The sequence below is a fragment of the Apteryx rowi genome, unplaced genomic scaffold, assembly GCF_003343035.1.
Source record: "Apteryx rowi isolate R43461 unplaced genomic scaffold, aptRow1 scaffold_1063, whole genome shotgun sequence".
Lineage (NCBI taxonomy): Eukaryota > Metazoa > Chordata > Aves > Apterygiformes > Apterygidae > Apteryx > Apteryx rowi.
Window position 1 is genome coordinate 1 of NW_020447268.1, and position 72089 is coordinate 72089.

Below are 72089 nucleotides of genomic sequence, written 5' to 3' on the forward strand. Positions count from 1 at the left end.
CCAGACTCTCTTCAGTGGTGCCAAGCGACAGGACGCGAGGCAACAGGCACAAACTGAAACACAGGAAGTTCCATCTGAACATGAGGAAAAACTTTTTCACTGTGAGGGTGACAGAGCACTGGAACAGGTTGCCCAGAGAGGTGGTGGAGTCTCCTTCTCTGGAGATATTCAAAATGCACCTGGATGCAATCCTGTGCAATGTGCTCTAGGTGACCCTGCTTGAGCAGGGGGGTTGGACTAAATGATCTCCAGAGGTCCTTTCCAACCTCAGCGATTCTGTGTGATCCTGTGTGATGCATGTATCCTAACATCCAATTTGTGTTCAGCGAGACTAGCAGCAGAGATCTAGAAACTGGGATTCCTGGATAGTAAAAATGGGTTTTGTCTTGTCCTGGTCTTGCTGACCCTGGTGCTAAAGTGAAAGGATGCTCAGATATTCAGCACAAGACAGGTACAAGCCATTAGGCCATACAACAGTGATTTCACACAGCAAGTTTTGCCCAGTTAGACTTCTCACAACAGTGTCAGTCCTTCTCTCCACATGCTGGGTCAGTCCCCTTTGCAGTTGGTTCCTATGTAACAACTTGCTGTTGAAGAAAAATGAATTGCCTTCTGCAGCAAACCAGGCTGGAGACAGCAGCAAGGCAAGCTTAATTTGGCAGTATGAGCCACGATCTATAAACTCTTTAAAGGTTACAGCAAAAAGAGGCCTCTTAATTCATGTCGGTTTTATTCTACGTGACCTACATAAACATTGCAGCCGGGGCTGAATAGTAGAAAGAAATTAGCAGAATATTTGAACATTTTCCTTTGAAGCCTTTTCTTTAGATTGAATGCTTCAAGTCTATTGCCACTGCCAAGACATAACTAAAGCTTTAACAGAAGCCAAGAAGCATAAAAATATCCCTTAAAAAGAAATAAAGTGGTAAAAAGGCACAGAAGTAAATTACATTTCTCATTAGAAAGTGTTGGAAAAGAAAGAAAAGAAATGAAAATTGAAGAAGAAATAAAAAAGGAGGATTAGAAGAGCGAAGGCATTGATAGCATAGAATTCAATACACCTCTGCAATGCCACTGCCAGAATCTGGGTAATTATATATTGCATTAGTCAATGCAAACTTTTACATTAAATAAAATGAAAGGCAGCTGCCTTTTCTGGTACTGATCTGTGAAGAGGAGCACAGATATCAAGGAATCCAGGTCACTAGTTTTGCAGTTTCAAGAAACAGTGGCTTTTAATTCTGTTATATAGAAGATAATTAATCTAAAAATTGCCCCAGTGTACATTAGAAATACTCTTAAAAATAATCTGTAGCAGCAGATCTTTGTATTTGCTGAGGATAGTATTAAAAATGCTTGATGATATTTTATCCTAACAGATGTGTGTATAATAGTCAAGACAGTTTTCAGTTAATTTTCTACGTTAATGGCAGATAAACACAACACTATAAAGTTTTACTCGCAGTGCTCACTATTTAATGACCAAAAATTGAATTAATTGTATCTTTCCAAGATTCCAAAATATCAGGCTTCATTTATAATCCAATGATTTCTAGAGACATATTATGCTCTCCATTTCTACCCTAGCAGTTTTGGATGCAATTTCCTGCTGAAGTGCTGATATGCTGCAGCTGGTTCTCAGACCAATTTTTACTATATTAACATAGTATAGGGTAAGAGCGCTGTCTTTCTTAGTGATTCCTTTGACAGAGGCTATTCCATATCTTTAATATAGAAGCCTTTTCTGCACTTCTTTGAAGCAGTTCTTCCATATCCCCTCTGAATTGAGGGTGTGGGGAGGCAGGCAACAATCCATGCATGAGTTTGACATGCACTGCACTGGGGGCAGGTGAACCTACCATTATCTTATGATTATGCTAAAATATTACATGCATTTTGAACAAATACTATGTAAGCAAATTAAAACACTGAATCATAGAAGGAAGGAGTGAGGTAAAATATATTTGCTTATCTAACCAATCCCTTATATTGTGTTTCTATCACTATAATTACTAGTACTTTGTTCAGGCTAGTTTTACAATTTCACAATACGCCTAAATGCATCTGCAGTAACTCCACCTGACATAAGCCAACCAAGGCTCTTTCCATTCTTGAAATGTTCAAAACTGTTGAAAAGTTTATAAAAGGAGAAGCTCCAAAGTAAATTTTTAATGAAAACTTCCACTGTTAAGAACATCAGATCATCTGATCCTCCTTCCTGGTCCCATCTTCCCTGATATGTTGGACATCTACCTCCACAACACACTGGAAGTGCAGTTCCTATTTTTTGCTCCCCAATTGTTCATGCCTTTCATTACTAATTATTAGTCCTTGGTTACAGCTCTCTGTCTTTATGGTTCCAMTTCCAGCTAATAATCTCTTCATTTATTAATCTGATGTCATCCCCTCTTCTGACTGACCATACTCATTGTATACTTCTGGCCTCCTCTTTGCAACCCCTACGCAAATTCATCTCATTTAGTATCCTGCTGCCATACAGCATAGATGACTTCAACATTTCGCAACTCTACTTTTGCTCCTATCCCTTTCTTCTCACTGCTTCCTGTGCCTGAAAAAGTCTTATCTATCCATCTTACTGTGTTCCCAGACTCTCCTGCTTTAAAACTTTGTCCTACATCTCACAGCCAGGAAAAAACAATACAAAACAAATATTTTTTAAAAAATGCTTTCAGCTACATCTTTTGGCTCTTCTAATATGGCATCTTCTCTTTTTGGCCATCTTAATTTTATTCTTAGACAGCAAAAGGAATCCTGAAGACAAAGATCAGAACTTCTCCTTAGCTAACTAAGCTGCTCAGTTATAACAATGGCTACTAAGTCTAAAATACATCTCCCAATTAACAAAAACGACCACATCATTATTTCTGCAAATAGCATAGCACTAAGAAGTTGAGAGAAGGAAAACATCTTTCAAGGTATTTGCCTGTTTACAAATAAAGTGCTTGCAGTACAGCTGATAACAGCTTGAGCACTAAGCAGCCATTCCAAATATTCCCCGGGGCAAGGAGCTCTTGAGCCAAGGGCAGCCCAAATGACAGGATATGGAGAGAGCAGTAACAACAGGTAATTTTTTGCATGTCAGCATGATTCATTGTGAACAACATGGTGCAAATGGATTTTTGATATGAGCACAAATGTGAATAGGGACTTTTTCAGGAAGTCAAGAGGCAATGCAAGATGCAAAGGTGGAGAAGTGAAAGGTGATGAGGAATTCCCATACCATGTCATGCTAGATGACAGGGCAGGAAGCAGATGAAGAATCCTGACTCACAGGCGAGAGACAACAGGCCAGAAAGATAACATTAACAGCTTCATTTTTTATAGCTTAAAAAGGGGAAAAAGTACATGTCTGAGAAGCCAGAAAGGGCAATTAACAGTAATCACACCTCATAAGTTAAATGCAGTGAATAATTATATTAAACAATATTTCTCAGAAAACACTTGTTTGCCTGAACAAAAAAATCTTCATACCTGAGCTTCATATTTGACAGCGGCTGAAAGAAGAGCAATCGCATTCTCTTCACAAATGCCTTGTTTGATTGTTTGCTGGCAAAGCTTTTTCAGTCTGTTTTCTCTATACAGTGTTGCCAAATCTAGCAGCCCTGTGAAAATTCAAACATATTTAGCTATCCTTGTGCAGAACATACACATTTCTATTCATAATGATTCTATTATTTTAGGCAGAATTCATTGAAAGTTTGAACTATTTTTTTCCCCACATGAAGTGCTTATTCTTTAAAAGTCCTCAAAAAAGGTTTGTAACAAAAAGAGACACTTTTATTAATATGTAAGTGTTTTGCCTTCTTGTTCACTATAATACATCTTATTCGAGATTTCAGCTAGTGACCTAAGCCTCCTAATTCATATAGGGAACAGTTCCCTTTTCCTTCATGATCAAATTGCTGCAGCTACTCAGACAGAAAAGTCTTAGAATGCCATTGGTGACTTTTTAAGGCAAAACAAGTTGGGGTCCTTCCTGAATGTTAACTTTTGATCTTATTTCATCCCCCACCACTCATGTTTCCTACTACTGCATCCCTTCTTCCTGACACCTGGAATACAGCAGTAACTCAGACTTAAGTGCTAATAAAAATAAAAGTAAATATGATCAACCCTTGCTTTCCTCATCCTGTTATGACACACAACTGTAACTTCAGAAACAGTAACCTAGAGTTATATGCATTTATGTCAATTACCTATTGCATCTTCAGGAGGGAGTCTAATGTTGTCTGTGTACAGGTATTCCAGGAAGGCTCGGTAAACAGGATAAGAAAATTCATTCATTTCTATAATTTCATCATCGCTATTCAGTATGGAACGAAAATGTTCACATCTACAAAACAAGAACAAGAGCTGCACACTGTAAAGAGTTAAATTTGATAAATGAGCTGCAGCAAGACATTGATTAAAAAAAAAAAAAAAAAATCAGCCATAACAGACAAAATACATAACCAAAAAATCAAGCCAGATGAGTTCCTGGTTTCAAACACGTCAAATTTTTTAGATCTTTCTATACAAGCTTCACACTTCAGAATTTTCTTTTATTTCTATTACTACTAGTTTACAACAGGTTCCTTATTCTGCTTGTAAAATCTTTAAGGATGGTCCATGCATTTTTTAGTGTCATTTTCTTATATGAGTTATATATTAACTATTAAATCTATTTTGTTACATGTCTCATAACAGATAAAGTTTACAATTAAGTTATACAATTCTCACACTTCAACCTTTTTCTCCAACATGATCTAGTGAGGAGGGAAACAATCACTAATATTTCAGATAATATTTATTCTAGTGTCACAGTCCATGTATGTGGACTTAATGATATGCAACATATAATGCGATGCACATCTTAGCATTAAATTTAATCGTTATTCTCAGGTATGAAAATACTTATAATTAAAAGACACTCTCACCCATACCATTCATCATCTTTTTCTTACAAGTCTGAATATTTTCATGACAGACAGGCTACAAACAATCAAAAAGCACTGCCTTTGATAGTTTTACTCTATAACTTCAAGCTTACAGTAACTGTAAGTTATTCCTCCCTCAAAAAATATTCTGTAACTTTGAATTTATTGGATACTTTCGAAAGTTTTTGCTGATGAGAGTGAACATCACCACCTCACATAATGACTTCCTAGAACAGCCACAATTTAATTTGATACTTTCATACTCTATTACTTTCTCTAAAACTGTCCCACACCTGAATTTGCTTTTCTTTTACTAAAAATATTTTATAATAGGTTGGTGGTTATCCTTTTAATGTCTCTGAGACAAGTCTACATCATAAAGACAGCATAACTTAGATAAAAAGGAAAAGTAATCTACTTATTTTACCACTTATTTTATCTTTTCTACATTCAATTTTGTTATTTACAGAATTCTTTTCTTGGTATTTTATTTTTTCTAGTAAAGTAGATAAACATCGAGTCAAATTCATAAAGAAGTAAAAAGTCATAATGCAGCTTCTGCCACTTTCCTGTATTGCATTCTGGAATTGGAAGATGCAGACAAACCCCCACCGCTTTGTGTCCCTGAGGCCTGTATTGGTGGTGGCGACCACAACTACCACACAGCTGTGGAACAGAACTTGGATATGGCCAGTTGCCCCCCTCAGCACCACAGGAAAGTAAAAAATACAGAGAGAGGGTGGTACACRTTGCTCTCTTTCATAAGGAATATCGTCCTTCAGTCTTCAAAGCACCTTGGAGTGATTCATCCTTTCAAGTGCCTTTCCTTCAATAAAGGGAGACCAAATACCTAATTTTGACTGGCTTAAAGGCAGAGCAGACACATCCCACCCACACACCCATATGCATCTCTCACTGCAGGCAGTATGCTGCTGTCCAGACTCTTACTGAGCTGGAGGCTGCCCTACCATTTCAGCACCATCACAGACTAATAACCACAGACAATATTATCTAGTTCAGCAATATCTATAGCACAAGATGGCAAAAAAAAAAGTCTTCTCAAGTGGTAAAAAAATGATTGGACAATAAAAAGGAACTTTTACCAGCATGGGACTCATGAAAATGCTCTGGGAAGGGATGAATCCTGCAAAATACCATGTTAAATACATTATCCTCTCAACCAGTTGCATCATGAGACTATTAGGCTTAAAGGCGGCATTAACTCTACAGACTATGCCACATGCTCTATTATTCCTGAAAATTTGTTTGATAATGCCACGTATTTATAGAATTGGACACATTTTCTTCCCAGAATGCCATATAATCTAAGAAAAGTGAAGCAATAAGAAAGATTTAAGGCAAAGTTGCATGTCACCTAATTATCAAGAAAAATCACCTCAGAAACACTTCAGGGAGACATGATTTGAAGTGGTACTTGATGAAGGGCATTTGGCAGGCAGGAAATAAGGCAGTCCAAGCAAAAAAGATGGAGTATAAGCAGTAAGTGTGATGTACAAGAGATGAAAACAGGAAAGGGAAGAAAATATAGGCAATTGAAGCAGTAACAGGAGAGCAGAAAAGAAAAAAAAGCAAGAATTAATACGTAGCTTTAATGTTATGTAGTAATATACAAGAAGTCACTAAAGGGATTCAGGATTAGAAGCAGGACAAGAAAAACGGTGAGAAGTAGGACCTCTTTAGAATAAGAGGTAGCCAAGCATTTTGACAAAGAAAATGGTGAAAAAGAGAAAATTATTGTAATAATAAAGAGGATGGAGCAGAGGCAATTCACAAGACAGAAGAGATCTGAAACAGTGTTTCTAGTATATCCTATCAGAAACTGTGCCCGCAATAACAAACTGATCACTGCATGTTAATAACAAAGTGATTACTCAGTAGATCCGCACATGTTAAATCTCACTATGATGTGGTGTTAACTTGCAAAAAGCTGTAAAAACAAAAGGAGAAGCCAGCTTAAATTCAAATTAACTGATAAAAAGGCTTAAAACAAAAAGGATAGATCTGACAGAAAAGAAGAAATAATAATTTGAAGAGCATCTACAGAAATTGCTGAAACAACTGAAGGGCCCTGTGGAAGTAAAGAAAGAAAGGCAAGAATAAACACAAAAACAATAAAACTGAGGATATCAGTAGAGGAAGTCAAGAAAAGAAAGGAGGAGAAGCTGATTAACTACAGGGAAGGCAGCAGAAAGAGGAGAAGGAAGTGAGCCTTTTCCTCAGCAGGAAAAGTTCATTAGTAATTGGGACAGTTTAGGTAGCATGAAGGAGGGTAGACATCGGATGGAGGAAAGTGTGGGAGAGGCTGGTAGTAAGCAGCATGCTTGGTAATTCTGAGCAGTGAGAAAATGAGGAAAATAATTAAGTTAACAGTTAAGAAAAGCAAGTAAATCTCATGACTTGTGGAAAAGGGAGTTTGTAAGCCTAACTCAAGATTTTTAAGCAGTAATTACTCAGCATAGTAGACTAAACTATATAGATTGTGCCTTACCTAATTTTGAGAAGAACTTTATGAACATGAATATATTTTCCATCCACCAGAAACTTCAGGTCTGCAGTTTCAGGGTTGTCAAATTCCTTCTTCAGTGACTGGGCTACTGTTAGATGGTCATCAGGCTCTAGTATAAAAAGGGGGAATTAATAGTGACTAGTAAGTAAGTATAGGTATCTCTTATAACAACATCCTGGGTTTATATCAGCAAATAACACTCTTAAAATACAACTTCCCTTTCAGGTTAGTAACAAAAAAAGTGTGTTCAGTATGAACCTCTAGAAAAGCAAATAAAGCACAGCTTTCTTCAGTCCTTGATAGTTCCCTACTCCAAATTTCCCTATTAAAAATAAGTCCCACTCTTCTAAATCTTTTGTATGAGGCCAGAAAAATAATCAACAGTCTCAGAAGTTTAATGCTGCATCTGATAGCAAATACTATCAATTGTTACTGGCAAAATTATTATTATTATTTTAAAAAAAAAAGTCATTTGTTATAAAACACCTAAAAGCTCAATAAAAATCACAGTAAGATTTGCTAAAAGACTCCCATGAGGAAACATTATCTTATTGTCAAAATAAAGTGATTACATAATTAATACATGTAAAACTGTTCAGTACAATACCCTCAAAGGTAAATACTAACAGTAACAAGCCTATTTGGAAGTGTTCTCCCCAGAGTTATGGTGTTAACAGCATTCTTTGGGTGAATATCTTTCCTGTTTGTATCACATATACGTACGTGCCACCTGCATGATAAAGTTACCACACAGCCTTGACAAGTCACCCATTGTCTGCATACAAATTTGTATCTCCTGAACTGTTTCCAATTCCTCATCATATCGGGTAGCCTCAAAGAACTATTTTCTTTAATATTAAGAAAAAAAAGGTAAAACCCTCCAAACCTCATTTGTAACCCAGATAACATTTTTTCCCCTTATCATGTGAATACCTGTTACTGGTTTAATCAGCTTTTGTGGGTCAGGAATAAGCTGTTCTCTACAGAAAATTACATAAATGTTAGGTCCTGAAATTTTGTAGCCTACCAATCTGGAAGAAAGAATACTATCCTGTTGGAAATGGACATACCGCCATCACAAGCTATAGAAAAACTTTAAACACATAATTTGATACTGTCATGCTTTGTTTAGCACAGTTATTTTCAAACACATTTAGAGAATGTCATTTATGTCCAGTTATACCCAATTAGGGAAATAATTATGGAAATGTTTTGGATTTCAGGTGAAAGGATGAGGAAAACAAATCCCAATGAAAATATATTAATGAAAGAATCCTTCTGAAACAGGGGTATGGCAAAATACTTTGTTAGTTCTTATTCTGTATGACATAGCAGAGATCTGAATAAATAAACTAAGTACAGTAATTTTAACAATCAATGGAAAACCTATGCTCTACTGCAATACTGCAGTAGGTCAAAGGATTCTGCACTGTTCTGTTGTGAAACCAATCTTCAATGTTAACTGACAATTCAGATATACATCATTAAGGCATTACCAGATGATTTCTACTATCAGAGGTCTGCTGAATAAAGTGGGGTTAAGTTATGAAATTCTTAGAGGGAAAACAGGTGCTTTTATTTGTTTTAGCTGTGAAGGGGGTGCCAGTGGAAGGAAATGAAGAGGCAGTTAACATGGGCAAGGCAAAAAGCCGAGAAAACTCTTCAGCATTCAGTGTTGAGAATTGTTATAGAAACGTTAAAACCGCCATGAATGGGGAATGTACAGGAATGTCTGGGTGTGGAAGCACCAGAAAGTAAAAGAAGAAGGGCTGTAAGCATGGCAGGTGTCCATGGCACTTAGATCAGCAGGTATCAAAACCCTAGGCATGAAGCTGCCTCGTGATTCTCAGCACACTTATAACAGGAGACAAACGACAGTGAGTAAATCCTGATGACTCACCAAGGTGGGATAGGATGGAGAGACTAATCACTCTCAGCTCCTAAAGGGTACAAAAAAAGCACATCCAAAACCAGCACATATTCACCTAACTAAGAGGAATCCAGGAGACATGATGGGGACTTGAGAGCCAGCATCCTTTATCCTCTGTGTCATCGCAAGGACTCCAGCTCAGACCATTTGCTGCATATGAGCACATGAGTTTGAGAGTGTGCGTGAAATGGTTTTGTTTGAAAATAAAATGACCTTTTCTTCCTGTAAGGTTTCACCTTGAGCTTTGCCACATTGTTGTTACAGTGTTGCAACATTATTTCCAAAGGGACAAGCAGTTAATGGCAGAAAACAAAAATAAAAGGAGCTGCAACAGTCAAAAATGACTCCCACGGTGTGAAGCAGGACAAGAAAGGCAAGTGTATTGTCCATGGTGACAATGAAGGGGGAGAAAACAGATGTGCTGGCAAACAGTTATGAACTCAGTCTTGACAAGGCTGTGTTAAAGAGAGAGCATGGATACCTGCACCTAGCAATACACTCATTAACAACCTGGCTACTTGCAAGTCTTCAGCATAAAGATAATAATTAAATTTGTGATCATAGATAATCTCACTCAGGATGCTTTTATCTGACCTACTGCCCTCATCTCCCTGCATGGTCAGTGGGAAGAAATGAATGCTTTTAAGGTATGATCCAATCTCACCTAAAGCAGAAGTCTAAAACAAGTCAGGTGAATCACAACAAAGAACCGCCTATTTCTCTCCACTGACTACAAAGGAAACACAAAGTGATTAATTCAGAGCAACACATTGAAAGCATCAACCCCTGAGGCTGTATCAGCTGAATCCAACCCTATAAAAGCAGAGGAAGAGAAGTAGACAGAGAAGTAAATATAAAAGTAGACAGAGAAGTAAATATAAAACCTAAAGACTCATAGACAGCAAGATGAGCTATTCTCCTACTCTGTCAGACAAGACACCCACGGTGCAAAAAGGTGGAGAAATTCAGAAACAGAAGTTTCAGTGTGGCAGTAGAGTGGGAGCATTTGCTACATTTATAGAATTCTTATGATCTGTGCAGGGAGTAAGGATCGTCCCCTTGGCCAACAGACCTAGGCTGCTCACATTCATCCTGGTACTGCAGCACCCCTTTCAGAGAGGTGAGCCACATCCTCACCGCGCAGTACCCGGAGCAGTCCCTACTCCTGCACCCACTCTGTTGCCATTGCAGTCTCCCATGCAGAGGACTGCTGACAGCTACATGCAACATCTGCTCCATGTATACCACACAATCACAGTAGTTCTCAGCATGGACCTTAGTGTAGGACACTTTTAGGTGCTTTTTAAATTTCAAGTAGCACAATAATATCTACAATAATTAAGCATATAAATTATGTTTCTGAAGACGACTCTAGAAAACACTACTGACTTCCCAACTCAGTTCTATAATCTTTCCTAGACAACATTTTGAGCAAATGGGGGACTTTGGACTATGCCCTAAAACATGAATTTAGACAAAAAAAATTCCTGAGGGCAGGATTCTCCATTTAATCCTCTAGTCTCTCAAAGCTGAAATATGAGTACTATTAACAAAAGTGCCTTACCTCACCATTTGGAAGGCATTAGGGAGCAAGGAGTGCTCTACAAAGTTGTCAGACCAAAGCATATAGCAACAAAAAAGCAATCACAAAGACAGTACAGAAGCGGAACAGAAGTGGAATGCACTCAATACAGTTCAGATTACAAATAAACAAGCGGCTGCATTCAAACTTCTGGCTTAAGCTTCCAGGTGACATCTACAGACAAACCCAGGAGTCTCATCTTTGATTAGGCCAGAGAAGCCAATAACATTATTAGCCACAAAAATGGAATAGAATTTGTAGCTGAAGAATGAAATCTCTGTTAGGCAATGCTATAAATGCCTCGTTCTAGTGATGATGCTTAACTCATTCTAGTCAAAGCCAGCAAGACAGATTTTAGCATTAATCAGATATTTGAGATCCAGTAGCTAGTCTCCTCAGAAGCCCAGGTCACGATCATTGATGATGAGACTTTGACTTCTAAGCGTTCATGGTCAGTCCTGAACACAGGAATTTGGCTCCCTCATTCTTACTAGTCTACTTAAGGATATCACAGAAAGGATATCAAATGGTTCCTGATGTTTCCCTCATGTCTCCAAATTCAAACTCAGCTTCTTCACCCATCATGGCCATTGTACAATAACACTTAGTGGCTACAGAGAAAGGATTGTGTGAACTAGATATTCAGACCATCACTGCCACACAAAACAAGGCACTTCCCCATAGAAATAAATCACTTCAATAAAGCAGACAGTCATTCAGCACTGCCATCAGGCCTTAGCAAATTTTACAATTCTGTATTAACTGCTATTTACGCATATTTAAAATTATGCTTCCCAGTATAAATTTTTGCAACAAACTAAGTTTAGGCTTCAAATACATGCACGGCTAAAAATGTTACAATAAAAAATATTTAAGCTCACCTATTAATAGAAGACGCCACATAACGGCAGGGGTAGCAAAGCAAGCGAATACATCATCAGTGCAGACAAAGTGCGTGAGGTGGGGAAGGATCACAGACTGGCCCCGGCACTGGCCCCACATGTACACCTGGCCACTCTGCGTCTTGGCAGCTGAAGTGTGAGCAGAGTGGCAGGCTGCAATCTCTATGACTCTGAATTCACAGCAAACAAAGAACAAAAGCAAATTACTGTCATAAGAACAAAATACAATGAAGAATCTCACTACCTCCTCTCTTTCTCTGGTATAAAATATGTTTGCAAGCAGGCACGCACTTCAGATTGCAGGAATATTTTCCTACTGTAAGTGGGAAAATTAAAAAGGTTATCAATGTTTCCTGATACAGCGTGCACTTAGAAAGCATCCTGGTGAAAAAGCATCAGGGGAGTGAGGAGACACTGTTGCAGCAGAGCATTACGCCTGCTGCAGCACATCAAGTAGAAAGGGCTGGGTAAGTAATTTTGCATTTCGGTTTACAATAGAAAATTAATGAAAAGCTTTTTTTCCCTATTTGTTTATTGGTAATGGTTATAAACCAGCAATTTAAACATATTTCTTTACATTAAAATACTGAAGTGTCATTACTCATACCATTATTATTACTTATGCTTAATGGACTTGACCTTTTCAGAACATTTTCGAAATGAAAAATTAGAACCAAAAAGAGCACTAAATGTTATTTCTAAATACATTTTAGCTATGGTAAGCCATCTCACTAATCCTAAAGTTGATTTAGGATTTCAAAACTCCCATTATGTACAACATTACACAATCCACTGTTTTGCAGTCTGAAATACTGCTTGTTTACTTGTTTTCCCAGCTGCCTGGGGAAAATAGCAGAAAACAACTTGTTTAAAGCTGCATATACCAATCTTGCAGGCTTTAGCGAGGTAATATTCTCACGGACATCAGAAATGCATATTCTGGCCAACAAAAGGGAAAGGCAATATAGAACATTAAAATTTGTATTAAAATGTGCTAATGTTTCAACTGCAGCCAAAGTGTCTGAAAAAAATTCAGTTAAATTTTAAGCAAAAGCACAAACACACACAAAGAAATCACAACCTTCAAAAACAGGTCATGCCTCATCACCAGAGAGGAGTTGCCTTTTCCTTACAATAATGGATACAGACACAAGGGTAACAGGACATCACGCTTTTCTAGTTATTCACAATAGGAGGTCAAAATCAAGACCTTAGTAATAAGAAACATATTTAAATTTCTGGCCACATAAATACACAGCTTTGCATTAGCAACAGAAATAACTGTGCCACTACCTATCAAGGACTACAAGAGAATATTTAACTTGTAAAAAAGCTAAGCTTCTTTTTCAGACAACAATACCAAGACAGAACACCTCATCTTCTCTCTCTCACTTTGAGCAGGATTAATAGCAGAACTAACATTAACTGCCAGAGACCACTCTTTGCTTTTTCTGTGTATACTCCTTGTCAAAACTAGTATATTTAAATATAGTTTATATTCAAAGACAGTACAGCTTTTATTGTTGGCTTCAAACAATGAAACTATACAACCAAAGAGAAACTGCAATTAAGACCTGTAACATACAGTGTGAGCTGAAGCAGGAAATAGCATGTTTAAGCTCAGAACATTCAGTTTCTCTTTCACAAGGGTGGTTATGGGGCAGATTCACGCACTTCCAGGGAAAATCAAACCTTAATTCACTAATTTTATGTCAGACAAATTTTTAAGTTGCCTATATTTGATTTTGTAAAAGAACCATTGCAAAAAATTATAGGCTATTTCTTCCAAAAATAGATTGACAGAGCCATAATTTTCTGCAGCTCTTTTGAGAGTATGCCGACTAATGTCTGACTGCTAGAATATAGGTATTACCTGTCCTTATCCACAATTACTGTTGTAGGGTAAGACTGGTTACTTTTATTCCCAGTACCTAACTGGCCATATGAATTGGCTCCCCAGGCATAAATCTGACCTTCATCTGTTAGCACTAACGTATGTGCATAGCCACAGGCAACCTATAATGAAAAATAAAAGGAAAAATCTTATTTTCATGTAACAGCAAGTTAATATATACAGATATATATGAAGTTGTACATTAATGTTATTGGTTCTATATCAGTGCAAAAACATCTGATAAAAATTACAAAAATAACAAATACGGATAACTAAAAAGGGAAGCAAAAAAGATGAGTGACTTTAAGGAAAAAAAATGCATCACTGAGGAAACCTGCCAGATAATTTCAAGAGAATGGCAAAAGAATAGCTAGAAATTGAGAAAGAAGGAAATCTGTACAGCAAATATTAGCATTATGCTGAAAAATGAGGAAAAGGCAGATTAAGTCTTATGTTGACCCTGCTCTATGGGCAACTGCTCCAATATATACAGCATACTGCTGTAAAGACAGGCGAGATCTTCCTGACTGCTCCTCTCCTCCCCTACTGCCAGCTACACCAAAGTGCCCTTCCCTTGTGCCTGAGCTCGCCAGCCCCTTGCTGAGACAGTTTGTCACTGGAAGGAACCTCTCCATAGCTGGGCCTGAGAACCACCAGCACCGGCACAACATTATCAGCAACAGGAACAGCCAGCCAGGAAAGAAAGAGCTCCATCTTGATGGCAACTCATCCCCTCTCGTGGAATCACACTGTGCCATGCTGAGCTACACCTCTTCAGGCACCCTGGGCAAGGTGGCCCAGATCGCCACTTTACAATCTATATATGCTGCAGAGCGCCCCACATGGGGTACACAAAGCAGCAAAATTACCTGCAGCAGTCTTGCTCAGCTTGAGTTAATGTAACCTACTACAGCTAGATGGCTATCAATAGCCAATTTAGCTTGTTCAAAACTAGCTCATGTATCTTTATATAGTCTGCAAAGCAGATATATCATAAGTATATGTATAGCTCCACTGACTTCCATGAAGCACATGATGGGCTTTAAATGAAATATATGCCTAAGTGATTTGCTGATTGGAAGTCTACAGCTTGATATTAATGGATATCAAGCAAATGAAGTGGATGGAAATAGGATCTAAGTCATGCTACTGGAGCACTTATACTCTCTAAACAGGAGAATAAATACAGGCAAAAATAATATTCACTTTATGATGTTATTCTCCAACAGCAATTGTTCCCAGCAAAGCCACTGCCCACATCCTAGAAGCAGAACATAAATCTATCTAATTATATGACTTATTTTCAAAGATTAAAAAAAATCCTTTGCTACCTGAGTAAATGTATTAATTAGGATCCAAAGTTCAAAACACTCCTGTCAGTCTTCACTGATTACAAAAACAATGATTTCTATCAGAATGTGTCATTTTCCTAACTGTATCCTCTATTTTGGATAAATGAGATTAAGACTTTTAGTATCAATTTTATAGTCACTTTAAATATTTCTACTCAATCAAAAGAAGTTACTAGTTTGCTAGTTATACTGAAGGCAGCCCAATTATTTTGTAGAGTACAAATACCACCCAAGATCAAGACCAACCATGGATTCACACCAACTGTTGACCAAAAGCAGTTGGAGACAATTCATTCAGACTCCAAACACCAGTTAGTCACTGTGGCTGGAGTATGCAATTCTAGAAATGATACTCAGTTCTGCCAGGACAAAATGCTAAACTGCAGCATTTTCCCAGAAAAAGATAGGGGTTTATTGAAGAATAGGACAGTCAAAGATGACTTACTTTTTATTACACTAATAGAAATAAATTTCAGAGAAAAAAAAAGACTAAGCCTTTCTAATTCCTTAGTCTTCTTAGGTAAAATCCTGACCTCATTGGAGCCAGTGGCAAAACTCCCACTGAATTCCACCAGGTTATAACTTCTCCCCTGCTAACAGCGGTTCATTTTAAGATATACATTTTTATTCCATCAAATGGTGCTTTAAAAAAATCAGATAAAGCACTACCTCCTTTAAATGTAAAATATGCCTTAGCTATACCCTGTATTTTCAGTTGTTCATAAAGGGTTTGACATGTAGACATCACACATACCCGCTGTACACGAATGCCTTGCAAAGCTGCTATTCTGCACGGTGTTGGCTGATTGCCACTGCTGCCCAGTCCAAGCTGGCCATTACCATTGTAACCCCAGACATAAACCTTAAAAACAAAGACAAGGATTTAACTATTTGCTATTATCGGTTTCTTTAAAAATAAATATAAGTACTTCATAGTTGTAATAATAACTCTCTTTAATACCTCCTCGCTCTCTTTCTTTAGGATCTGCACTTTAAATGTAGATAAATATGTATGTATGTATGTATGTGTATACATAAATATATATATATATTTTTGTTTCTTCTGCACCTTAAATGACAAATCTTTGATGCAACAACTGTTAATAACACAAACTGCATCCTCCACTCAAATTCTATCCCTTCATGTTCAGCTTGCTCTATAAGAGTTAGATTGTGTAAAACTACAATTCTTAAATATGAATGGTTCACAGGGCCATTCCCCAGGACACAGAGCAAATTCAGCATGAATACTTCCCTCTTTCAAAGAGCTAATTTCTCATGCAAAAATCCTCTAACACAAAAGTAAACACAGAAAAATAACTATATACTGGAAACTATGTCAAGCAGTTTGAGTAGACTGTTAACAGATTTATATTGTACATAAGAAAAAAGAGAAATACTGAACTCTGATAATTTCAGTGACACATCTTGTTTTCTGCAAACAGTCTAGTTTAGTCTTAAACTAAAATGCTTGGAGCAGTGGATCTAAAGAGGATCTAGTCTGCCTAAAATCTTCAGCTCAGATGAACTAAAGCAATAGGAACACTACATGACTTTCATATCCTCATAACATTCCCAGGACCAGGAAGGTGGGAATAGAAACAGTATGAGCGTGATTCAAGGGGTTCTGCAATGGAACTAATATATAAACTGTATTTTTATTTTCTCTATTTTTTTCTTGAGATAAGATATGTACTGAGCACTAAAAATGAAGATAGCATTCACTGAATATTCTCACATACTTGATACTTAAGATTCTAGTACACAGAGCATAATGTATTTTTCTATGAATGATAAAGACAGCAGTGGAATAATGTATTAAACAGCACTTTCATTTTTCCTAGCAATATAATACCAGCTCTAAAATTAGTAAATCAATGATACAAACCTAAAGTTATTTTTACATTTGAGAAAATAAGACTAACATGAAATGTCCAATGAATAACAAAACCATATGTTTATTTGAAATCATGATGTGAAACTGAGACAGACTAAGAGATCCTATGATGTGTCTATAGTCATACCACAGTCAACTCAATTGATTAAAACAAATTATCACTTTTTACTGCTAGGATTACAGACACAACTCACAGGCTGGGTACTAGTGCTTCATCACTGGTCATCCACTGCACCTATTTAGTTTACTGGAAGCACAAATGCAACCATGGATAGAAATGTTGCAGAAGCCAAAATAGGAAATTTGACTTCCAAATACCTTGTACATGAAGTAGGACTGACAGTTAAGTAAAATAAATAAATAAAACATATAATATAGTTTCTATATGATTTAATCCCAAAATTCATAAAAATCTCCTGAACTTCACAATGCTTTTTTTCCTCAAAAGAAAACTATATTTGCAAGTAAATTTGGAATATAATACTTGAATTTCTTCAGCTTAAAAGCCACCTTCTGCAGTTGATTCAAAGTTATAAAGTGATAAACAAAGTGATAAAATTTATGTGTAACCTCACAAACCATTTTCAAAAAGCAAATATTAGTGAACAGTTTTCTGTTTCACTCTGATTTCTTTCTAAGGAAACTATAACAAACATAGAGAAGAAGATGTGCTTATATATGTAGGAATATGTAGGACAATTTATGACAAAGATTTTTACAAATAGTACAAGCAGGTAGATTTGAGGGAATCTGGAGATATGTCTTTTTTCAGTGCTTTTTACTATTACAGCACATTACTGGCAGGTATTAAAATAATGTGCATCCAGCAATATTACATAAAAGAAAATAAAATTCAGTCAGAAAACTTCACTTAAGCTTTCTTACCTCTCCATTTTCTACTACAGCCATAGAGCACATCTGCCCACAGGCTATATTAACTACTATTTTATTTTGTAGGCAGCTGGTAACTCTTCGAGGAATTGGTTGATTAACTGTTGAACCGGATCCAACCTGGCCCGAATTATTATAACCCCACGTATATACCTGTTGTAAAAGAATCATCATAAAAAAGGCTATTTAATACAGTTATAAGTATACTCAGTTCTAAGAGAGAAATAAGTTACACACATAAAAAATTCCATTTTGAGATTGTGTGGTTCTTTCAAAGAACTGGGAAAACACACAGGTTTATGATTTGTTTCTATCAGAAATATGACACTTATTTATATATTCCACTCCCTTATGCTCCTCCAGTCAAAGACAAAGGCAACATGACAGTTATATTAACACTTTTTCATTCTGTGGGTGTGCTTTAAAACATTTGTTGACAGAGGCACTGGAAGAATCCACATTTTTAGTTTTCCAGAACCCAAAACAGAATGGCTAACTGGACACAAATGGCGCCTCAAAGTAAATCACAGAAGAACTTTTCACTTCAATGGGTTGAACTCCTTACACAAACATGGTTTTAGTTAATGGCAGATTTAATGCTGTTAAGAGACTGCACTAGGGTAATAATGCAGGAAGTGACTGACTGGCCTCTGCAAAGAAATGATGCTCCCTTATTACAAGCAGATGCCACAGAAAAATCAATATCTTGCACTTCAAAGTGGATAGACCCAAACAGATTTTCCATTTCTATTAAACATTTGTATTGTATCAGCATTGTGAGGATAGCAAGAAGCAGGATGCAATGCACTAGGTGCTGTATGTTTTCCTGTTTTCAGATATTTTAATTTAAGCAAGAGAAAAGAGAGATTTATTCTAGCTCTTCTCACCTCTCCATCAGATGTTAACACCATAGAATGATGAGAGCCACAGGCAACTTCAATGACTTTCTTGTTCACCAAGTTAGTAGATACTTGACAGGGAACCAAACCATGATTTGTTGTACCATTGCCCAACTGACTATAAGCATTATGACCCCATGTATACACTTCTCCTTCTATAATAAAAATGTAAAAAGCTGTTTTAAAATCTCTACCTTTTCAATGACTACAAAGCATAAAATTACAAATTGAAAAGTCAAATTCAATAACAAAGTACATAGTTAAGTATTTATATGACTTCTTTGGTTCTTAAACCCACATACCAATGCCATAAACTTAGTAAAACAAATCAGATAGCTAAAAGAAAGGAGATAGTGCAGTACAGAAGAATAAAAGATGAAATGACTGTCAGGAGTCCCTATTTCAATTTATATCTTTGTTACTAACCAACTTCTGACTCCAATCAAACAAAATTTCTATGCCCTGTGTTTCCTACTTTTGAAACGCTCAAATAAACTTTTCATTCATTTGCAGTATAGGTGAAGATGCTCATACGAAAAGCAATTACATGATGTTGATACTTATAATTTAAAAATACTACGCATACACTATACTTCAAGAAACGTTACTGAGAACGTAAGAAATGTCTGGGTTAGACCAATGGCCCATTTAATGCAGAATTCTGTCTCTGACTGTGGCAATAGAAGAAAGATGCTCTTTAGAGGAAACATGAGGCTGGTCACTTTTTGCAGTCCATTCCCCTTGTAATTCCCAAGCACCTACAGTCATTGGATTATAGATATTATCAGGTACAATCCTTCTGATTCTCTTTAATGTACATATATATGCCTTTATCCATGAAGCTGTCTAACACTTTTGCACTTACTATGTAAAAAACAACTTTCTTTCATCTGTTTTAAATCAAGTGTCCTCTAGGTACAGCAGTGCAGGATTTGGTGAAAAGCAGTTATACATTCATCTTGTCCACCACTGTCATGATTTTCTAAACCTAAATTATGCAGTTATTCCAGGAGAACTAGGCAAACATTTGACATACAATTCCTTCACATCTCTAAAGAGACCACCAGACTCTTTATCTGACATTTTCACTAAGAAAAAGGGTTCCCATTTCCACCCTGAGAACTGCAAAGGCAGCATGTGCTACACTAACTCACTATTTTTCTACAACAGATTAAATCTACTGACTTTATCCTGTCAAAAGTAAACAACCTCCTTCTTGTTTCACCACTATGAGGATACAAACTTCAGTAAATATGTGAAATAGGGCCTCATAGAACCACATACCATAAACTGCAGATGACAGGGATTAATTCAAGAACTGTGAAATAGGCAAGGGCTGTCTGAAAGGTAGGTTAAAAGACACTGTGCTGAATGGAAGCTGTTCATGTGAACAAATTACTAGTAGAAATCATCAAGGATCAGGTTTGGAACTGTTTTTGCACAATACTTCAGTTTATGACCTGGATAAGATGTATGAGCCTGTCAGTGAAATCTGCCAACAACAAAGTTGGGAAGAAAATATGGATGTTGATTTAAGAAGCATCCATGATGGATGACCTTGAAGACTGGAGAAAATGGTGGAGTGTAGTTGAGTCTAAAGAGCAGTCACACATTTCCAACAAAACTCATCTCACCTACCTTTAACCATCTAATCTAGACTAGTCAACTAGATCTTCCTGATGGAACCTCATTGAGAACACAATATTAGTCATTTGTACTTAACAATGAACAGATACACAACAGAAAGGCTGCCAGCGTGATGTGAATGACGGAACACCAATGAGACAAGAAAAATAAAAGAGCTTGACTTGTTTAGCCTGACAGCCAAGAGACAACATAACTGGTCTCTAAAATGCATCCAGAAGTAAATACAGGAAAGAGATGCATTATATTTAAAGGACAGTGTTGGCACAAGAACATACGGGCATAATGTAGCCACTAAGACATATTTAATGCAATCAGAAGCTCCAAACTTAATTGAGAAAAACATTCCAGAAGTAGTAATAAGAACAAAGCTGAGGTTGAAAGGCTTATGAAAAGAACTGGCTATGAAAAGAGCTAGCTGACCTATTGGCCCACGAAAACATGTTGAAGCTGAGAGCCTAGAATGTCTGTACCAATCCTATTTCTTATGTTTACAGCACAAATCTCTCACAATCTGCTGGAATAACCTATCTGAAAAAGTAACATTCTTTAACAATCATACTTTACCTTCTGTAGCAAGAACAATGTGAGGGCCACTTCCATAACTCAGACAGGCTATCTTTTTGCCACATAAAGTATCTAATCTCCTTGGTTCCATAGTGCTCTGGATGTCACCTGTTCCCAAACACCCACTGCAGTTTGTGCCAAGCACAAAAACCTGTTATAAAAGAATCACAGAATCATAATTTAGGTTGGAAGAGACCTCCAGAGATCATCTAGTCCAACGCCCTGCTCAAAACAGATCTAATTAAATCAGGTTGCTCAGGGCCATGTCCAGTTGAGTCTTGAACACCTCCAAGGATGGAGATCCCACAACTACTCTGGACAGCCTGTTCCAGGATTTAACCACTCGCATGGTAAATTTTTTTTTCCTAATATCTAATTGGAATTTCCCATGTTTCAGTTTGTGTCCGTTGCCTCTCATCCTGTCACCATGCACCTGCAAGAAATTCTAAATTCATCTTCTCTTTATCCTCTGATCATGATAGGAAACCATTACTACCAAAGTATTTTCAATATGAATTGATCAGAATGTTTTCCTGATTCTGTATGCTACCTTTTGTAGGTATACTATCATAGTCTGGCTTTCATTATAGCCGGACACATGGATGACCAAATACACCATGCTCACACACACTTTTGGACAATTACCTCATCATTTTCAGTTGCATACAAGACTTCATTACCAGCACTGCCAAATACACAGGCTTGACGAATTAATTTGAGCTCCTCTTGGGAACAGAGAGAAAAAATTGGCCACTTCCCAACATCCAGCATCTTCAGGGCTGACAATAATGTTGCCTCCAAAACCTGATATTATAAAAAAGATACCAAATACAAAGCGGCAAGTGTATAACTTTGCAAAGTACAAAGTATAAATTCATAGAAACAGCATTCTCTCATATCTCAAAACCAAAACAATATTTCACTTCAGAAAAATACTTGGAGGGAAGCCATTATAATAAACAAATAAACTAGATCATGATCCAGAAAGAAAGGCATATATGTAAAGCACCATATAAGAAGTTAATTGCTGTCATATTTTTGCTATATTCATACAGTGTAACTCCTAGTTTACAGGATTAAATGTACTAATATAGGGTGTAAAGTGTACATTCAAAACTTGAAAACAATTTGTGCCTTTTCCCCTGGTGTCAAAGTTATTGCTAAAAGAAGAAACCTTAAAAAATCTGCCCAAGAATATACTTATCCTTGAAAAACATACACATTTGTTTTCAAGCACTGGAAATGGATACTTCTTTTCCTTTATCCTTTACTTCTGAAATTGTATCTGTTTCAACATTGTATCAGTTCTCCAAACATTGAATCTTTGGGAACCTAATTAGAGTATCTGCATTTTATGTAAGTAATAAACTAATCACTTAATAACATGGTAATTTTCTGTATAATAGTCACTGATGCAACCTACCCATTCTTTCTTGAACTTGCAATAGAACTAATAAGGAAGGAAGGACACCCAAACCTATCTTTCCACGTCCTTTGGAACAAAGTTTTGCTTAAATATTGCACAATATAATATACAGCCTGTTATGGAAGAATGATAAACATTAAATATTATGAAAAGACTTTAATTTCTGCATGAGCCTCAGCAAAACCAAATTAAGCCTTAGACAAACATGTTACTTAATGTTTCTTCAGTGCTCTCAATTGCCTGTATAGCATGTTTTCACATACTATGAAAAATGTACATAGAAACATAGATATAATGTTTGAAACTAAAGAAACAATCCTAATTTAAAGCTTAATTTAAATCTTTAAACAAATAGCAGTTAATCACACATTTCTTCATAATATATCTCTGGGAAGAGGGGAGGAGGGTTGGTCGTCTTTCCTACAGAAAAGCAGCTTTTGTGATCATACTATCACTTTCCCCATCTCCTCACACCAAATAACTGAATTCACTGACCAATTTCAGCCAAATTTGCAAGTGAAAGGGAATCAAGACTCAGCTGTTATACAATCCATTTGGCAGGAGGCAGCTGGACAATCAGACATGTATGTTATGAAACCAGTCAGCAAGCAAGTAGGTTCAAGCTAGTTCTATCAAATACTATCTTTCATGACATGTAGCAGGAATATTGGAGACAAAAGACATGAACCCATATGTAATCAGGCTTCATTCATCTGCTGCTTGCAGAACAATTTGTTTAATGTCAAGAGGTTAGCCTTAATTCTCTGGAGGATTTTAGGCACTTTTAAAATATAATTATGAATAGCTAAAGCATCACAAACTAGTCTTACAATTGCATTAACAACACTGCATCACGCTTTTGCTGACATGAGTAACGAGGCCCGAGTTTCCAAAGGACAGTTAGGGTGTCCTTCAATTGTACAGACTCCCTTACTGTCTTGGAATAGGATGTGACTTTCTAAATTCCAAGTGCCCAGAAGATGGGTGAGAACATATTCAGCTTAAATAGAAAGGTTTTTTTCTGTAACCTCCTCCTACAAAGCACTCCTATACTAATCCTCATAATTAATGTGTTAAAAAAACTGTAGCATTTCTTAACACTAAAGTAGTACACTGCAGGGAAAAAAAAAAGTGTATTATAAAAACCACCCAGTAAAACACCTGTAATACTCTAAATTTTTTACAAGAAAAAAAAAAAAAGAACTTTATAAGACTAAAACCTATCCATAATCCAACTCCTCTCTCTGGAATTATCAGTTACATTCAACTCAATAAGAGACTTACTCTCTCACTTTTTAATATTTTCTCCACTCCCACACTTTCCATCATATTTTGCCCCAGAAATTTAAGACTGCTTTAACTATCAGCCCACCAATATTTTAACTTAAAATTTTCAAAGTTATTGTCCCATAAGTGATCAGTTCCCTCATATTGTGCAGAATCATGAAAGACAGAGTTAGACCAGAATTTGAGATTGGCACATCTACCTATCCCAAAGGTGTATCAGTTATGCTTCAAGTATTCCTAAAACATCTCCACTTTGCTTGATCTCAGCAATCAGTCCGATCATTGGCTATTCAGTTTTCTTTGTCATACAGGTTATCTTAAAAAGGCAACATCATTAAGCTCCAAATCTAAATGAAGTGTTTTATTAAGTTTTACACTCAGTGTTAAAACAAAACAAAAAAGAAAATTGGGACGAAATTTTTACATCATATTGTGCTATGGTAGTAAATTCTTACAAGTTTATGTTGTTCAAACCTTAGACTGGGACATATAGCTTTGGAACTTAATACTAAATTAAACCCATCTTGTAAGTCAAAGAAGCAATTGAATGTAATTGAAATGCATATGTTGTTCTTCTATTTTTTTGTGGCTTACATAAGCAACATTTCTTTTGCAAGTATTACTTTTCTATCCACAGTTCTGATTTTCTGCTTATCTTACAGCCTTGACTAAGCTACTATTAAATGGAACCAAACTTCTTCCTCTTGAAGGACAGCAGTACAGAATTCATGATATAAATTCACATTCTGACCTTGACACTGACTCCTTGAGAAGGAGGAGATTCATCCTCCATATGGATTTGTGCCTGCGTCCCCCTGCAGAGAGAGAACCGTGGTTAAAATCACCATACAACATTGCTGCAACAATACTTTATAGAACTACACACACTTCATAATTGCTTGTGTGAGCTGAGAAAATAAAAAAACATGAAGCTCAGACAATTTTGGCTTTGCACTGAGCTATATAGTGATCAGAGACAGAGAGAGAGACCCTGCTCTTCTGTAATCTTACTCAAAAGACTAATTCTTGGACAAAACTCTTTTAAAGTAAATAGTAAAATTTAATCAGACTGTAATAGAAAACGAAAAAGTTTTATTAAACACCATACTCTGAAGTCTTTTTATTCTAATAAAAATAAATTTAGAAGTTTGTTGACATAATTTTCCACGATGTTTATTTGAGCAAAGAAAAAACACACTGGACAGAGCTTTCCATTTCCAGTTTAAGCCTTCAAATATTCTTATCCCAGTTCTGTTCTGAAAACCAATGACAGGAAAAACATTTGGGCTTTTCAGGTTTACTGAGAATTCTTAAAATATTCACTCCATTTCAGAGAAGACTGCCATCCCTGTAAATGACTCAAGATTTCTAGCATGTGCATCATCAGTAGAAACAGATTTTCAGATCAGATGTTTTTTCCCCAGATGAATATGTACAACTCTACTATCCTAAAATTATTTCCAAACATAAAGCCATGCAAATCCACTTTCAATAAGAATGAACAGATGAGTAAGCAGCTCGAAAGCTATGAAATCTTATTTTACGCAACAAGCAAGAAAGCAGTACACATCATTTTCTTGGAGATGCACTGATTCAGGCAATACTAAAAATCTATTTACATGTAACTGAAAACTAAATGTCTGTAAAATTCTGACTACAGGCAGAATAACATCCAACAAACAAGAAGCTACCATTTTACTTAGTTACTTTTCAGAGAATTACAGTGCTGTAAAAGAAGTATCCAACACAGCTTTATAAACCTAGCTAACTTACTATTAATCATACCTCTCACATCAAATTTTGGGCACTAGGGCTTAGGCCAAGGACCCAAAACACATGAAATTCATATGGTTTAAATATTTTTTCTATGATTTAATAGATATAATAAATTTCTATGATTTAATAAATATGATCTAATCTAATGATTAAACAAAAGTTCTTTTTATTTACTTTAAATGAATAAAAAACTGAACAATCGCTACAGCTCAGCTATACTGAATATGCACATTAAGTTTATGCTTGAATACAAAACACAAATGTACGTATGCAAAGTGCATTTTATACACTTAGTCTGAGACCCTAAATGATAAATTCAACTCATTTGTAAGTCCAGCTACTCTCTTGTCTCTGCTGATTTGGAGCATAAGGCTCAAACACACAACCAAGCTGAATGAACTTGAACCTAGGTCACGTTCCCTTTCACCCAGCACAGACTGAAGGATTCTTGCAGTTGCCCACATGTAGGCACCTAGGGCTAGTTGAGATGGCCTTCAGGATCCAAGACACCAGTGGGGCTAGCAGATGGGATACAGGACCTACAGGGAACCCACGTTGTGCTGGAACATCAGCTAGGAACCACACAGCACTACAGTTATGTCTGTGCAACTGAATAGAGCCCAGAATGAGCAAAAATGGCCAGTTAACCAAGGTTTACAATTTAACACATACAAAGCAACTTGTTAAGCTGCTTGCTGTGATGCAATTTGTTACTGTTTTGATTCCTTCAATTATAGTTATTTGAGCAGTTGATTTTGCGTGCATCCGTCTCTATTTGAAACAACTTCTCTAATAAAGGCCTTTGGTATAACCACAATCTGAGCAGGACTATATTACTTGACTGCAATTTTGAAATGTTTAAGTTCAAGTATTGAATAGTCCTACTGTAAGGTATGATATCAAGGCTAAACAGTATTTTGCAGCATCAGTTTCCAGCACTCCCTAGCAATGCTGATATGCTATAACCCATTTCTTGGCCATCTTTGGCCTACATGCTAATGCCAAACTGCTGATAGGTTCTCCAGGAGAGCAGTTATTAATTATGAATTTTCTGATTTAAGTGAAGACAAAAGTCTACAATTTTTCTTCAATACTTTTGAAACACAACTGACAGTTGTTATTCCTCAAGTTCTAACATTTCAGTTCAGTTGCTTCTTTTTAAACTGAAGCACACAGCTTGTCTTTAAAGGCAGTTATACTTGTTAATATAAACCCATATACTTCAGGATGGCTCATTTCAGCCACCTAAGGAAAGATTCTCCATTACTCTACTTTTCTCAAAGAGTCCGAGTAAGAAACATGCTGACAGCTTTGAACTGACTTTTTTTCAAGGAAAAGCACACTTACATGTCTTCACAACTCAAAAGATACAACGTTTTATCTGAAATATAACTAAGAAAAAATTACCCTCCAACTCCATTCTTCAAGCTGTTCTGCAAACACAGACACCTTATTTTTGAGGAGCCTTACAGGAGTACATGGAATGCCTCAAATTACACAGGTTTATTAATTTATTCAAATTCATTTATTCTAACAAAAATACATACTGATTGCCACATGTCTGCATCTGCAAAGGTGTTGTTTCTAAAAACCTAAAATTGATTTAAGAATACATATTCACTCTTGGATCCTGAAAACAAAGAAAGAAAAAAAAAATCATTAAGCCTAAGAATTATTTTTACCTGTATAGCTTTAAAATACTAGCAATGATTCATCTTTGCCTGCAACAAAGAAAAAAAAACAGTATTTTCATCAGAAGTAAAAAAGAAAAATCTGAGTATTTGAGAACTTCAAGTATAGAAGAAAAACATAGTTCTAGCTATTACAAATAAGCTATTGGGGCTGTTTATCTACTAAATCTTAAAATATGCATATAATTGCTGAGGAATCTTACTTTAAAATAGGTATCCATTAATTAAAAAAAAAAAAATCCCTACACTTACTTTAAAAAGTAAAAAGATAAGACAGAGATATTTCTCATGTATTAAAACTTTATATATGTTTTCACTAGCTGTTTTTCCAAAAATTCTAAAGCACAGATCTACAAAAGCTAATTCCACTGTAAATAATCATTTCTTGAAGAAGTACACAGCATTTTAATACAAAAATATTTATATTAAATCTAAAATTTTACAAATCTTGTATTTGGATCTGGAATCTAAGTACATTTTAAGAATCTGGACAGCCTGCTCTGGCATTCTGAGTTTAGGTTTTGGAATTTCTAAGTTCTGACCTTGGATTTGCCCCTGACAGTGCTTTGTCTTTGGGTAAGCAATGTATGCTTCTGTGGTATAGATATGATTGAGTTAAGGAACACAAATATGACTGAGGTCTGATTAGGAGTCTAATAAGACCATTTAATCATAAATATTTAAACAGGTTCACTGACTCATTTGAACATAACATTCTCGTAGATTCTCTCTCTCTAGGAACTTGGCAAGCAAGTATATTTTCTTGGAACTCCACTTAGTATTTCCTCCCACTTATTCTGAGCGCTTATGAATCCCACCCACTGAGCCAAAGGTCTGTGTGGAGCTTCTTCCTCCTAGGCCTCTAACCACAGACTAAAGAAAAATCAGGAGAAAAAAGTGACAGAGAAAAAGGACTTAATCACACTTTTACAGAAGGGTACTAACCTTCTCTGATCTTCTTAATTTCTCATCAGTTTCCTATAGCAGTAATCATGAAATGATGCTAACTTGTCCAAGCGATCTTGCAGGAGAGGACAAAACAGTAATACTAGCTACAGTTATTCCTACTGAACAGATTATGGGGAATCATAAGGCCACAATCCCCTTCTAGGAAGACTGATATTGAGGATTCTCTTACAAAAATTATCTTCTTTCTTCAGTATGTATCATTAAAAAGCTTGAACAGTGAAATGTCATTATGCCATCCAATGCTGAAAATAAACTGACAGAACTCAGCTCTTCATTTGCTCCTCCATTGATGCAGCATTTTTTTCATTACTAGGAAGTTGCAGACCCTGAAAAACAGCAAATGCTTGTTTGAAGAGCAGCTACTCAAACTAAATCATATCAAGTTGTACAAGAAAGAAAACTAATAAGAAAAATATCCTCCTCTGACTGAGTTATTCAAACACTAATCATGGAAGAAGTAAGAAGACCATGGGTCTTTTCTCTTTCCTTACTTGTTCTTTGAAACCAGACTGACTTCTCGGCTCCAGAGGCAAGCTCTACGGGCTGCCTACTTATTTCAAGACTAAACATACAGGCAGTTTACAGGCTAGGTCCAGGACACTTTGAAAAAAAAATTCATATTCATCCTTGACCTTGCAAGGCTGCTACTTGCTACAGAAAAGTTCAAATTGAAACGACCTAAGACAGCCTTATTGGCTCACTTTCCAGAGGCAAAACTTCAGCCATAAACATCTTGTCACATGCCAGCTCTCTTTTAAAGTGATGCTTAGTTGTAACTGCTGGCTCTAGGGATGGACCTCCTCTATCTGAGCATGACCCCACTGAAGTTAATCAGAGGTTCATCCTATATGTAGTATGCTGTATTAGAGCTAGATACTTGAAACCTATTTGCAAAGATCTTTTTTGAGTAAACATCATCCCCAAAAAAAGAAACTAATTGCCAAGAACTAAAGCAGAGAAGGAGAAGATGAAAACAACACACAGAAGGAAACACTGGCACACTAAAAACGAGGAAGACAGTGGGAATACTATTTTATAACACATGCTCAGCACAATCTTTCGATATAGTTTCAATACTGCTGTGATAGAGATAAATACATCAGGGAAAAAATGTTCTGAAATAAGTGAGAAGACAGGAAAGAAAACAGAGGATATGTTTTTAAAGCAATTCAGCATTATGAAAGTTTAGGTTTTGTTCTTTCAGCTCTTCTGTGGTTTAAAAATAAGTGTCAGGATCTGGTGTGAAATTTCTGCTCCAAGTGACAAAATTGCTTTGAAAATCCTACACAGACTGTTGGAACACYTTCCCCTCACTGCCAGAAAAACCTTGGGGCTTTGAGCTAGCAAGACAATTTGAAAATTTATTTTTTATAACAAGTGCTATAAAAAACAGAGGTGATAAGACACACAGCTTATATTCAGTTATGCTGTTTCTTCCATCCCTATTCCACTGCCTTTTTTTCCTCAGAACTGCTGTCTACCATCCTTACTGGTGTAGAATGGTGTATTGTTTACCAGCGAGCAACAAAAGTGGAACTGACTGCAAAAAATGCATCATATACCAGATGGAAAATGTTTAAAGCAGAAGAAAAAAATTCCCATTTTTTCTCTCCCATTCTACAAATCCTCCAGTCACTCTGAAAAAAATCATTTGAAAGCTTTGGCTATCCACCTATTTGACTGAAAAAAATAAAGGTTTGAATGAAGTGAGTAGCAACTAATAAGAAAGAGAAACTGCATAACAGACTAATGAAAGGCAAAAGTACAAAGACTAGAAAGTAGTAATAAAGTTTATACTAAAATTTTGCATCTCTAAATAGACTTACTGAAATGTCAAGGTCAGCAGCAGAAAAAGAACTAAACTTCACCAAACAGTGTCAATCAAAAAGATTTTCACTTAAAAATATTTACATTTCTTTCTACAGATGCAAAAATACCTTTTGAAAGCAATCAAGTGTTTCAGATGATGGAAACTGAATGCAAGAACTACTTGCAGTGCTGAAAAGCAGTATGGTAGGATGCTGGGATCATTTTCACATAATTAGTGGTTTACTTCTGCAGTAAAAGAAAAAAAAATATTGTGAGCATTTTCTCCAGATCTTTCAGTGTATTAACATAAACATTTTGTTAAATAGTCTTTTGGGAACAGTGTCATTCCTGTACCTAAATCTAATACCTCATATACTGAAGGAAAGAATTTTTTTTAAATGTGGCTGATTCCAGATTTTCAGAAAATCAACTTGAAAAGCTCTCTCTTTGCTGAACTATTAGCCAAATTCCAAAAACACTTTGTGTTTTGTTCCTGTAATCCATATATACACACATAAACATAATAAAATATTAACAACTGTGGCATTTACTCCATTTTTAGTTTAATAGCTCTTTTCTATTTTAAACACTGCATAAAGTTCAATATACCATATAAAATAATTAATTTGGTATAACTGAAATTTATATTGATTCTTCATTCTTCATTTTGACCTTCAGACATGAGCTACAAAACAGGAGAGTTCAAGGAACCAGCTTTAGGGAAACAAAAGTATTCCAAAGATCTGGTTTTAAAAGAACTTTATTAAAAATATTAACCATATAACATAGCAAATTAATACAAAATAATGTAGTAAGTATATGAAATAAGTTGATAAATATTATATTTTTATAAACTTACAGAATCTTAATACAGAAATGTTTAAGCCTTAAGAATTTAAGAACACTAACAGGTCATCAGGTTGTTCAGAATAAACCATATGTAAGCTTCAGATGTCAAGCCTGTTTAAGAGGTTAAGATGTTTACCCTGCTTGAGCAGGGGGGTTGAACTAGATGATCTCCAGAGGTCCCTTCCAACCTCAACCATTCTGTGATTCTGTAAGCTGCACTGCACCTGCAAGCAGGAACCTCAGAACGAACATCAGTTCAATGCCATAAAAATATCATGCTAGGGAAGAGCTCTTCTTTTAACATGCAATCATAAATATTAAATTGTATTAATATAAAACCAGCAAGAAAATGTACTAGTTTTGTTATGCCATCTCTACGTAGATCTAAGCAAGCCTAAATTGTTATTAGTCTGCAGCTACCAGATTCAGCCAAATTCTGTGCCTTATATAACATCTTAGCTGATGGATGTTTTACCTCACAGCCAGCTCTTGCTGTTAAGAAATATTCACAGCTTCTACAGTTCTAACCCATAATCCTGTCCTTAGATGTCTAAGGAAGGTCTTTCTAGCCTAACTTAGGCTAAAAGTTACAGTTTATAATATAAAGACCTAAAAAGCCTATAAGCATTACTAAATAACATCTGGCTTTCTTTTCTACATTCCCTGGTTACTTGGAATTAGTACAGTTTTTCTGCATAATGGAGCCTTGGTCCATGATATGGGCTTGTTCCTACAGGTAAGAAGTTTTACCTGTATGAATGTTGCGTCACTGAGTGAAGGTTTTTCAAGACAGTTTTTGACGCAATTTCAGCACGAATCAATAGCCACAGCTACACTTTCCTGTATGACTGGGCACAAGAGACCATGACACGGCTCTTGAATGTGCACATTCCTGGGTTTCCTTTCCATGAATCCAGCATGAAAGGTGGGGGGCAGAGGGATGATACATACCCAAATCTTTCCCTGATACAAAGTCAGAATTTCCTGGATGTATATATATATAAAGCATGTAGACATATGTGTTCATATGTATACATAACTGGTATTATATACCTGGATCTGAAAACTCTGATAGTTTAAACTTCAATAGTTATAGCTGTCTGCATAAAAAGATAGGATACTTTTAAAGAAGAGAGAGATTCAACAGTAAATAGAAAGAGAATATGAAACAACTACTTCCTCTATGAGCAAATGATTCCGTAATTGTCCATTTGGATACAAATTTAACACTCTTCTGATACTGGCACTGATCAATATAAGTGGCAAAAACACTGAATTACACATAAAAGAGAGGGGTTGCCCATCTCTTTCAAAAAATTAGAGATAAAATGTTATTCCATGTGGTAAAAGTTTAAACATCTAGGATTCAATCTAGCCCCTGTAGTAGTCTCCTCCAAACTGCAATACATTGTTATGCATGATGAGGCCAATCCTAGGTTACTTTAACTTAACTTTATTACTCAGTGGTCTTATTTCTTTTTTTCTTTACCTGGATGGCTAAAGAACCTTTAAAAATACTTGCCTGTAACTAACTCAGACTCTTTTGTCAATTCTCTTTAATACTACACTTTACCTCCCACTCATAATTTTCTTTGCTTATCAGTCCTTTTTCTATTCTTTGTAAATAATTTTAGAAATAAGTTGAGGGCTTTTCGAGATGGATACAAGTTCTTTTCCATAGACCTATTTCTTTGGATATAAATTCCAAATAAATTCTACACTTGGCATAAAGAAATTTCATAGTTTCTTCATTTCTACAGCCCTTGACATTCCGGTACAACTGACATCTCCTTGATTTTTCAAAGATTGCCCTTTCAAAACCAAGAATTTTAAACCTACTTTTGTTTATAGCTTTCTATTTTATTTCTATTTATTTAATCAAATAAAAAATGTGACCCAAGATCACTTATTAAACCAGCTCTTCTCAAAATTTTCTCATACTACTTATTGAAAGCAAGTTTAAAGTTTACTAACTCAGTGTCTATTTGGTGAACTCAGAGCTGTTGTATGTAAGTATAACCAGACTGTTATACATCCTTCCCAAATGATGCCATTATCTATATCTAAAAAAGAAAATCCACTCCTGACATAATTCATGATAAGTGATACTTTTATCCAAATCCAACTCCTGTAGTCTAAAGCAGATAGCATTAAAAGCTCTTAGAATTTTGCTTCTCAAAGCAATGCTAAGCTAGGCTCTTTTTTATCCACACAACCTCTCCCTGCTACTTTACAGGTCATCACATCATTAGCATCCAACATTATCTCATCATATTTATTTCTCATGCCTGGGCAACATTAGCTCTCCCCCCCATGTTCAGCGGGGCCATTATTTCTCAGTGTTTCCCGCTTTCATGCTCCTCACCATTAGTTCAGCTTCCACCATTTCGCTGCCCAGATGGATTACAATGACGCACAAAGATAACTGTCTGCAGACCTTACTCAGTTCCTGGGCAGGAATAAAACCACTTTGCTAATTGTGCCCTGTCTTTTGACCCATCAATATTAGAACTTCCCTCTCGACGAGCATCCAAACCTCCAAGCATTAACAATCCTGTATCTATTATTAAATATTAATTTCCCAACTATTCTCTTTCTCTGCGTTAAAACCGTAGCTGGGCATCTAGCTAAGCTTGCCTAATGTACTGCAAGCTTCATACTTCCTCTCCACACTTGAGGACAGAGCTCTCCAGCACTATTCAGATTTAACCCTTGGTCTACTGAATTCGTGGCACGAGTTACAAATCTCCTGACGCAGAAACCGCGCCTATAAACCACGCGCTTTGCCTTGGAAATGGACCCCGGGGGGGCGCAACACAAAACCTGTCCGGTGCAGGCAAAAGGGGCAACAGCTCCCGCCCCCAGCCCTCCCCGCCTGCGGCCACGGAGCGGGACGGGGAGGGCAAAAGGCTCCCCCGCCCCAGAGGCGCAGAGCCTGGGCGCCCCCGCACCCAAGATGCCGGCCGAGGCCGCGGCCCTCCCGCCGCTCCGCCGCCGCGCACGGCCAGCGGCCGCTGGTGCAGGGGCGGGAAGCGCGCGAGCGCGCCGAGGCGCCCTGCGCCCTCTCCCCTCCCCCTCCCGCCTCCGCCCCCGCCCCCGGCTCGGTGGGGCCGGCGCGGGGCGGGAACGTCCGTTGGAGCCGCGCGTGACGCTGCCAACCGCCGCTCGGCCGCCAGCAGCCGCTCGCCGCAGCGGAGCGGCGCGCGGGGCTCTCCCCGCCGCCCGGGGAAGAGGGAGGGAAAAGGCGGCGGCGGCGGCGATCCCCTTCCTTCATAGCTTACCTTCCCCGCAGGTGGCGGCGGTCACGGCTCCTCCTCCCGCCACTGAGACAAGGGAAGATGCCGCCGCGCTCAGGCGCCTCCTCAGCCGCGAGGGGAGGGAGGGAGAGGGGTTAGCGCCTCCCAGGGATCCACCTACTGCCGCGGGAGCGTGGAAAGCCAGGGGCCGCCGGCTGGGCGAGCCCGCGCGGACGCGCCCTTGAGGCGGCTGCCCCCGCGGGGTGTGGGCTCTGGCTGCAGAGCGCTTCCCTCCCTCTGAGCTCAGGCCGAGAGAAGCCAAGACAACACGATGTCCCCTGCACCGAGGCACATCTCCTTTGACGATATGGCAGCCCCAGGAAGACATAGATCATGCCCATAGGGAGCATGGCATTGAGGGAGATAGCCTAATAACATTTCCACCGAGCCCTAACCTGATGACTGGGCCTACATGSAGGTGACAGAACTCCATAGTGAGAGCCCCATGCTCAAAGATGATTGCCATGGGAATGTTGAATATTGCCAAGCTATTTCAATGTGTAATCTTGGTTTTTTGAAAGGGAAGTGAGGGGGACCTTGGTACTTTTCTCTTTCTCATTTGCTTTATCTTTAAAATTAAGTCCTCCCAAACAGGATACACTTGAAAAGCATTTTCCTAATGTTCCGCTGAGCAACTATGCTGTTTTGTCAGGTTATGTCTCTTACCTTGGGCCTGCTGATGCCCTGCCATCTTGCTGTGGTACATGCTCAGAGATCTTTGCCGTTCTCTTGGATGATATTGTTAGGTTATCATTGTGGGAACCTTATTCAAGAGAAAGCTTGCCCTATGCCTAAGAAACTATATTGAAAACTAAATTCCTTTATCATCTGGGGCAGGTCTCAACGGCTGGTCTTCATGTGGGAATCAGTCTCATGAGGATATTGTGTTATTTTAACGATTGTATGCACTTAGATATAAGATTATGTCCAAAAATGAGGTTTGTATAAGTACCTAAAGTAGCAAGACCTTTTCTTTATAGTTACCAAAGGAATAGAGACAATACATTCTGTGTACTTGCTGTATTGTCTGACAGTCTCATGTGATATACTTCACATGCTTTTCTAGCCTGCCTTGCATCCCATTCTTTAAATATATAATGCATGAAGTGCCTATACATCTGCACTGACTACCAATACTGCTTCCTAAAGTACTCACCTAATACTTGCATATTCTCAGCCACTAACTGTATAGTGTTCTGTGGAGTCATTATCTCTTTTTAGTTTGTCAGCTGGAAGTCAAGATACATATTATGCTTCAGAATGCATTCAGCTTCCCATGCATGCATCCCAAATGCATTACAATCTGCAAAATGTGTTTATTTGTTGGCTTATTCACTTGGTTCTTTCACAATAATTAAGAGAAAGTGTTTTTAGCTAAGAAAGGTTTCTTCATTTGAAAGATATCTATAATGATTTGTATAAAGCGTGGGATGGAGAACAGCAGACTTGGGGGGGCACTTGACTTGTGAGGGCGATATATTGTGCCCTATAGTTTTGTTTTCTCTTTGTGTAAAGTAAAATGATCGTTGTGTAACATAAATTTTTTTTTTCCTATTACTGTGTTCCCTTCTCAGTTTTCTGTTTTCTTGACTGAATAAACCTAGTTCAGGGAGAAAAAAAATGGTGGAACTCAGACATATGTTTGTAAACATAACAGTATGCCTGATAATTTCAATCTAGCAGACAGTGGTGTAACAATACCCAGTGGAAGTTGAAGCTATTCATTTTCAGACTAGCAATAAGGCTAATAATATTTTTAGTAAGAGTACTTGTCCCTTAGAACAAGTTTCGTCTTGGACTGTGAGCTGTTACTGATTCTTCAGTGCACATTCTAAAAGAGTATTGGATATTTTTCTAAAAGTAATACTCTATTTAATACAAGAAAGTGCCATGTGTTGTGTTGGGCTGAAGGTCACGCTTAGAATCTGTGAAACAGATGGTGTACTTGATCCATTCAAACAAAGTGCAGTTTAACACAGTGAAGTCCTTAAATCTAGAAGCAATGAATGTAGATCTACAAGCAGAGAAACTGCATTCTGGAAAATCTTGCTGAAGGATAGACATCTGTCAACATAACTGAAAATGTGATGCCAGGGGCGGAGAAGTGAAAAAGGCTAATGCCGTTCTTGAATGTATAAAGAGAAGAGTGGTGAATAGTAATTAAGAGATAATTTGCCTCCAGTAATTATTATTATGAGACAACTAGCGGGATGCTGCAGGTAATTCTACTGTATATATTGATGGAGAAGTTGGAATAGGCTGCAAAAAGATAAACAATAGTTTAAAAAAAAATAGATGATCTGTTTAGTTTATTAAAAAAACAGTTCAAAGGTGATTAAAATTTATAGGCTTCTTACAAGAAGAAAATATTAGGTACTGAGTGGCATTTTAATTTAATGGAGAGAGCTGTAACAAGAAGCAACAGAGAGAAATTAAAGCCATAGAAATTCAAATCAGAAATAGAACACAAATCTCTTGACAATGAAGGTGGAAAGTGCTCTCCATTTGTTGATGCCTTCAAATCAAAAAGTGATCCAGTTATTTCAAGTTTTTCTTACATGCCAGAGCTTCTGCACCTCTCTCATTTTCTTTCTTTCATTTGGTTGTCTCCAATTCGTTTTTCTTCTTTCCTAAACATAATGCCTAAAGCCAGATTTAGAACTCAGCAGCACTCAGTGAAAGGGAATATGTACCTATCTCATCTTACATACAACACTCTTATCAGTATTCTCCTTTTTTCCCAATATATTGTTGATGTCTGTGCATGTCATTTTCTTCCCATTGGTCTTAGGAATAATACATGATAGAAGTTGACCCAATTTTCTTTGTTAATCTTTCTGATTAACTGATGGATCAGATATTTATTTTGCTTTGCAGGATTATTTTTGCACTTTAAAAAATGTAATTAGAAATTAAATAAGAATGTAGCAGAGATCGTAAACAGAGTTGTAAGTTAGTGAACTACTAAAAGTACCAAAGTACTAAAAGCACCAAAGTACTCCAAAGCCACAAGATTTCAATTACTTCTGTTCAGTTCTATATCTTCAAAATTATTTATTTATTTAATTTTGATACTTGAGTACCAGTTCAATACAGCAGTTGCATACTGGGATGCAAGTTGTCCAAGCAGGGTCCACCTAACTTTACAGAATGTGTGCTCTGCAAGCCCTCCACCTAAGGGTGACGTAGGAGCTGGGCCAGAGGTAGGCTAGCCTGACCTGTAGCAAACAAAGTGCCACAGTGTAGCAATCTGAAGTCTCCCAGATGGGAGGTGACAGATACATTGCAGGTGCTTTTGGAGATCATGTCTTTCCGTGACTACAAAATGCAGAAGCAGCATAGATAATAGCTGTGTTCTTCTCCAGGGCTATATAGCTTGGGGAAGAAAAGGAAGGACTTAGTTCACATAGATATTCAGGCCAGGAGAAATTTTGCATCCAAACACTTGGCTTATAGTATTCAACCCGCTACACCTTGGCATAATCATGATACTGCAAGGAGAAGGATGGAGGAATTACTACTGAGAACCAAAGGAAGCTGAAGGGAGGAAGAAGGGAGGAAATAGAGAGAGGAACAGACTTTTTTAAAGACTCAGTTGGTGAAGAGTGGGGATATTGTGAGGTGGTGATAATACTTTCAAAACTATTTAATAGATTGATTGTCTGCAGCATCTAAGTTGTAGCTCCATATTTTCTTTCCGTATTTTCTCTTCTCACTTCTAAACTGCCCTCCAACAGTAGCATCCCCCCATCATCTTGAACTTGTGATAATCTGATGCTCAAAATCAGCTACAGAACTCTGGAGTACTTCACAACATACTGCCTCAAGTGCTGCCTGCAGTCATCCATCCAGCTCAGTCAAATATAGTTAAAAACAGACTAAACTCTCAGTCAGATCTTTCTGAAGTATTTGAAGCATTGGAAAGGCTTTCTGTACTTCCTAGATGACATGAAAACTTTGGGCTGTCATACGCTTATTTGTGGGCTTGCTACAAAAACATGGGGTTTTGTAGATTCTCGCTCAATAGGTACAACTACAGTGTGCTGGACATGGATGCCAAAGGTAGAGATGTGTTTTGCTAAACTCAGTTGCAAAATAAAGATGCCCACCAAGCCTTTGGTTGTGTTTCTCCTTAGAGAGTCTATTAGTAGGAGGGAAGTGAGAAAGCTAGGAGTCCTTTCAGGTCAAACTAAGACCAACTTCTCACCTCAATAACAGGGTTCCCACTACCTGTGTTGTGTTTTTGGGTGATGACATTTCAGTTATGATCATGACTTCAGAGGAAACGACTTTTGTCTGTAGAGTTATTAGCACTAGAGGCCCACTTTAACCTTTGAAGAAGAAAATAATGGGAGTGGGAGGCAACTGTAGGCTGACAAGTTCTGTCAGTAGATGCAAGACAAGGGGAAGTTAAAGAGGTTAAGGGCTGGGTTTATGTGAAGCTGTTAGAACTGAAGATGAGAGAGCAGCTTAAAGAAGGGTGGAGAAAACAATGAGTCCTAGTTTCCAAAAAGTATATATTTAACAAGAGCTCTCTTCTTTTGCACAAGGGTCCAAAAAAACAATTAAAACATTTTAACATGTTTTGACGTAGATTATGTTCTTGATGATTAAAAGGGTCTTAGTGGGTAAATCACAAAAGGTACAGTTAAACTGGTAGATCCAAGAATTTTCAAACTCCCAAAGTCTGGTTTTGCACCCTGAGCACATCTCCACTCCATGTCAAGGCAAGACCTGGACATGAACCAGCATCCCTTTCAGGTTATCTTCTCTCCCTTCCACTCCATGCCTTGGTTTCCAAGAGAAGGACAGTCAGCCCGTGGGCCAGAGTGCAGTCCATCCTGCTCTGATCAAGTCCTTGATCGGGAAAATAGGGAAATCAGTATGCTGGAATGTGCTGCAGATACACCTAATACTCAGTACACACGCAGCCAAAGTGGTCTGGACAGGGGCTTCCTTTCATGCTTTTGTTTATTCACCTCTCAGTGTCTTAAATGCTTGCAGTAGTCAGTTTGGTCTGGAATTCTGAAAAGGAGTGGATGTTGTCTTGATGAATATCATGCATCGTCCTGTGGTCTGTCATTCAGATCACCTTAGCTGAAGAATTTAAGGGTAGTGGTAGCAATAACCAGATTTAGTGGGCCTCAAGATTCACCAGATGTTGGCATTATGGCCTCCCTTAAAAAAAGGAGAAGAAGACATTGTGGTAAGGAGCATCAGTGCAGAAAAGTAAACAGAAGAAAAAAAAATCCCCAGACTATCTGGGGATCTGCATAACTATTTCTGTGTAGATGAATACAGTGGCAAGTGGAACTGTATCTGCCAAGACACAGTGGATGGTGGAATAGCAGGCATATAAGCCTGCTTTTGTCTGGGTGTCTGATGAAAACCAGGAAACTCTGCGGCTCTTGAAGCTGAAAGAAACATTTCTAAATACAGAAAGACCTAGCTCTGGTGGTGTTACAGGGAAGGTTTACCATCAGGAGTAACTGGAATGATTCACAGCATGAAGCCATATGACCAAGCAAGGATCTTTGCCATGAAGCTATGGAAACTGTGGAATGTTTTCTTATCAGCAGGGAATTTAGGGAAAGACTGGCTGTAAAGTTGGTTCCTCAAGTGATGTTGGAACAAAGCAGGCCCCAGTGGGTGTTGAGAAATGTCTTTGGATCAACTTTTCATCATTTGCAGGGAGATTTTATTTGTTATTTCTGAGGTGATCTGAGAATTTATTAACTGCTTCTGTTATGGAAAACAAGGTGTGAAGGACTTAATTCAGGACCTAGAGCCAGATCTGCCTGGATTAGCTTCTCATTGTCACGGCATGTGGAGAAATAAGTGGACAAATGTGGACAAGTTTGTTTGTCCATTTGCGTGTGAATTTTTAAAGCAAAGGTGATGGGATACAGAATGTTGAAGGATGTATGTCACCTTACTGCTGACCTATTGAGGGAATACTTCTATGTTCTTTTCTGTTAGTGCTTATTTCAACAATTAAATATTTTATTATTTTGTTTTGCAGTGACTTTGAATTCTGGACTGATTTGATTCTGTTGTAAATACCTGTGTTTGTCTGAATTGCCCAGGTCTTCAGTGATGCAAAATTCTTTTGAGAAATTTTAATAGCTACAGTCAATCACAGCTTGAGACGGAAAGCATCGGTTTAAGGTACTGGAAGGACTAGCTCTAGTTTCTCTCACAGGCTATGCCTTCCTAGGAGGTAAGGACTGGAATTCAGCTTCTCATTTTCTCTGGCAACAGAAAGCCAAGTTATTGACTTCAGATTCTACATTTCTAATATGGGAATCATAAACGAAGGAAAGACAGAACTGCTATACTTAAAAGACATCCATGCATCTAGGAATCTGGATCCTTCCAAGAAAAGAGTTAAGCAAACTTGCTGAAATTGATAGATCATAGGTGGACCTTCTGGCAGAATAATGTATTTTGTTGAATCATTTATATGTCTTTGTTAGGTGGTGCCATGGCTTATAGGGTCAGCAACTGGGGGGGCTGGGGTTGTGTTATGTTTACCTGGGGAACTTCAGTCTTCTGTATGTGTGCGCATCTGTATAATTTGCTAGTGAACTTCAAGCCAAGTAACCTACAAGTAAGATAAGAGGTCTGGGAGCCAGCTACTGGAAAGATTGTAGGTCTGGGGTCCAGATATTGGACAGATTGAGTGTCTAAGACCAGCTACTGGAGGGACCCACAGTGTGTGCATGTATAAATGTATGCGTTGCATTACCGGTCTTCAAACCTGATCAGCCAGAGGGAGGAACATGATCGGGCAGTTTGCGCTCTTCATGTTTCTGTGAGCACTGGGAGCTGATAAGGCACATTTCCAGCTGGGTTGATCTGTGTGGTCAGCCATGTGTGTGTATTGTGTGTGTGTGCACGTGTGTTTGTGCATGTGCCTAGTGGGAATACGCACTCAGCCTTGCTACTGGTGGAATCTGGGGACATGGAGCTGCACTGCCCTTGCATCTGTCAGGCCACCTGATTCAGCTACCTCTAATAGTCTTCACCTAATTGCTATCACTAGTGACTCTGTTTTATCATTGCAGAGGGAAATCTTGGCTTCACTGGCATCAGTGGCAAAATGCTGCTTTACTTCTGTCCAAATTTCAATCACTTTCAGTTAAAATTCAGATATTAACCTTGTTTTCTTATTTTCCTATTATCTAGAGATTTTAGCAATTTCACTTAAGTACTAAGATGTTAGATCTAAGTCATCAAATCCATTTTGAATTTAACATTGATTTTTCCCTCAATTTGATGTGTGTCTGTTTTTTGGCCAGAATCTCACTATCAGCTTTCTTGTTTCTGACAGCAGATAGACAAAAAACAGAATCTTTCATTCTGTTTCCCAGAGCTAACTGTACAGTAACAGTAGAAAATCAGTCTCCTGTCAGGAGTTTTACTGTCATGCAAATACTTTAGGCCATCTAGCCTATTTCCACAACTTCTCCTCCTACAGGATAGAATCATGTGACTACTTGAGGAACACAATTTATTTGAAGCAGAATCATTGATCAGATTTGGATTTCACATCTTTAGTAAGAAGAAAAATTAGTTACTATCTGTTTCTGCATTTATAAGTTTAGTCTTGTCTTAAAGCGTAAAAAATACCTTTAACTGGAAAAGCTGACAATGAGAACCAAAGAGTACCTATGGTTTCTGTGGATCTAATGATCATTTTGTTTCAATAAAATGGTTTACAGTGGTTAAGTAACTTTATCTTGACCATTTGCTTTTTGATATGTTTTTCTTCTCAAATTGTCCAATATCCAAGCAATCCTTAATACTCTAATTACATTACCTTAGTTCTACCCTGCTTTGTTCACTGCTACTTGCCTTGTTAATCTATGCTTTATTAATAGCCTACTACTGTAAAATAAAATACAATCAGTAAAAATCTTAATAGTACACATCCATGAAATTAGTAGTGCTAGCCTTTCTTGAATTCTTTTTGCTTCTAACCTTGCTTCTAACATGGTAATTTTGCCTATGCTACTATATTGCTGCTGTTGCTGACAGGTATGTATGATTTGATGGCTACACCAGCCTCTCCTAGCAGGTAGAAGATTTCACATCAAAATGTTTTTCATTACAGACATTCATAGCTGTGTATTTTACTCAATTAATAAAAGGGCAAAATTTGTTGCCTTACGGTGGTGACAACTTTGTTCATTGTAGTTAGCAATAGTTATTTAAATGAATGTATTAAATAGGCCTCTGTAAAGTCTGTCATGGGTCCAATTCTTTCCATTATTTTCATTAACAACCTGGATGATATTCATTAAATTTTAACTTGATATGAAGCTGGGAAGGATTGACAGTGCACTGGAAGATAGATAAATTTACATAGTACAGTAGCATCATGTCACTGCAAAACCAGTAAACATCATATTAGGATATATAAAAAGAATATGTGATAAGACAGAAAAGTAATCCTTTCCCTTTTCTTGGTACCAATAAAGCTTCAAAGGAGCACTGCTCCCAGTTTTGGGAGCTCAGCAAAGTGTAGAACAGTTGTGGAAGTTGTGTTTAAGAAAGATGGAACAATTAGATAGTTCAATGAAAATTAAACTCAATAAACAACTAAAACAGAGCTGGGGAAAGACTGAAGAAACAGGGCTTGTTAGGCTGAAGAAGAAAGGACTGAGAGAGAATAAAATAACAGTTTTAAGAATGTAAAATGCTATTGCACAGAGGAAGTGATTTTTTTCCCCTGCATGCTCAGGAGAAAAAATGAATCAAAGGAGATTCAGCTTTGCCTTTAGGGAAAGCTGCTCTCACAGTAAAAGTAAGGAAGTTCTGGAATAGATTGCCTATTGAGGTAGTAGAGTTTTCAGCATTCGAAATTGTATATCAAACATAAAATAGCTTTTGTTGATCCTCATTCAGGACATGGAAGTCAACCAGATGACCTATTGAGATCCTTTCCACCCTTAGGATTCTGTGATTAGCTCCATTTACCGTACAGGAAATGACAAAATATTTACAACAAAAGCAATACAACCTGTAATTAAAATATGAACAAATAGCTGTTTTTAATCAAAGCAAAATGCCTTTCATGTAAAGAATGATTAATAAAAAGATTAGTGCACAATGACCTAATTCTACCAAATACTCATGCAATTTCAGTGGCTGAATGTCATTTAAAAATCCATTGAAGTCCACTCTTCTTTTTTCTGGCAGGAATATTGTAAGAATGAAATAACAGACTATGAGTTAGTCTTCAAACAGCTTATAAAGCAACAAATATAGAAAGAATTATGTATTTTGCTTCCATTTTCAGTGATGTCTTATAGGTTGGTCCTGGCAAGTCTTTCTTCAGCTCATTCAAAATGTCAATTTTATTCTTATTTTGTGATATTACCTGTTATTTTTACAACAGATGAGATTTTTACTATTATTGAAGATTATGATTATGGAGATACAATTCTTCATAATTTTGGTTTTGAATAAACATTTCAATGAGAAATCCATGTCTCTTCTTTCCCTTGAGCATAGCTCTGCTGATATCATTAAAGATAACAAGTACTGTTTTTCAGTCTAATTCACCCTTTTCAATCTTTTCAAAATATACTAACCTAAATAATGTTTTACTATCAATTTCAATGACAGGAGCAGGGTTTTGCTGCTTACATGATTACATTGTTTAGATATTACATACGAAAAATTTACTTTAAATTAGTTTTTAATGTTTGAACTTTAACAAATGCCCATGTAAATTCTGCAAGCAGTTTTCTTTTTAAATTACTTTATAATATGTACAAAGAACAATAATTAAGAAACAGGATACTAATTAGAGCTGTGACTATTACACTTTTCTTAAAGTTCTGCTGTTTAATTCCTTGCAAAGATGCTATTTCTAGCACCACAGTCATTCTTTTTCCCACAAAAAAATGTTACAGACAGGAAATGTTTTGGATAGCTTAACAACATTTCCTGATAAACATTTTATCACAGCTTGATAACCATTTCCTGTTGTTAGGAATTGTTTTAACTATTGTCATTTTGTCTTCCTTGCTATAATTAACACACATATGTGATCTGGCTAAGTGTGCTCATCCTGTCAGATAAAGGTGTCAGTAAGACAGACATTTGGTTATAATGTGATACTAGATTTTATACGATTCATTTCCCTTCTTTTAAATTTTGTCTGTAACAATAAATGAAATAATAATACACTTGAGGCATTATGGGAACCAGGAATTCCCAGAAGGGTGAAGGTTCCTCAGTGCTTCTCATAAAGCATTGTCTGCTGTGGTCTTAATGATTTCAATAAGTTTCTAGATTAGCTTTATGTGAGAAGGTAGGACTTCATGTAGGATCTAATTGTTCAGTGCTTGCTTGGGCTGAAATTGTCCTGAAAGGGTGTCAGAAGAAATTTGGCACTTTCTAAACAGCTATAAAATTATCTTTGCAAAGTAGTATTAAAATGAGATTATGTTCAGGAATTTTAGTCTATCAAAATACATGCTTTTGTTCCACAGACCCACCTTTGCCACTGTTGGAGTTACCTATTTACTTTAGTGATAAAAGACAGGAAATAGCACTTACAGTTGATTCTGATTCTCTTTCACACAAAGATCTTAGGCATATTTGACTATGTCCGTATTAGATAGAAGATGTCCAGGATCTAAACTCTGGCCCTACGGCCTGGTGGCCTAGCCTAGCTCATGTCCATACTATCTAGAACTATATTTCCCTTAAGATCAGACTGACCAATCCACACTACATAGCACTTGGCCCCAGAGCTCTTCTGGGCTCTTCAACATCCTGTGGCCTTCAGACACAATAATTGTTTATGTCTGTGGGGTTTTTTTCTTCAGTTCATTGTGTTTAAAAGTGACTATTTATTACCTTTTGCCTAAAACTTTCAACTCTCTAGTTTTCTTACCCACATCATCTTTTCAAGAAGAGTAAAATTAAGGCAAGTTATTGAGAGCGTGCAGTATTTGAGGTGCAAAGCTTGCAGCAATACCATTGAAGGATTCTGTAGGGAGCAGGCTTGGAGCAGCTTGGATCCATAGTCCCTGGTGGGAATGGTCCCTGGTGTGCACTATCCCTGAACTATGCTAGTTGGCCCAGGCCAAAACTGCCAGGAAGTCAACTCACAGGCAGTCTGGGCATTCAGAGGTCAAGTGTTCAGGCTTGTGTCTTAGCCCAATTTTATTTAGCAGTGTAGCTTTAGGCCATGTGTCCATGCACAGTGAATTTATGGAGTCTAATATGGCTTTGTCTTCATTTTATTTCTTTTGAAAAGGCCTGAGGAAAGAGGAATGTGGAGGTGAAGGCTTTAGACAATGAGTAACTTGTGATTACTCTCAAACATTCTAGTACACATGTATGGCCGGATTTAAAAAATACGGTTACTGATGTATTTGTGGGTAGATATATTTTGCATGCACATCCTGGCTGTATCCCCATAAAAATATCCAAGGAAATAGAATTTGGAATAGAGTGAAAGTCTGTTCAAATTAGGAAGAGTCTGAATAAAGTGTTCTTGCAAAAAGTAATTCTGAGTCATACAACCCAATGCTGACTGCATAAGCTATTTAGGGGACTGAAAGAAGGTAACACTGATGTAGTGTCACTTGCTGAAGATGTGTGTAAAAGTTTGAAGTGCTTGTGGAACAGGAAAATGAACTTGTATCCTTGATTTATCTTTCCAAAACAAAACCAAATCGCTTGCACTGAATCCGGTAATGGCAAAGATAAAGTAGATTGATTTTCCATAATTGGATTCTGGCAATAAATAGCTAAGGCAGTATGAAAGCTATATATAGATAGTGTAGTGTAGATAGTGTATCATACCCGTTATCATCATCTGTTTTCTATAGAGCAGGCATCTTAGAGACATTTCGCTTGACCCTAACAAATAAATTAGAAGGTTCTATACTAGAAATGTAAAAATTATGTTAACACATATGTGATGAGGTGTAAAATGTTCACTAAATTGCCCTTAATTCTCTAACTGTTTGTTTTTAAAAGACAAGGTAATGGCTAATTTTAAGCAAACGCTTTAGCATTGATCTTAGATAGCTTTCAGGCAAGGAATACATACAGTAGCCATTTTAACAGATAATGACATTGATATCTCAGTATTTGTGGGATTTATATTTGACACAAATGTCTTTGTAAGAACAGCATGCATTTTTTTTCACTGGCAGTAATTTGCAAGGCCTTCTATGGGCTGTTGAAAAGCTAAATAAAGTCAAACAACTGGTTTTTGAATAGGAATTAAAAAGAACAATATAGATGATATGAGCATCCTTCTCTTTTATCAGAAGCCAAAAGCAATATTATATTATTTATGATTATGATGCACTTGTAAAACTAATTGTCAGAAAAACAGAAGACTTTTTTTTTTAATTCACAACATTAGATCTAACAGTTCAAACAAAAAGAGGTGGTTCCTCACAGTGTGTGATTAACCTGCAGAACTTTCTGTTATGGGATTCTGCGAGTGCTAAAAGTTTACATGACTAAGACATGGAAGAGGAATCAACTGAACTATTAAATACAGAGAGACTCCAACCCAGTAAGTGTCTGGGCTGCAAATGTTTGAAGGCTAGGAGAATATTTAAAGGAAGTTTCATATATACTTACCCTGTTCTTATGCTCTCTCCTAGGCAACTGATTTGGTCAGTGCTGGGGAGAAAGAATACTGGGTTTGGTAAAACTTTGGCCTGCCATCCTATAGCCCTTTTCACATTCTGCGTCCATAAGTAGAGGATGTTTAATTATGCTTCTAGCTTTTGAAATAACAACAATATGCACTTTTTTCTTCCTATGAGGAAATGTTCAGTGTTTGCAAGGACTGCTTTTTGTTTTGTTTTGTTTTGTTTTCAAAGGAAGCATTGTTACTGTTTGCTGATCTGAGGACCCTTCTTTATTAAGGTCAGAGGGAGAAAAGATGATGTGTCATGTTTAGTCTAGGAAGGATCATACAAGAATGGCTGGGCAGCCAGGCTCACCCAAACCCACACTGAATCTAACCTTGAAGGTGCTTTATTATATACTATACTAAAAGATACAAAAATGAATAGCTTAGAAAAAGGAGGCATGTCATTTATTCTATATTAAATGTTGTAATTTATTATATTGCCCTTAGAAATATTATATTATACTATAAACACATCATATAGTATATGCGCCATATATAGACATTAAGATACACATAAAATGCTACACAAATCAGTGGTATATCAGCTCTAAAGAGGGTTTATACAGTGCCATACATAAAAGACATAGATGGGCATAATTATTAATCAACAGTGTCAAAAAATAAAGCAACAATTCAAAATGAAGGTGAATCAGTTAAGCAAGTCTGGGTCTCCTTGAGGCAATGAACATCCCAAAGTGTGTGTCTTTATTACCAACTTTTAAGCTGTTATTTTTCAGCTTCTTAATAGCATTATTAACCTGCAATTTGAGAACCAGTGAACAGGTAAAGGAGACTTACCTGCTCTATTACCTTTGATAATTTTGTGTACTTTAAGCATGTGTCTTGTTATGCACCTTTTGTTTATATTTCAGGGTGTGAATATATCCAAGGTCTGCTTATGTAAAAGTCTTTTCATCCTTTTCATCAATGAATTTAAAGTATTTAATTAATTCAAATATTCAAATGTCAGCATATGCTTGTTGAGTCAATATCTCTATTCAATATTTAGTGCTCTCTGTAGGAAAGGTGAAATAGAACTTATTTACTTTTTAAAACAGGTTGTATTTTCCTCAGATTGGGGTATAATCATTAATTCTTACAATGCATGAGGAAAGAAATAAAAATGAGTTGCTCAGTAGAAGGAGCTGAAACTACAGAGCTGGAATTCCTGAGACCAGCAATGGACAATTTGAGTTTTCAGTGTCAGGTCAAGCATTCCTGAAACCCTCAAACTTTTCCAGTGAGGAGGGTTTCTGGTCCACCACAAGGAATTTGATCTTCTTTTTTGTAGACTGGGAAATAGCTTGCACTGTGTTTCACAGCTTTTCTATATGTTTTTTTAACAGCAAGTCATGTTGTATGACAGTTTACCAATCACCATGTCAGTTTTTCTTCCAATGTGAAAATGAAGATGACTCTGAAAAACATAATGGAAGCTGTACCATTCAGGGGAGTATTTGTTGTTAGGGAAGAATTTGGAAGAGTAAAGAAGCACTGTCAAAATCCTAAACATTTAAGTAAAATTAATTTACTGAGGTCATAGACAGAAATTGTGCTTTAAAGTTTAATAATGGAATAGTTCAGATGAAATTCTCTACATGAAAAGTGAATTCCATCCTTTTTTGTTTCACCTTTTTTTTCTCTCTTTCATTAACGCTACACATTTTATATACCACATGCTCTACAGTATTCCTTTCCTTTTCTCTCCCCCACTCCCCTCTTTTCTCAGCAATCTTGCGTGTCTGTCTCAAAAATGTCACAGACAGGGTGAAATTTCTCCATATCAATCTTCCCTGCAGTCCAGTCATTAAAACCCTGAAGCAGGACCCCCATTTCTCTTGAAGTGCTCTGAATGCTCTACTGTAGTTCAGAAAACACATCTTAAAAACATGACATAAGTAGAATATACTTCAAGAAACTAGGTCAATTTATCAGGGTTAGTCATCATGCATGTACAGTACCTAAGAATCCAGGTTCAGGGCTGCATAGTATGCTACCCACCAAACCAAAGTCTCCCAAGCCTAAGTTTCTGCTGAGATCCTGAAGCTTAGAGCATTTCTGAGGCCTCTCCCTGAACATCCCAATTTCTCCTGTCCCAATTTAAGGCTGCTTATGTTTTCCATCTGCCCTGGCAGACAGCAGGGTTAGTGTTCCTCTGGGAAAGACCACGGGCAGATTTGTCTCCCAGCCAGGTGACCTTACTGAGGAGGCAAGTGCTTTGGGGAGGTCAGGCACAGCTGGACTGGTTCGTATGGCTGATAAACACCTTGAGAACACCCTGAGAAAGCAGATATGGTTTTCCCTGGATATACAATTTAGGCTTCCTTTGAGGACTCCAACAGGTTATTATGGACAGGCAGTAAATCCAGCCCCAAGATGGGCCTAAGGTATGCTCCTGCATAGCACAACTGACTAAGGAGGTAGGATGTAGGCTGAGCTGCTGTCACTTGGTGTATGCAATATTTTGATGATGTTTGTACTGGACTCTGGAGTGTCCTGCTCCTTCTGTCTCTCTGCATCCTTCATGTTTAACACAGCTCTAATTCACTCCAGTGCTTACCTGGTTATAACGCAACTGCGAATGCATAAATGTTACTGGAATTACATGTGTGTAGAAGCAACAGCGGAGAATTACATTGAAAATTGAAGCATCTTTTTATGCTTTAGCTTTCAAACCATGAACAGGTCTGTATAACCCAGTCGCCTACATTTGCAAGACACTTAATTTTATGACTGACAAAGTTCTTCCAGGCCTCTATTCTGTGGACACAGGATCACCTTATTTCATGAATGAGCATGGCGTGTAGGATGGACACTCTGCAGCTCCTGTCATCACTCCAATATAGCCAACTACACACTGAACAGCGACATGGAAAGGCTGCAGCCAGCTCAGAAGAAACAGCAGTGGATGTGGCCTCATCTTGCTTAAGCACTTTCATACTATCCTGACTAGTGTCTGGGTATATTTATTTCTTCGAGATGGAGCCAGTCAGGATGCTTCAGCCATGAAAAACAACAGTAACAATCAGGAGAAACAGCAAAGAAATTATCAGAAGCAAATTGTGCTGAATAAACTAAAAAAGTTTTAAAAAGTTACATGGAACATGTAACCTGATGTCTTCTTGCTGACTTTTTTCTCCCATCTCTTCCACAGCCCTTTTGTCAGGCCCAATTCTAAGTGCCTTTGCAAAGGGGTGGCAATTTTCAAGAAATCTTTAGGCCAGTGGAGTCATGTACATTTTTCTATAAGAGCATAAAAGAAAGAGGAATTAACCCCTTCAGTCTGTGCTTCGTTAAAATGAGAACAAGTCAATCATAGAGGATAGTCCAAATATCTTAGTCCCTGGTGATCCTTCTTGGTAACCACCATTTTATGTCTGTGTTAAAGGGCCTTGTGTTTCTTCTTTTACAGAAAATGTTCATGCAAAAGAAAGTTTGCTCTCTGGTTCAGTGCCTTGGTGTTGCCAGGACACAAGTCTATGCAAACAAGTGTTAAGCTCCTTAAGGATAAGAAGTAATTATCCAGCTTTGCCTGCTGACTGGTTGACTTGCTGCCAGGGGACTAAAGCAAGGCTTGCGACTTTGAAGCGTATTGCCTTACAAGTGACAGAACATACTGCGAGGATAAGGGTACAGATTAGCACAATTCAGTGAACAGAAAAACAAGCAAAATGGGGCTACATGGGGTGTGGTCAGAATAGATATTTATTCATCTGGAAGCCATATGGACTTCTGGGTACAAGCTTCATTTTGCAAGTGCAGGGATGGAACTATTCAAAATGTCAAGGAGTTTCTCCCAGGTCCAATTTACCAAAAGTATTTTCTTTGTGCATTTTTGTCCCCTGCAGGGACTTCATATAGTGAACCATTCTTCAGAAGCTTATTCTTTGCAGGGATTTTGGCTTTTACTCCTTCTTAGTGGAATTTCTGTCTTTTTGATGAGCTATGGCTACACTACTACCTAGCCTGGATGAAAGCAATCCCTCTTCGAGTTCCCCTATCCATCCTCTGTAAAGAGACATTTAACTCTTTTTTTCTATTCTTCCTTCTGGTTCTTTGAATCCAAATGGCTAATCAAACCCAGAAGATAACTGAAACAAACAGTGACAGTAAAGAAAAAGACTAACTAACATTAGCTTGTCTTTGGAGAAAATAGATTAGGGATGTAGCTCAACTTCAGTAATCACAGCTGAAATTAAAGATGTTTTAAATTATATTTAAAGCTTCAGTTTGTTCTTTTTTCTTGAGCAGTAGGAACATTGATAGTTTGGGGTTCTATTAAGCAAAAATAAATAAGAATCAAATTATGACCTGGAAAGTTTTGTTCAAATTATACCTTAATCTTCCCAGCACAGGTATGCTTTGCCATCTGCTCTGCAGAAAAACATTTCAGAGACAGACAGAAAATACGTGAGCAAATAAATGTGGATAGAAGTAAACATATAAAGAATGCCAGGCTAGAAGTCATTCTTTTCATAATGTGGGATATCAAGAGGAATCTGGCTTGATCCCCAAGAGCAAGGGGCTTCATAGAAGTACATGTATCTTCACTTTTAAATGAATCTAAAATGTTCCTTAAAATGGTATGGATGCCATGGCCTCCTTATTGGAGACTGGAGAGTTTATGGTGATGTTAGCTGAGAGAAATTTCACTGTTTCTCAGTGAGACTGGACCCATCCCCCACACAAGCAGGCATCACAGATGGGGGCATCTTCCCTACCTTTAGATACATATAGTGTAGACCTATACAATAACCCACATATCCTTTATGGACAATGGAGAATAATCATCATTTTTAGGGGGTTATTTTAGATGTCTGCTTTAGAACAAGATGAATTAAAACCTGGCTACTACTGCTCAGATTTCATGGACAAATGGTTGCTTACAAAGCGACAACATGATAAACATCTGAACTCCACTGAACCATTGGATGATTTTGTGATGATTACAACTTGAGTTTGGCTATTTAGACGTGTGTGTAGAAATGCTCTAGTACTGTGGTGAACTACATATTGTATCAGAAGAGAAATTCACTGTGATGTTTTCAGTGGGTTTCCATCAGAGCAAATAGCTTTTATTCACACTTAACTCTCTTCTACTCTAGTTCGTACAAAGGATTAGAAACATCTATTCTCCAGCTCCATCAGGAAGAGTCGAGCACACCCTCTGAGCACTTAGGTTTAACTTTAAATCAGTAAACTTTCCGGACATTTTAATTGCAATCAAGTTATTAAATAACATGAATAAGCTGAAAAAAAAGGCTTCTCTTTATAGAAGTACATCAAAAAATAATAAATAAAGAAAATATATTAGGTATTATTTTCAATATGTATTGGATTACTTTAAGCACATATTACTTTCCGAATCCTCAAACATGAAGATCTAAGTGTTGCTATCTAGTCTTAGTACTGACTAGCTCTCTCTTTTTTGATCATGCCAGTAACATTACTAGCGCTATTTCTCTCTGTTCCTATTTTGTGGGAGTTCCTCGCTGCTTACATTTTCCTGGGGCTTTTAAACCACCTTTTCTAAAAAAATGAGGTCAAAGTGATCACTTCATTTATCCACTTCTCTCCCTCCCTCTCCCCCAGCAAATAACTTTTAAACTCATTGTCCCATTTCAACCAAATTAAACAGAGGGATAGAGGTTTCCAAAATAATTATGTTCCTACATGATTTGTTAAAATTGACAGCTTGATAGGGGAGAAATGTAGACGAATGTCTCCACTGAGGGACAAACATGTCTGTTTGTCCCTCAGTCACGATGCATTACCTTCGGCAGCAGCCAGCTGCCCTACCACGTGCTCTTCTGTGGCTATTGGGGCAGCTCAAGAGGACATGGGGGAGATTTGGGTTCCTGTAGGATGAGTGTGTGAGGGGAGATGAACAGGGGGTTTAAGGGACCAAAAACTAGAAGTCTGATTTATCTATTAGTTGCATAGCTCATGAAGCAATTTGTTCTTCTCTCTCTCTCTCTTTTTTTTTTTCTGGTTCATTTTCCTCTGCTTTACATACCCTCTTTGAATGACCTGATAAGAGCTTTCCAAACATGTCCAAACATGCACAAAGACTGAAAACAGACTCCCTTTGACACTGGTTCACTGTCTCAGAATAAGCTTTTCAGGGCCTTTAAAAAAAAAGTCTATAAAATTCCAGGAAAAAGTAATCTACAATCTCAGAATTTTAGTTCAAGCTCCTTGAACCCAGAAGCAGGGCTGCTATTTCTGTGACAAATAATAACACACACTTTGTGTGCACTGCAATTAGTCTTACATTTATTTACTTGAAGAAGACACAAGTGAGATTGTGACCTCTTTGAGCTTGATGTTATACAAATGTATTAGCACAAGAGAGAAAATGAAAGACCAACCAAAAATAAAAACTGTTAAGCAAAGATGTCTGTGAAAATTAGAGACAGACAAGAATTCTTCATCAAAGAGGCTGCTATCTGAAAATGCCAATTATTTGAAACTAAAACTCCCTTTGTACAAATGCATGTTTCAACCACATTTATGTATGAGATAAGAAGACTTTCCCTTCAAATCAAAACTGAAAGATCCACCTGTTAATCTTTACAAACCCACAAAAATTCCAGCATCTAAACTTATTTGAAACCCTTCCCTACATATGCAGCTGATTCGTGTGGAAACATTACTACTTCAAACCAAGAAGAATATGCATATGTCCCACAGTCTGTCCCAGGCTTGGTCTGCCTGGTGTGGAAACCTATTGCTGCCTGGAGAAGCATCAGGCACAGAAGCACATCTGTTCACAGGGTAAAAACCTCTCTGGAAAGTCAGATATTGGGTGCTGAAACTCTTACAGTGACTCCTGGAAGCCTTATCACAACCCGTGTCAGCCCTGCTACGGGAGCTGCAGAGGTGGCAAAGCGGGGATGAGCTATCTGCAGTTCCCAGAACAGGCACACCTGCGTCTTTGTTCTGGGGCTCAGGCACTAAACTGAAAGCACAACTTTTATTGACCTCAGGTACTGAGCCTGTGCTCTTCTGGGATGGTCCATCAACCGCACATTAACTGGGAGGCTGTGGCAGGTGCCTGCAAGCGGAGGGTACTCTTGGAAAGGGGAATAGGCCAGCCTATTCCTCTATCTGAGTTTCCAACTCAGATACAATCCTGATATGCTTGAAGTCAGAGCAAAAGTGAGTTTTCCCATTAACTTGGTGGGCTTTGTCTTTCACTTTTCTGCATTTAATTTCTGCATCAAGATTTGTTCCCGGCTCCCTTTCTGTAACACCCTTCAGTTTCTTGAGTTGCTGTTACAGGGCCTCCCTATAGGCTATTTTGTGTGATGTGATCCAAATCTTGGATTGCTTTGGTCTTCTGAGCAAAGCTGAGAAAATGTCAGGAAAATTCCCATCAGGTACAGAGCTCATTCCCTTTGCTGAGTCAGCTCTCAAAACAGTAACCAGTTTTCCTAGAAGGGGGCCTGTTGCAAGTGGACTTCTCTGGGAAGGCATCAGTAATTCAGCCCCAGGTTTCATCAGGTTCCTGTGATAAATTCAAAGGTGTTTTATCCCTGAGTAAGCAGCTTGACTGCTCTTTTCCACACTTTTGAAAGGCCTTGCTTTTGGGGCTTCAAGCATTGATTCTGAGGAGGGTAGCATCAACAAAAACATGTGAGACTGGGTGTGCAGTTATAGGTGGTCTCTCTTTGCAAGGTTTCAGAGATTTGCTCTGCCATAACCTCCGGCCTGTGTCTTAGACCTACCACATAAGCAGTGAGGAAGGTTTTTCTTCTTTTAGGTCCAATGACTGTTAGTTGATGCTCAAGGGGAATTCCGAAGGAGGAGAGGAAAGCCTCCAGAAGGTCTGAGATACTTCCCTAATGCAGAGAAGAGTAGCTGGTCACAGCGCTGTGTGTGATTACGCCCATATTTTCTCATTTCCTCTAAGGTCTAGTTGAACATTTCCACTCGCCTATTTACCTACTGATGATGAAAAAGTGTCCTTACGGTTTTGCCTCCAGCATTTCATGGACCTCACAACAAACTGGTCAGTGAAATTTTATCCCTGTAGCGCTTAAGATTTCTTTGGACAACCCCACCAGACAACCAGCTTCGTAAGATCTGTTGCCTGTCGGCACTGACAGAGCAAAAGGATACAGTTTCAGGATAACAGGAGGCATAACATCTTAAAATCAGAATATAACACAACCCTTATTATAATTTTCTATCCAGATGATCTCCTCTGAGGTAATGTCCCTTGTGAGCCTGTCAAAGAAACTGTTGGGGAGATGCTAATCTTTTCCTGAAAAGACAGATAATGCCCACTGTTATTCTTTCATCTCCATTGTTACTTCCCTTTTCCGGTGAAAGGGACCAGATGAACCCAAAGGCCCCCAACTCCCAGTGATCATTTGGCAATCTGCACAAGACAGACAAGAGTCTCACAGTGTCTGTATGGGTGCTGGCCAGGAGATAAAAACAAATGAGATATTGGAGACCTTTCAACAGGGCATGTATCAGGCTGAGCTCCTTACCTCCCTGCAGTGCAGCCACAGGACTAGCAGCTGCGTCAGGGCTTCAGTGTCTGGTAGATCTTGCTGGAGATGGCATATGAATTCACTCTGCATGACAAGAAGGGAGTATTGCTGAGGTTATCTGCCATTCACATTCTTTCCTCCTCCTATGGTCGCTTTTTCTAAGGCCATGCTTGAGGCTTGAGCCAGTGTGTCTTTAGAAAACACTCTGCTCTTAATATGGAGTTTTGCAACCCCCACCCCAAGCCCTATTCTTGCTGGGCAAATGGACTCCATTTGGAGGAGGCGAGGTTCTGGTAACTTGCTCAAAAATGTCAGAGAAATTCCCAAATCATCTTCTGCACCCTATGAAACTTGATTCTTTACCCTAAGTAGAACTCTTGTTTTGTGATTGCCTCTACTTGTTGTTAACCTGCAATTAATACAGTGCACTCAACATACATAAACTGTACTATTTGAAAAACCTTGCAATCTGTGGTACTCATGATATCATAATGTAATGTGTTTTGGGATATCTGCAGGATCTATCTTCAGAAGGATTAAGCACATGTAAAGGTGTGAGAGCACATATTAAACATTTATTTTTAACTGAAGTCTCATTCAAGCTTTGCAGTTTCTAAATCAGTCTGTAACCTCAAAGCTACAAAATCATGCCATACTTTTTTGCTAGCCAGGCAATATTATGGACCATATAGTGTCCCGACAAAGACGTTTACTGTTGCTAGTTGCACTTGAAAAGAATTTGGTCTTCTGAAGAACAATATAGTTGTATGCCCCCCTATAGACTGAGTGAGTTCATGGTCTATCAGATATTTGTCCTTTGCACCTCCTGTAATGCGACCACACCAATGTTTTGGCCTCTTTTCTTGAAGAAAATATATTAACATTCAGCCATAGAAATCTCTTTGCCCCATCGTGGCTGTGAAAATTAGATATTCTGAGAATACCACTCTTATATCTTCAGGCGATTAGAAGAGCCAAATAATACTGAAAAAGAATATTTGTTAATCCTCATCAAAGAACCTCATGAAGTTCAACAAAGGCAAGTGCAGGGTCCTGCACCTGGGGAGGAATAACCCCATGCACCTGTACAGGTTGGGGGCTGACCTGCTGGAAAGCAGCTCTGCCGAGAAGGACCTGGGAGTGCTGATGGACAACAAGTTAAGCATGAGGCAGCAATGTGCCCTTGTGGCCAAGAAGGCCAATGGTATCCTGGGGTGCATCAGGAAGAGTGTTGCCAGCAGGTCGAGGGAGGTGATTCTCCCCCTCTMCTCAGCCCTGGTGAGGCCACATCTGGAGTGCTGTGTCCAGTTCTGGGCTCCCCAGTACAAGAGGGATGTGGCACTACTGGARCAAGTCCAGCGAAGGGCTACAAAGATGATTAGGGGACTGGAGCACCTCTCTTATGAGGAAAGACTGAGAGAGCTGGGCCTGTTTAGCCTGGAGAAGAGAAGGCTGAGAGGAGATCTTATCAACGTGTACAAGTATCTGAAGGGAGGGTGTCAAGAGGATGGGACCAGACTCTTCTCAGTGGTGCCCAGTGACAGGACGCGAGGCAACAGGCACAAACTGAAGCACAGACGCTTCCATCTGAACATGAGGAAAAACTTTTTCACTGTGAGGGTGACAGAGCACTGGAACAGGTTGCCCAGAGAGGTTGTGGAGTCTCCTTCTCTGGAGATATTCAAAACCCGCCTGGACGCAATCCTGTGCAACGTGCTCTAGGTGATCCTGCTTGAGCAGGGGGTTTGGACTAGATGATCTCCAGAGGTCCCTTCCAACCTCAACCATTCTGTGATTCTGTGATCACTTATAAAACTATGAAACATTTCTCTTGAATTCACAGTCTGGTATTGGAGTGGACTGAGTTATTTGCTGGATATCATCAACAGACTTTCAGTAAAGTGCTGCTAAACTTTGAAGACTAACTGCCTGTTATTTCTACTGGTCTTTGTCCATGAGCTCGTATTACATGTTTAAACACAAAAACTTTTTCTTTCGTGACTGAAAATGAGCTATTTTTTTCAGACCATAACATATATTGTAATTACTTTAGCCATTGCAGTATTTTATGTTTTGAGTCACAAATTGTAAGGCAGATGATAGTTGTGTTAGGACTGATGGAGAACCAAACTGGCAGAGACCCAAAGGAGACATTGCTTTGTGTCCCTCTTTCCAAATAGGTTTCAAACCTTGAAACTCAGAACTCATGTCCCCTGGATGAGAAAAGGTTAAGGCAAAATTTTGTTTACTACCACCAGTAATCACTTGGACGGTGCTGGTGTGACATCAAAACATGGCAAATGTGAGATTAGGAAATTAGAAAGAGAAAATTAGAAGAAAGAGCTAGAGTGGGTTGGTTTGGTTAACTTAGTCTGTTTTAAATAGTGGATTTTAGAAAAAACTGCCTAATTTAACAGCTTCTGTTTGTGCAGGTAGCTTTATTTCAGGGAGTGGCAGAAATGTGTCCCACTTCTGCCATGTACAGCTGACACAGGCTTATTACTGCAAATTAAAGCAGTCTCCAGGCTAATTTAAGATGCATTGAGAGTGAACCAAAGAATCAGGAAATCGTTGCTTTCAATTTTGTTGTGAATCCATTCTCTCTTAGGGATGTCAGGTCTGGTAGGCAAGAAGATCACATCTTATTTATTCATTTATTTGTTCCATAGCAAAGTACATCAGACACATGACACTTCATGAGATATCATGCTTTCTGGTCACATAGCCTCCCCCACACATACCATTTTTGTGATCTTTTATAAACACAAGTCCCCCTGACATCATAAAAGAATTATACAGATTGTTTATGATGGGATTTATGCCCAAGATCCTCAGCCCAGTCACTTCAATTATAATGAATATATGCTGAAAACATCCAGGACTAGAATCACCACTGCCCTCTTTATGCTTTACTTGTTCCAATGACAAAAAGTAGTCATTAACTCAGTTTAATGGTCCCATTAGGACTGGTTTCTGATTGCTTTGGATGACTGGAGGCAAGCAAAGCAGCTGGAGTGTGCTGAGAATCTGCCCTGTGGCAGTCCACAGTCTGCCTCTGTAGTCTTCCTTCATCAACATACATCAGCTTCGAACACCCACAAGTCAACCAGAACCTGCTATAATCACACTTGCAGGGCATACTATTACTGCAGGCAATTTCGCTGATAGGGTCTTTGCCTGCCTAGAGATGTATCTATTAATTTGTTTGTGCCAGAATTCAGGAAAAGCGTGGGTTGTTGGAAAGTGTTATTAGATGTCATTCCCATATGTTTCTCCAAAGAAAGAAGTACTGTAACATGTGAAAATACAATTACAAGCAAATGATGACTAGTTGCAGGGAAGACTGGTCAGAAGGGAAAGATTTATGTTGGCTGTTGCTGACAGCTTTCCTCTGAAAATTTTTAATTGGTCCTAAAAGTCAGACCAGATACATTTGCTTTGTGAAGAAAAGTTATTGAACTGGTGATGATTGCCAGAAACTCTGAAACCAACACCTTGTTTGAATTTAGAAATACAGGACATAAGAACATGGAGATGATTTTTTGCTATTGAACTCTTCCAAATAATCCAAGGCAGGTATTGATTTCTTTCTGCAAGACCATGAACCAACATAAAGAAAAATAAGACCATGGCCATAGTACTCTGTCTGGCTTTCCTGGATTTCAGGCCATGTTGCGTGTGAATGATAAAGTTATTTATGCTGCTCAACAAATGCACAGGGATGGAGGAAAAGGCACATTGCAGGGGATCAAACAGGTGAGCAGCTCTAGCACCAAGGAGAGAAGAGGGAGCTCATCGGTCCCTTCCAGTCAGGGCTGGTCCTGCCAAGAGCGACAAGTTCATGTCTCGTGGACTCTTCACCTGCGCTCTACCTTTGCTCTCAGCAGATTGTATAGGCACCGCCAAGCTCTCATTTTCATTTAGGTATAAAGCTTTTAGCATACTGACCTTTTAAGCTAAACCTTTTGGGTGGAATCCTTCAGAGCAGATTAGACGGTTTGTCAAGTCACTGTCACTGTCTGAGCTAGTTGCGATATAGAGCCACGGAGAGGCATGGGTGTTTTGGGGCATGATTCTTTTCATCTTAATGTAGATGTCTAAAATAGGTCAGATGCACCATGCTTAGACATGCCTCTTTCCTTCCATTTACAATAAAGGAAGAATGTGATGTAAGTAAAATTACACAGATTTTAAGTTGCATACAATTCAGCACTAACCGGAATGAAATAGCATCACCTGCACTACTAAATTTATATGTTTAAATATCACTATAATGGTATCTTCCAGTTTTGTGTGAGTTGACTGCAAGATATTGTTTAGACCACTTAGAATTAAAAGGCACATTGAACATCTCCTGTGGTCTTAGCCAATGCTATATAAATGGAATCAGATCATGGAGGTAATAGGATGTTCATTCTGAAATGACTAAAAATGAGAGAGCAGTACCCAAACTTAGAGCTACTCCAGAGGAAGAAATGACTAAGCCAGAGCAAAATGGTCTGAAGGTTTAACTTACAGCCACAAACTACACAATAGTACACAATAATACACAAACACTCAATACTGTGGAGACAAATTTTGACATACCATGGATGAATGTAGATTTGGGAAAAAAAGTAAAGAAAAAGCAGACCTCAACTTTACTAAAGCTGCAGGTGTATAATTAATTCTTCATCAAGCTCCAGATTGCCTATAAATAATTACCTGTAGACTGCAAAAGAGGCATGGTAGTGGTGGTGGAGACTGTTGTTTGGTAGTTCCCATTGTGCTCCTTTTAAGAAGCATTGCGTGACACCATGCATGTCATGTTTGCTTCGTGAAACATGGTACTGTGTGCTATATCAATCTCTGGGTGTTGTCAGGTGTCAACAGCAGTAACTATTCACTTACATACGAAGGGAGATGTTAGAAATTGGAGCAAAATTATCTTTCCTAAAGTATGTTTTATTTCTGTGAAACTTCACAAAAACAACTTAGTGGGAAATGGTTGTTGTTCTGAAATAATGCCAGTAACTCAATGTTTCATACTCAAGTGTGTAAATCATTACGGCAGCTAACTCCCTCAGCAGAAAAGACTACAGGAAGAACGATGCTGTATGCAATTCATGCCAAAGACAGAGTGATACTTACATAATTATATTCTATAAATAATGCTTCCATATATAATTATGCCAGTTTGGGATATGCTGTGATGTGGCTTTTCCACCCAGAGCAGCAGGAAAAGGAGAAGATGAGAAGTGGTACCTCACCAGCAGCTCCGGCCAAATGCATTTTGCTGAGGGGTGCTGAGCCAGGCCCAGCTTTCCGGGGGCTCTTGGGAGAGCTCGCTTTGAAGTTGCTCTGACACCATCTTTTAGAGATGTATTTTATATATCCCCCTCCAGAAATAGTGTTCAGATACCAGCCTATACTCAAATTAGGGGGTCTGCCTGGAACCTCTTTTTCAGCCACCCACAGGTGCAAGAAGTAGAGGGTACTATCTGCCGAATGCACGTCCTTTTCTCTCACACAGCCTAAGGGACAACTAGAATCCAGGCATGGCACAGAGATTTTTATTTCCCCTAAAAAATCCTGCTCATTTCTGGCATACTTTGATTACCTAATGCTCCTCCTAAATACAAGGGCAATGTACACTGTATTAAATAAATCATCTAAAACTTAACTCATAGGTTCATTTGTGATGATGGAGCAGCACATAGGTGCATTTCTGAAGGAGAAAGAAATCCTGTGTCTGACCAAAACTGAAAACGGAAGCTGCAAAGGRAAAAAAAAAAAAAGACAAAGCTCTATTATCAACCCTTTATTACCATTTTGGCCAAGAAACTGAGACTGATTCATTTGGATCCAGCAACAGAGGTGTCCTAAATAAATGAGAGCTATCTATACATCTTGCACAACAAGCTACACTAAAAGAGCACAAAGGCTTCAGACCCAATTTCTCAGAAGTTGGGAGATGCCAGAAGAAAATTATACAGGCAACCTTAATTGTCCAAAAGCAGCTCTTCAGCAGTCTATTTTATCCTTCCTCGGTCTTCAGCCTTAGGCCCGGATTAGTGGCTCTTAAGTTAGGGGAGGTCCAAGCCTCCCTCTGGAGCCAGTGGAGAGACATAAGCACTTCCTGAGGGGTTTTCAGTTCAGTGTAAGATCTGAGTTACTTTCTGGAAGTGTTTCTCTCTCTCTCTCTTTTCTGCAAGAGGGAGCCTAAGGTGAATAGATGCCTATCTCATGCACTTTAAGTGAGTATTGAAAGTTAGGTGAAATAAATCTGGTCCATCAACCTTGTTTACTGCACACTGTTCTGTTCCCTTTTTCAAAGCAATGATTAATTTCTCTATGGGATTTGCCCTAATACATATTACTTTAATGTCTGAATGCTTCATAATTTATAAAATTTTTATAAGACTCCTCTAAACTGAGGGGACAGCACAACTCCCATTTGTCTGTTGAGAGGTGAGGCACTGACAGAGTAACATAAAAAATCTGCTAATTTTGAGTGTTCATTTTGAGATGCCAAGGAGTTTTTTTGGTGTACTTTGCATTATACACAGATCAAACTGGAAGGATCTCACTGCCTTCAGCTTTAGTTCTGTGTAGTTATATTTTCTGCAGATCAGCTCACAATATTTGAGATAAGCCCCCCAAAATACACCACACAGGACTGCACTCTCCTGGAAAGGCAGAATCTCCTTCTCCAGAGCAGTATTCAGTCAGCTTAACCACACAGCTATCTTCTTCTTCCCTTGCCTCATTCACCAGCATAGCTTATAATTTCCACTAGTTCAGGTCCTACTGCCCCAGACCTCCTTTCCTTTTGGCCCCCTTCCCTTCCCCAGCCACCTTAGTCTGGCTCTTCATTCTCCTGAAGTCACATCGGGACCTTCTCCTCAGCTACCTCAGCCCAGCAAAAAGGGCTCCTGGGAATAGCTCTTTACAGGACTTTCTACAGGGAAGATGTCTTGGCATTGAGTGACATTCTTGGCTGCTGTTCGAAGCTACCTCTGAAAGGTAGCACTTCCAGCAGCATGTAGGTCAGCTCCCCAGCACAGTAGTGGGACTCCAGTTCAGACAAATTACCTTCCCCTTACGGTAGTTTGTCTTGTAGTATTTTGGCTTTGCTTGCAGATTTCTCACCCCCAAAAAAGCCTGAGCTCATCAAGACATTGGTCCTGTTGGCTTCCTGTCATGCCACGAGTGCTACCACTTGCACTTACTTCAGGGAGAAAAGCGTGCCAGCCTTCAAAGTTCAGAGGTATACTCAAACACAGCTGCCAGCTTTCCAACATTTCAGGTTTTCCATATCAAAATCTTGACTCAGTTCTGAATGTCTGGAAAATTCAGAGGCCAGAAAGTCTGGAGTCCATTTCTGAATCTTATTTTAATCCCATTGCTCTTGAAATCATATGCACTGATTACCGTCTGATTAGACTGAGTTTAGACATAGCCCAAAAAACACTGGCTATTTTAGCTAGGAATGACTTGGATCACTCACACTAAGCCTTTAATATTAAATCATAAGCTTAGTTAAACAGAAATCAAGAGGTAATGTTTTTAATTGCTAAAATCAAAAAAAAAAATCACAAAGAACCACTTCATATTAGCTTATTATGTTTTTCATGCTCACAAACTGCTTTGCTTGCCAGAAGAAGAGAAACAACAGATGTAGATGTGATGAGCGTGGAGGGTGTTTCCAAAAACATTCCTCAGGCAATGCCTTTTAAAGCCCAAACCATCTAATTTACATATACCCAACAGTGCATTTTGTTTCGTGTCCCACTGGTCAAGCATCAATTCACTTACATCTGTGTCTTTATACCACTGCTATACCAGGACCTTGTAAGGTCTCAGTGACCTTACACATATCTTATCAGAACTGCTGGTGCAACAACCACCCAACCTCTCAAATGCCTTATCACAGTGTCCTTATTGCTCAGTGTCAAACATTTTGATCGCTCTCTAAATACACCCACATTGAGAAATCAACACATCACAAGACTTCCTTGCCCTTTATCAGTCTGTGCCACAGACAAATCATTAATATTTCCCTTACGACAACTAAAATTCTCAGCCACATTGGCCTCTCAGGGTGCCCAGTCTGCACTATTTGCACCACAGCAATGACCAAAGCCCTTCATGCGGTCACCAGTGTGCAGCTCCAAACCACAGCCTTATAAAGTCAGTAATTCCACAACAACAGAGACAAATGGATCTTTCATACTTCTGCTCAGCTTCTACCATATCGCTGATAAAACTCACTCTGGCATTTTTACTAGCTACCTCTAGTTCATTATATGACCCTATTCAAGATTTCTGCCATGAGTTTTGCTGGCTTCCCCCATGAATCAGGCACACAAATCATACATAAGCCCTTTATTAAATAGGCTTGTGACAGTTCTCTGTGTTGAGTATCGTCTTACCTGGATGCTCTGGCAAAGCTTTTATCTCTTTTATTCTCACCTTCCATTTTTGAATTAATGATGGTGGACAAATAGCCTCAGAGCAACATGCATGTGCAGCCAGGGTTTGAGCACTGAAATCTTCCCTGTCTAGTCCTGGGGAAACATGTTAGACAATTTCTACCAAAAGCAGGGAATTTCTTGTGCCAAGCACACAAAAGAAGAAGAATCAAACCAAGAGTCATATGAACCCTCTGGCAGCTAGTCCATGGGTGGGAGTTCCTGTCCAGCGGGACATTCTGCAGATGCCTCCTCTGATCCCTGGCGACTTCGATCGTTTGAGCTGTGCTGTGGCTCCTACACATCCAGGAGAGACTCCAAGTGTCTGATGCACACCAGTGCGGTGACTGTCATGTCAGAATACAAGTATTTATAACATCCAAAATGCTTGTGAATCCCAGACTGCAGTAAGGATATCGTGAATAGCTACTCATCAAAATGCTGGCAAGACAAGTGCAGTGCTGCTCCTGCAGTGTTTTTCCTAGCTTGGAGAGCAGATATACCATGAATTTGTTTGCAGTATGTGTTGTAAAAAGAGATTCTTCTGCTCTGGTCTCCCCAAGAGCAGAAGGTATTGGTCTCTGGAAATGTTTCTGATTTCCCTTTGCACTTCCACCTAGGATAAAAAGAACATTGAAGTATTTTATTTTAGTATCACTGAGGCTTGGAAAGAACACTTCTCATTGAAATGTGTCCTTATAATTCATAAACATCCTGTGCATGAGAAATGTCCTTTTTACACTTTGTAAGTAAAGCTGAGCTCTTTTTTTTCTGCTTCAACTTAACTTTTCTTTGGTGCATGTTTTATTCCTCTTCTAGATGGCGCCAGTGTCACATTACTGAGACAACTTCTTTCTTTCAATGGATATTTTTTCACAATTTTATTTTAATAGCTTCACATGTAAACCAGTGAAATAGGCATTTGTCAAGACCCAGCTTTGCATCTCTTTCTGCTATCTTTGGACAACTGCTATTATATTTCCCACAGTTTTTGAGTTTGTTGGTGTGGAATGCTTTATATAGATATTCTTTTTAAAATATTTCCTTTTATACCTATTTTATGATTTATTATTGTTATTATCAGAGTATATGCCAGTCTACATGAAATGTGAAAGAAAGTTAATGACATTATTATAACTTCTCCATGCTCCTGGGTCACCTGAGCAGCCTCATAGTAACAGACAATCTCTAAGGGCAGAGCAGAGCCAACCTACACCAAGGCATCCTAACTCATGTTTAAGGAAGACCTCAGAGACCCTGCTTGCTTCATCTGCCTACAAAAAAGGTTTTGCAGTGCCTTTTCGCATGCAACTGATGTAGTCCAATTTGTCTTCTGTATATCACTGTGGTTTTTAAAAATCTTTCCCACCTAAAATCAGTTATTTTTTCCTGAAGGACAGATGTCTCTGGTTATGAACTGAAATGAGTTGTCTCTGCCATGTATATTCCAGCTGTTTCAAGAGGTGCTGATTGCTTTTTCTTTCTGATGAGTAATACAAATAGCCAAAAAAAGGAACTGTTAGCTCAACAGAGCTATTTCACTTATAATATTTTTAATTCTGTATGTTATGTTCCTTTGTAAAGTATGATCCAACCTCTATATTGGTCTACCCACCCTGGATAACAGATTTATGATTATATTGTTCTACTGGCCAAAATCTGTATCTGTCACAAGGTTTTCTACAGCATGCATAGAAATCAAAGTGCCCCTGAGGTAAAACTGGATCTTCYGAGTGGAGTCCTCAGTGGCACTGGGATTTTCTGGCCTTTCCAGTGGTACTGCTGAAACAAGAAGGATTTTGCAGAGTGCCTGAAGGTGAATCACAGTTTGAATCCATTTGATTTCCTTCAGGTTCTTTTCCCACATCGGCAGCCCTGAATTGAGAATTTCTCTCTGTGACTCACTGTTTTGATGCTGAGATTTGTTTCAGCAGAAAGCACCTGCCTGGGTGGCCTGGGGGGATGTGACATTGCTGCAGCTAGTGTCTGTCACCTGGCCAGATGCTTTCTGCCCAGCCCATGGGGTGGATGTTGCAAACACCTCTGTGCCTTAGCCTTGCTAACACTATTTGCAGCCCAGCACCCTGCTTTTTACTCACAGCCCTAACCTCTCACTGAAACTGCTGTGGCAGCATCTTTCAAAGCTTCTAAAACAGTATTTTTCCCTTGTTGTTCTCATGCTCTTGTTGTTTTTCATGCTCTTTTCATGGCCTCGCACCTGCAAGCCCCGATATTGTTTTTATGGCAGGTTCACATGGGAAGTGACTGACTACCACTGGTATGAGACTAACCCCTTATTTCCTCCCTTTCTTACCTCTCATTTTGTAGATTTTTAGTTTACATCAGAGAAAACCAAAATACAGTATGTAATAAAGTAGATAGAAGTCATTTGAATACTCAGTAAATACTAATATACAGGTACAGAGGCTTAACAACCAATTAATATGTAACACTTGCACCTATCTATCTGACATATTTCAGTCTGTGCTAAGAGCTCCATAAATGGCAACAACAGTAGGATGTTCAAGTGGGTCCCAGCAAAAAGTATGTTGTAGTCGGGAAACCACTTGGTGAAAAATAGTTGCCACTGCCACCCTCTGTGCTGGAGAGGATGCCCAGAGGAGGATACTCATCTGAATCTCTGTTACAGCTCTTCCTGACCGGTCATATATATACATATTTATGTATATATAAAGAAGTTTTGAATTCAAACTGAAAACCATTTCACTAAGGGATTTTATTCCTGAAGCTACTTCAGTAAACAAAACATAGTGTTATAATGTAGATGCCTGCAAAATGTCATATGAACCACTCTACAGGTAACGACTTGCTTTCTTCCACTAACAGGAATTGGCAGGGAATTTAGAAAATGATGCACATATGAGTGAGGATTCAAGCACATGAAGGACAAGAAGGTGATCAGGAGTAGTCAGCATGGATTCACCAAGGGGAAACCATGCTTAACCAACCTGATTAACCATAGCCTTCTATGATGAAATGACTGCCTGGATAGATGAGGGGAGAGCAGTGGATGTTGTCTGCCTTGACTTCAGCAAGGCTTTCAACACTGTCTCCTATAACATCCTCACAGGCAAACTCAGGAAGTGTGGGCTAGATGAGTGGACAGTGAGGTGGATTGAGAACTGGCTGAATGGCAGAGCTCAGAGGGTTGTGATCAGTGGTGCAGAGTCTAGTTGGAGGCCTGTAGCTAGCGGTGTCCCCCAGGGGTCAGTACTGAGTCCAACCCTGTTCAACTTCTTCATCAATGTCCTGGATGAAGGAACAGAGTGCACCCTCAGCAAGTTTGCTGACGATACAAAACTGGGAGGAGTGGCTGATACGCCAGAGGGCTGTGCTGTCATTCAGAGGGACCTGGACAGGCTGGAGAGCTGGGCAGAGAGGAACCTCATGAAGTTCAACAAAGACCAGTACAGAGTCCAGCACCTGGGGAGGAATAACCCCATGCACCAGTACAGGTTGGGGGCTGACCCGCTGGAAAGCAGCTCTGCAGAGAAGGACCTGTGAGTCCTAGTGGACAACAAGTTGACAACAAGCCCTTGGGGCAAAGGCCAAAGGTATCCTGGGCTGCATTAGGAAGAGCATTGCCAGCGGGTTGAGGGAGGTGATCCTTCTCCTCTGCTCCACCCTGGTGGGGCCGCACCTGAATTGCTGGGTCCAGCTCTGAGCTCCCCAGTACAGGAGAGACATGAAGCTGCTGGAGTAAGTCCAATGAAGGGCTACAAAGATGATTAAGGAACTGGAGCATCTCTCATATGAGGAGAAGCTGAGAGCACTGGGACAATTTAGCTTGGAAAAGAGAAGGCTAAGGGGGGACCTTATCAATGCATTTAAATATCTTAAGGGAAGTGGTAAAGAAGATGGGGCCAGACTCTTCTCAGTGGTGCCCAGTGACAGGACAAGAAGCAAYGGGCACAATCTGAAACACAGGAAAGTCCACCTGAACATAAGGAAAAACTTCTTCACTGTGAGGTTAACAGAGCACTGGAACAGGTTGCCCAGAGAGATTGTGGAGTCTCCTTCCCTGGAGATACTCAAAAACCATCTGGACATGGTCCTGGGCAACATGCTGTAGATGACCCTGTTTGAGCAGAGGGGTTGGACTGGATGATCTCTAAAGGTCCCTTCCAACTTCAACCTTTCTGTGATTCTGTAAGATCAAAGAATACTCACACCCACAGCTCTCACAGAAATCAATAGATTACTGGAAAGGTTAAAAAAAATCCTTTATCAAATAGCAAATGGTAAAATTATATAACAAATAAGCATCCAAAGAACTCATTAAGAGTGCAAGAACCAGCTTGACAGAGATTCTGCTCTCCCTGTTCACACAAGACCAATTCACTTTAGGGGAGCATTGATGTATTTTGGAGAAGTGATTCCAAGTCACTTCTTAGGTATTTTTAGTAATTTATAACACGACTACTCATTTTTCCAAATACAGAAGGGAAAAGTCTGACCTTTTCAAAGGCAAACTGAAGCTTCACTACTAACAAGTCTGTCTAATAGAGGCTTTGCCATCCTGTGGCTCACATTATATGAAATCTGTTATGAAAAGCTATTAAAGTCAGCTACAAGAAGGGGGAGTAGATTTGTGGCCAATGAATTATCCAATTTTATGTGATGTATTTAAGTCTGTGGGCACTGTGGCTAGGCATGCAGGCATTCTGGCTGCATTTACAGCAGCCTGTTACCAAGCTGCCAGCAATACCCTTGAGACAAGTGCTGTGGCCATCCCTGCCATCCCAGTCCTGCAGCAAACTGCGGGAGCAATGCGAGGGTGCCCCCCAGCAGCACCCAGAGGGAGGCACTGCTTCCAGCTAGCCCTGACTGCCAGCCCTCATCAGCTCCGGCTTGCCTCGCACCCTGGACCCCCGCTCTGTATGAAGTCCCAAATCTCCCAGAATGTAGGACACACCTGTGCATACATGGCCTGCATGCCCTCATCCCAGTACCTCCCAGCACTCCCAGATCTGCACACAACATTTGTCCCTTCTTCCACTGCCTGGGTGGGATGTGCAACCCCTCTCCTCTCTGCAGAAACTCCTCTCTGAGGGAGGGCTGTTTTAGTGGCCCAGAGTCAGGCTCCCCTCCGCTGCTGGAAATGACAGGCTGGCCCTTGCAGGACACGACTAGCATATCTGCACGCCTCTGGCCCTCTGGCTTGCCAGACCCTGCGTCCCATTTCTTCTGATGGAGTCTGTTATGCCTCCGTGTCCATCACTGCATCAAAGTCCATCTCCCAGAGCTGGAACTGTTGGTTGTATTATACAGTGCACCATGACTCACCTGTCTGTCCACGTGCACGTAAAGCCCCAGCACTCAAAACACTAGCCCTATGCAGCACAGGCATTGAAGCATGGGGAGCATATGAGAAAAAGAAAGAAAAAGAGGAGGATGCTGTGAGTAACTGCTAGATTTGTGGGAACTCACACGTTCCTGCCTCTTATCGTTCTAGTTTCTGTTCCCTATCTTCCTTTCTGCTTCCTGAAAGGCTGTTAGGCCAAATCACAAGCTCATGCTAATGCAAACTGCACCAGCCGTGACCTTTCAGATTCATCTTCATTAAGTCACCACTTGTTTGGGAGGGAGCGAGAGAACTCTCTGACAAATGCACATCCTTTGGACCTGCCTTGGGCCATCTCAGAGGGCTCTGCCAGGGCTCAGCCCTTGGAGGAGAGCTGCTATTACCCAAACGACTGGTGAGGGAGGCTGGAAGCCAGAGACAGGTTACCTAGGGAAGGACCTGAGAGCCTGGCTTCTGCCCTGGTTTTGCTTTCTCCCTGCTGTTTTCCCCCTGGAGCATGGGTTACCATGTGTTGGTCAGCTGTTTGGGAGTACAGGCCACTGTCTTGTTCTGCGTGTCTACCTGGACATGCAGAAACACGTGCGTCCCACCTGCGAGAGCCTCGCTGTGCCATGGGGCTGGGGACAGTGAGATGTGGGGGGCTCTGGTCATCCAAACTTATCTCAGTGTTACCTATTTCCTGCCAAGTCCACTCTGGTCGCCTTGGCCTGGCTCCCCTTGTGTGCCTGGTTTCAAGGAATGCCAGACTGCACACAGTTGGAGTCTTTTGTGGCTTCTGTAGGACCGCAGGTGTGTGATTTTCTCACGAGAGCCTCTGCTGTTCGCCCACAGACTCCACAGAAGTGTTAAGCCTGGCAGTAGAAGTGTTTCTTGGCTCTTACCAGAGATAAAATGTGCGTTGCTTGATTACATGTCTCTTGTATCCCAAGACACTGCATCAGAGCTCCCGAATCCCACCCCACTCCTTCCTCACACCCAAATATAATTCCCAAAGAACAGTCCTCCCCTCACTCACGTGTGGTCTATAGTGGCCATGGGTGCTCCTTAGTTGTGTCAATTTTGTCTGAGACCTGTAAGCTCCCTCCATAGAAGAAAGTATTCAGGGCTTAACTCCATGCCAGAGGAAATCCTCAAGATACGCTGGTGATTTGACTCTGAATGCGCTTTCTCTCATGGACAGCTTTATTCAGTCTTTGTCACTTGTGTTAGTAGATGCTAGACAAGATATAGCATGGATATAGCTTCGACTGGCTTGGACTAAATTTACCTTCAAACATTGACATTGTAAAGAAGTTCTTCAGAAACTGCATAAAAGTAACAACCGACTCTTAAAGCTGAGAAATAAGAAATATACAATTACAAGACTAATGAAAAAGTGAGAAAGGTTTGTATTTTTTAAGTCAACATCTATTCTGAGACAACAACAAAGCATGTAATAACTGCTAGAATATAATGCACTTATTGACAAGGTCAGGAAAATGAGAGTTCTTAGGATTACCTGAGTAATTCATAATCATTTAATCTGTCTGTTCAAGTCATCAGAATTAAATGGAGGTATGAATTAATTTCTTTTTGGTTTCTAGCTCCTGTAGAGGGTGTTGGAGGGCTTCTCTAGGTATCTGGGTCTCTAGATATGTTTATTTTGCTCAGTTCATAAAACTGCAGGCAACACTAAAATGTATCTCCTGAAAAAATAACCCCCTCTCCAAGTCTGTGCTCAGATCAACATGGAGACTCATTTTTCAGAATTTTGTCCTCCATCTACATGCAGATATTCTTGAACTAGAGACCGGAAATGCAATGAGCACCACATTAATTAGTCTACTGTCCACATTTTTGGCCCTTGGAAATTGAACTACCATAGCCCAGTTTATTTGAAGTACTCCAGCATGCATTCAGTTCAGGGGGCTGCAGTGCTCTTGGACTCCCTTCTGATGCTAGTAGAAAGTATTGGCTCAAAGACTCTGTACTTTCTGACAGACGGCCATCTGTCACCTTTCAGATCCTTGACATATCATCGCTCTCCCACAATAAAAACAACAAAGCCCATCACTCTTCATTAGCACCTGGCAAGGAGAGAGAGCAAACATGTAATGAACAGTAGTGACATTGTCCTGAAATCACACTGTGATGTTTTGGGATCTCAAGTGCTGGACATAGTAAAACAATTTACTTCAAATAGAATAGTGATGGAGGGAGTATTTAAGATGCCATATAATTAACCCATACAAATAATGTCCAGAAACATACACCTTTAAAAACAAAATACTCCATTTGAGAATGTGTCCCCTTTGCCTTAACTAACACTTCTGTATTCTGCAGTCTTTATCTCCCTGAGCACTTAAGATACGCAGTGCTGTTTGTTACCAGTACAAGGGAGTGTGTGAAGGAAGCACTGTAAGCAAAAATTATTCAAAATACTTCCCTAATTAGATATCATTTAGGTATTTCTTGATGTTTTCCAGTCTTGTTTTCTATACCGTTATGGAGATGACCTCTTAGTAGAAGTTCTTTCCACTGGTAGACTGGAAAAGACAAGCTCTACAAAGTGCCTCAAACATTACTTTCTTTTGACATATGGTCATAATGAGACAAAAGTTCAAAATTATTTCAAAATTACTATTCTATGTTTTATTCACTTTTAAATCATGTTGTTCTCACAGGAGAGGCCATGATGTTCATGTGTACCAGAAATGAATGCATATTGATCCACTTTAAAGAACCTCAGTTACTGCACGTGTAAGTAGTTTTGCCTTAAAAAGAGACTACCTTTCACATTCAGCCATGCAAGCACTAGACAGACATAGAGTCTTAACCTTCTGGTTGCTTAGATCAAAGTCATTAAGCTATTTCCTGAATGCTTTTTGTAGCTTTTGCCAATAAGTTGCTATGGGCAATCAGTCTTCAACCAAAAATTATCCAGGCAGAATTCAGGAGGTAAAAAAGATTTGTTTTACAACAAGAGGCCCAGCCCCTCAAGATCAGATGCACTCTAAAGT

At 38.8% G+C, this 72089-nt stretch overlaps 1 protein-coding gene across 10 annotated transcripts; it reads right to left on the bottom strand.

The window, feature by feature from the left end:
- Positions 1 to 3376: 3376 nt before the first annotated feature.
- RCBTB2 (RCC1 and BTB domain containing protein 2) lies at positions 3377 to 34167 on the bottom strand. 10 transcript variants are annotated; one of them, XM_026069907.1, is made up of 15 exons: positions 34111 to 34167; positions 30109 to 30226; positions 28341 to 28497; positions 27059 to 27141; positions 24487 to 24550; positions 21668 to 21826; positions 21023 to 21173; positions 18800 to 18966; positions 17907 to 18065; positions 15879 to 15986; positions 13752 to 13894; positions 11858 to 12048; positions 7447 to 7573; positions 4218 to 4354; positions 3377 to 3623 (listed from the first exon to the last, which is right to left on the bottom strand). In XM_026069907.1, the coding sequence occupies exons 4-15, from the start codon at positions 27076 to 27078 to the stop codon at positions 3487 to 3489; spliced, it is 1563 nt and encodes a 520-aa protein (XP_025925692.1). In that variant the 5' UTR covers positions 27079 to 27141; positions 28341 to 28497; positions 30109 to 30226; positions 34111 to 34167; the 3' UTR covers positions 3377 to 3486. The 10 variants fall into 10 exon arrangements, 9 of the variants coding, with proteins under 9 accessions (XP_025925692.1, XP_025925682.1, XP_025925701.1 ...); XM_026069897.1 differs by having other exon boundaries at positions 28148 to 28497; XM_026069916.1 differs by lacking the exon at positions 27059 to 27141 and adding an exon at positions 27194 to 27232 and having other exon boundaries at positions 28148 to 28497.
- Between the last annotated feature and the right edge of the window lie 37922 nt (positions 34168 to 72089).

Bases quoted from the DNA above. Each gene is read 5' to 3' on its own strand.
- RCBTB2 (XM_026069907.1), bottom strand. From the start codon at position 27,078: ATGCAGACATGTGGCAATCA. The intron at 21,827-24,486 runs GTCAGAATGTGA...TTATAATATCAG, and splicing joins CTCAAGGAGTCAGTGTCAAG to GTTTTGGAGGCAACATTATT. The intron at 4,355-7,446 runs GTAAGGCACAAT...CTTGTTTTGTAG, and splicing joins AAAGTTCTTCTCAAAATTAG to ATGTGAACATTTTCGTTCCA.